Source organism: Drosophila miranda, assembly GCF_003369915.1.
Source record: "Drosophila miranda strain MSH22 chromosome Y unlocalized genomic scaffold, D.miranda_PacBio2.1 Contig_Y2_pilon, whole genome shotgun sequence".
Lineage (NCBI taxonomy): Eukaryota > Metazoa > Arthropoda > Insecta > Diptera > Drosophilidae > Drosophila > Drosophila miranda.
Genome location: NW_022881614.1, coordinates 12455614 through 12527702, shown reverse-complemented (window position 1 = coordinate 12527702; position 72089 = coordinate 12455614). Strand labels below are relative to the sequence as shown.

The 72089-nt window shown below is 46.0% G+C and overlaps 2 protein-coding genes, 1 long non-coding RNA gene and 4 pseudogenes across 3 annotated transcripts; 4 read left to right on the top strand and 3 right to left on the bottom strand.

Moving 5' to 3' along the window:
- Positions 1-33370: 33370 nt before the first annotated feature.
- Positions 33371-38114, top strand: LOC117185837 (annotated as a pseudogene).
- A 5437-nt stretch (positions 38115-43551) lies between these two features.
- LOC117192761 lies at positions 43552-45259 on the top strand (annotated as a pseudogene).
- Positions 45260-45346: 87 nt separating this feature from the next.
- LOC117193041 (E3 ubiquitin-protein ligase TRAIP-like) lies at positions 45347-46923 on the bottom strand. Its single transcript, XM_033397777.1, is given in 8 exon segments — positions 45347-45460; positions 45534-45731; positions 45791-45913; positions 45963-46020; positions 46078-46431; positions 46498-46566; positions 46568-46711; positions 46768-46923. Coding segments are annotated over 8 exon segments (1176 nt in total). The 5' UTR covers positions 46884-46923.
- A 6568-nt stretch (positions 46924-53491) lies between these two features.
- LOC117192762 lies at positions 53492-55158 on the top strand (annotated as a pseudogene).
- Positions 55016-57058, bottom strand: LOC117192763 (E3 ubiquitin-protein ligase TRAIP-like). Its single transcript, XM_033397503.1, is given in 8 exon segments — positions 55016-55448; positions 55522-55719; positions 55779-55901; positions 55951-56008; positions 56066-56419; positions 56486-56554; positions 56556-56699; positions 56756-57058. Coding segments are annotated over 8 exon segments (1296 nt in total). The 5' UTR covers positions 56872-57058; the 3' UTR covers positions 55016-55214.
- A 230-nt stretch (positions 57059-57288) lies between these two features.
- Positions 57289-64368, bottom strand: LOC117193038 (annotated as a pseudogene).
- Positions 64369-67763: 3395 nt separating this feature from the next.
- Positions 67764-68252, top strand: LOC117193347. The gene is made up of 3 exons (XR_004474578.1): positions 67764-67801; positions 67882-68048; positions 68115-68252. It is a non-coding gene; the product is annotated as an uncharacterized LOC117193347 (long non-coding RNA).
- The last annotated feature ends 3837 nt before the right edge of the window (positions 68253-72089 follow it).

Below are 72089 nucleotides of genomic sequence, written 5' to 3'. Positions count from 1 at the left end.
TGTCTTGGATCGTTTAATATTAGCGGCGTCTGCCGGAGGAGAGCCATACTGACTAAGTATCGGGTATAACTGTAGAGTTGCGGTGTCCGCAGCAACTCACAACGTTCCCCTCGTTTAATTTAAGTTTTTGTTGGAAAATTGTATGCTTGGATAATATCCGTTCGATTCCAGCTTGCAACATCGCAACATACTTAGTACAATATACATATACTTTCGTGCAATTACATTACCGTCCACACTTCCCGAAGAGGTAATCACTCCTCGGTGCCTGCATCCCTGGTCCGCCTGCGCCGCTGGCAGTCTATTCTCCGTGTAAAGGGGGGGAGGAGATCCAGGGGAGCTCTGTGGAAACGGGGGTCGATCACTTTGTAAATTGTTGGGCTTTGCATAATTTTAGCATAATTCTTATTTTATTTCCTCCGCCGTGTGCGTGTGTGTGGCTATTGTGGATGGCCCAGGAATTTCATCTTTGGCTGGCATATGTCGATTGTGCCCTGATATCCGTCGCTGGACGGTCAGCTACCCGACAAAATGTTCCAAGGGATTTCTTCTCTCCTCGGCACTGGCCAGCGCTGCTTATTATAAGTTAGCCTCCTCCTTGATCGCCTCGCCTCCTCCATGCCAGAGCCTATCCCCCGCCTCACTACTCACTTGCATGGTCGCTCCGAGAGGGAGACCAGACGTATTCGTATAGATAGCTAATAATAACAATAATAATATGCGTTCGGTTATTAAAATTGACGTCACATCTTATTGATATGCATCTGGCAGTGGTCGCGGAGGCCGAGGCCCTCAGCGGTCCTGTAGGACGGGACTGGGACTGAACTTTGGCGGGCACAAAGGAAAATCGTGTCAGAGAATCGCTTGGGCTTAATTGAAGCGTTATTATGAGACTGTCACATACACGCACGTTTGTATGAAAAGAGTTCCCTCGAAATCGAAACGTCGGCTGCAACGCTTGTGCGAGAGTCTCCTGGATCGGGATCGGCATCGGGCCCGGTACTGCCATCAAGCTGCGCCTTCGCGAAAACTTCACCTTCGCTCAGTTTGACAGATGCCTCAGAATGTTTAAGCACCGCAGGCCATCTCGGAACTTGGCTGCTGCTGCTGCTGCTGTTGCGGCTCCTACGTCTTGTAACGGTTGCGGTTGGACAATACCGATTCAAAATAGGTTATCGCTATGGTGCTCGGATATCGCATGCAATAACCTTGGGCCAATTATCGCTGCAGGGCATAGTATAGTTGGGGTGGGTGCAAGCAAGCTCGAGGTAGGGAACAGCTGAGCTGAGCTGCCGTAAGTGCTGTGCAGCGCATCGCAACGGAGCTTTCGAAGCCGAGCTTTAAGATCGGTAAGCTCATATTTAAGCAGCGCAAAAGCACCAGAACGTTCTCTTTCGAAAATTTGAATCTGTGCAGCCGGTGGCTATCTCCGCGTCGGTAGCAAATATATAACTAAATCGACCACGTGTAAGCCCAAAAGAAAAGAAAAGTAACCCAAATAAGTGCCACAAAGACAAACCGAAAAGAAATAAAACGGAACGGGGAAAATCCCACACGGTGGGCGCGCCGCAAAAATCGGGCGAAAATTAATAACCGTGCGCCGAGAAAACTGGCAAGAAACTACCCTGGCGAAAAGTGCATATTTGCCTCGCCTCGCCAGCAAGTGCTGTTCTTGTTGCAAACCCGTTCGTCCCGCAGCTCTGCCAGGAGAACCCAACGCTCGAGTCTCCGTGGAAAAGTCCGAAAAACCGGTATATTAAAGTGCCCTGTCGGGAAAATTTAGATTTTTATACCCGATACTCAAAATGAGTATTGGGGTATATTAGATTTGTGGTAAAAGTGAATGTGTGTAACGTCCAGAAGGAATCGTTTCCGACCCCATAAAGTATATATATTCTTGATCAGCATAAATAGCCGAGTCCATTGAGCCCTGTCTGTCTGTCCGTCCGTCCGTCTGTCCGTCTGTCCGTCCGTCCGTCCGTCCGTCCGTCCCCTTCAGCGCCTAGTGCTCAAAGACTATAAGAGCTAGAGCACCAAAAACGCAGAATCGTAGAATGTGACTATATGTTCTAGAGTGTAAAATCTCAACCAGATCGTATAAGTATTATAGCCAGAATCAAGAAAACAATTTCATTCTTTCTCGCTCTGTCTCTCTCTAACACACAGGTTTCATGGTCGGCTTTGCCAATTGCAAAATATGAGTTCAAGGATCTCAGAGCCAGAGCAACCAAATTTGGTATCCACACTCCTGTGATATCGGACCTTGACCGTTTTGTGTCCAAATTTCGCCACACCCCCTTCCGCCCCTGCCGCAAAGAACGAAAATCTGGGGCATCTACAAATCTCAGAGACTATTAAGGCTAGAGTAACCAAATTTGGTATCCGCACTTCTGTTAGATCTCACTATAAAACGTATATCTCAGAATTTCGCCCCACCCCCTTCCGCCCCACAAAGAACGAAAATCTGTTGCATCCACAATATTGCAGATTCGAGAAAACTAAAAACGCAGAATCATAGATAATGACCATATCTATCAGACATATCTATATATTTTTATAGCCAATAGGAACAAATCAATTTGCAGTGGCTACGCAGCGCCCGACGTCACGCTCAGACTGATTTTCTGTCTCTCTCGCACGCACTCTTTGTCATGTCGTTTAATATTAGCGGCGTCTGCCGGAGGAGAGCCATACTGACTTAGTATCGGGTATAACCGTAGAGTTGCGGTGTCCGCAGCAACTCACAACGTTCCCCCTCGTTTTCTTAGCCCTCGTGGTTTTAGGTCCGGTTTCGCCCATAGGGCCCTGGCCCCGAGCGGTAGCCACCCGGCTCTCCCAAAGTTCTGCCCCACCCACACCAAACTCCCACCCTTGACGGGAGTACTCTTCGGAGTCGACCTTGGTGTGGGGCCGAGATTTTTTTTCCTTTTGGAGTCGTTGAAGCATCCACCTGCCCGGCGACATAACCTCCACCGGCCATAACGCTTGCGCCATATCTAACGTACGCGCATAGAGGGCATAGAGATCACCCCCCCTTATGCGCCGCTAACTCGCTGTCTGCGACGGCCTAGAAGACGCCGCCACGGATCCGGACCCAGATTTCGTAGCATAGTGTAGTTTTAATTGTAATTATACCCGATACTCAAAATGAGTATTGGGGTATATTAGATTTGTGGTAAAAGTGGATGTGTGTAACGTCCAGAAGGAATCGTTTCCGACCCCATAAAGCATATATATTCTTGATCAGCATCAATAGCCGAGTCGATTGAGCCCTGTCTGTCTGTCCGTCTGTCCGTCCGTCCGTCCGTCCGTCCGTCCGTCCGTCCGTCCGTCCGTCCGTCCCCTTCAGCGCCTAGTGCTCAAAGACTATAAGAGCTAGAGCAACGATGTCTTGGATCCAGACTTCTGTGATATGTCACTGCTACAAAAATATTTCAAAACTTCGCCCCGCCCACTTCCGCCCCCACAAAGGACGAAAATCTGTGGCATCCACATTTTTAAAGATACGATAAAACCAAAAACGCAGAATCGTAGAGGATGACTATATGTTCTAGGGTGTTAAATCTCAACCAGATCGTATAATTATTATAGCCAGCATCAAGAAAACAATTTCATTTTTTCTCTCCCTGTCTCTCTCTAACACACACGTAGCATAGGCGGCTTTGCTTAGAGTAAAACATTAGCGCCTAGATCTCAGAGACTATAAAAGCTAGAGCAACCAAATTTGGTATCCATACTCCTAACGTATCGGACCGAGACGAGTTTGTTTCAAAATTTCGCCACACCCCCTTCCGCCCCCGCAAAGAACGAAAATCTGGGGCATCCACAAATCTCAGAGACTATTAAGGCTAGAGTAACCAAATTTGGTATCCGCACTTCTGTTAGATCTCACTATTAAACGTATATCTCAGAATTTCGCCCCACCCCCTTCCGCCCCACAAAGGACGAAAATCTGTTGCATCCACAATATTGCAGATTCGAAAAAACTAAAAACGCAGAACCATAGATAATGACCATATCTATCAGATTGCTGAATCTGGATCAGATCAGATCATTTTTATAGCCAATAGGAACAAATCAATTTGCAGTGGCTACGCAGCGCCCGACGTCACGCTCAGACTGATTTTCTGTCTCTCTCGCACGCACTCTTTGTCGTGTCGTTTAACATTAGCTGCGTCTGCCGGAGGAGAGCCATACTGACTAAGTATCGGGTATAAGTGTAGAGTTGCGGTGTACGCAGCAACTCACAACGTTCCCCCTCGTTATACCCGATACTCAAAATGAGTATTGGGGTATATTAGATTTGTGGTAAAAGTGGATTTGTGTAACGTCCAGAAGGAATCGTTTCTGACCCCATAAAGTATATATATTCTTGATCAGCATCAATAGCCGAGTCGATTGGGCCCTGTCTGTCTGTCCGTCTGTCCGTCTGTCCGTCCGTCCGTCTGTCCGTCCCCTTCAACGCCTAGTGCTCAAAGACAATAAGAGCGAGAGCAACGATGTTGTGGATCCAGACTTCTGTGATATGTCACTGCTACAAGAATATTTCAAAACTTTGCCCCGCCCACTTCCGCCCCCACAAAGGGCGAAAATCTGTGGCATCCACAATTTCGACGATACGAGAAAACTAAAAACGCAGAATCGTAGAAGATGACTATATTTTTTAGAGTGCAAAATCTGAACCAGATCGTATAATTATTATAGCCAGAATCAAGAAAACAATTTAATTTTTTCTCGACCTGTCTCTCTCTAACACACACGTAGCATAGCCGGCTTTGCTTAGAGTACAACATTAGCGCCTAGATCTCAGAGACTATAAAAGCTAGAGCAACCAAATTTGGTATCCACACTCCTAATATTTTGGACCGAGACGAGTTTGTTTCAAAATTTCGCCACACCCCCTTCCGCCCCGCAAAGGATGAAAATCTGGGGATATTCACAAATCTCAGAGACTATTCCTTAATACTCTAGCCTTCTAGAGTAACCAAATTTAGTATCCGCACTCCTGTTAGATCTCACTATAAAACGTATATCTCAAAATTTCGCCCCACCCCCTTCCGCCCACACAAAGAACGAAAATCTGTTGCATCCACAATATTGAGGATACGAGAAAACTAAAAACGCAGAATCATAGATAATGATCATATCTATCAGATTGCTGAATCTGGATCAGATCAGATCATTTTTATAGCCAATAGGAACAAATCAATTTGCAGTGGCTACGCAGCGCCCGACGTCACGCTCAGACTGATTTTCTGTCTCTCTCGCCCGCACTCTTTGTCGTGTCGTTTAATATTAGCGGCGTCTGCCGGAGGAGAGCCATACTGACTTAGTATCGGGTATAACCGTAGAGTTGCGGTGTCCGCAGCAACTCACAACGTTCCCCTCGTTATACCCGGATACTCAAAATGAGTATTGGGGTATATTAGATTTGTGGTAAAAGTGGATGTGTGTAACGTTCAAAAAGAATCGTTTCCGACCCCATAAAGTATATATATTCTTGATCAGCATCAATAGCCGAGTCGATTGATCCATGTCTGTCTGTCCGTCTGTCCGTCCGTCCGTCTGTCCGTCTGTCCGTCCCCTTCAGCGCCTAGTGCTCAAAGACTATAAGAGCTAGAGCAACGATGTTTTGGATCCAGACTTCTGTGATATGGCACTGCTACAAAAATATTTCAAAACTTCGGCCCGCCCACTTCCGCCCCACAAAGGACGAAAATCTGTGGCATTCACAATTTTAAAGATATGAGAAAACCAAAAACGTTGAATTGTAGAGAATGACCATATCTTTAAGACTGCGGAATCTGAATCGTATTATTATTATAGCCAGCATCAAGAAAACAATTTCATTTTTTCTCGCCCTGTCTCTCTCTAACACACACGTAGCATAGGCGGCTTTGCTTAGAGTAAAACATTAGCGCCTAGATCTCAGAGACTATAAAAGCTAGAGCAACCAAATTTGGTATCCACACTCCTAATATATCGGACCGAGACGAGTTTGTTTCAAAATTTCGCCACACCCCCTTCCGTCCCAGCAAAGGATAAAAACCTGGGGATATTCACAAATCTCAGAGACTATTAAGGCTAGAGTAACCAAATTTGGTATCCGCACTCCTGTTAGATCTCACTATAAAACGTATATCTCAAAATTTCGCCCCACCCCCTTCCGCCCCCACAAAGAACGAAAATCTGTTGCATCCACAATATTGAGGATACAAGAAAACTAAAAACGCAGAATCATAGATAATGATTATATATATCAGATTGATGAATCTGGATCAGATCAAATCATTTTTATAGCCAAAAGGAACAAATCAATTTGCACTGGCTACGCAGCACCCGACGTCACGCTCAGACTGATTTTCTGTCTCTCTCGCACGCACTCCTTGTCGTGTCGTTTAATATTAGCGGCGTCTGCCGGAGGAGAGCCATACTGACTTAGTATCGGGTATAACTGTAGAGTTGCGGTCTCCGCAGCAACTCACAACGTTCCCCCTCGTTTTTTACACCCGATACTCAAAATGAGTATTGGGGTATATTAGATTTGTGGTAAAAGTGGATGTGTGTAACGTCCAGAAGGAATCGTTTCCGACCCCATAAAGTATATATATTCTTGATCAGCAGTTATAGCCGAGTCGATTGAGCCATGTCTGTCTGTCCGTCTGTCCGTCTGTCCGTCCGTCCGTCTGTCCGTCTGTCCGTCCCCTTCAGCGCCTAGTGCTCAAAGACTATAAGAGCTAGAGCAACGATGTTTTGGATCCAGACTTCTGTGATATGTCACTGCTACAAAAATATTTCAAAACTTCGCCCCGCCCACTTCCGCCCCCACAAAGGACGAAAATCTGTGGCATTCACAATTTTAAAGATATGAGAAAACCAAAAACGTAGAATTGTAGAGAATGACCATATCTTTAAGACTGCGGAATCTGAATCGTATTATTATTATAGCCAGCATCAAGAAAACAATTTCATTTTTTCTCGCCCTGTCTCTCTCTAACACACACGTAGCATAGGCGGCTTTGCTTAGAGTAAAACATTAGCGCCTAGATCTCAGAGACTATAAAAGCTAGAGCAACCAAATTTGGTATCCACACTCCTAATATATCGGACCGAGACGAGGTTGTTTCAAAATTTCGCCACACCCCCTTCCGTCCCCGCAAAGGATGAAAATCTGGGGATATTCACAAATCTCAGAGACTATTAAGGCTAGAGTAACCAAATTTGGTATCCGCACTCCTGTTAGATCTCACTATAAAACGTATATCTCAAAATTTCGCCCCACCCCCTTCCGCCACCACAAAGAACGAAAATCTGTTGCATCCACAATATTGCAGATTCGAGAAAACTAAAAACGCAGAATCATAGATAATGACCATATCTATCAGACTGCTGAATCTGGATCAGATCAGATCATTTTTATAGCCAATAGGAACAAATCAATTTGCACTGGCTACGCAGCGCCCGACATCACGCTCAGACTGATTTTCTGTCTCTCTCGCACGCACTCTTTGTCGTGTCGTTTAATATTAGCGGCGTCTGCCGGAGGAGAGCCATACTGACTAAGTATCGGGTATAACTGTAGAGTTGCGGTGTCCGCAGCAACTCACAACGTTCCCCCTCGTTTAATTTAAGTTTTTGTTGGAAAATTGTATGCTTGGATAATATCCGTTCGATTCCAGCTTGCAACATCGCAACATACTTAGTACAATATACATATACTTTCGTGCAATTACATTACCGTCCACACTTCCCGGAGGGGTAGCCCCTCCTCGGTGCCTGCATCCCTGGTCCGCCTGCGCCGCTGGCAGTCTATTCTCCGTGTAAAGGGGGGGAGGAGATCCAGGGGAGCTCTGTGGAAACGGGGGTCACTTTGTAAATTGTTGGGCTTTGCATAATTTTAGCATAATTCTTATTTTATTTCCTCCGCCGTGTGCGTGTGTGTGGCTATTGTGGATGGCCCAGGAATTTCATCTTTCGCTGGCATATGTCGATTGTGCCCTGATATCCGTCGCTGGACGGTCAGCTACCCGACAAAATGTTCCAAGGGATTTCTTCTCTCCTCGGCACTGGCCAGCGCTGCTTATTATAAGTTAGCCTCCTCCTTGATCGCCTCGCCTCCTCCATGCCAGAGCCTATCCCCCACCTCACTACTCACTTGCATGGTCGCTCCGAGAGGGAGACCAGACGTATTCGTATAGATAGCTAATAATAACAATAATAATATGCGTTCGCTTATTAAAATTGACGTCACATCTTATTGATATGCATCTGGCAGTGGTCGCGGAGGCCGAGGCCCTCAGCGGTCCTGTAGGACGGGACTGGGACTGAACTTTGGCGGGCACAAAGGAAAATCGTGTCAGAGAATCGCTTGGGCTTAATTGAAGCGTTATTATGAGACTGTCACATACACGCACGTTTGTATGAAAAGAGTTCCCTCGAAATCGAAACGTCGGCTGCAACGCTTGTGCGAGAGTCTCCTGGATCGGGATCGGCATCGGGCCCGGTACTGGCATCAAGCTGCGCCTTCGCGAAAACTTCACCTTCGCTCAGTTTGACAGATGCCTCAGAATGTTTAAGCACCGCAGGCCATCTCGGAACTTGGCTGCTGCTGCTGCTGCTGTTGCGGCTCCTACGTCTTGTAACGGTTGCGGTTGGACAATACCGATTCAAAATAGGTTATCGCTATGGTGCTCGGATATCGCATGCAATAACCTTGGGCCAATTATCGCTGCAGGGCATAGTATAGTTGGGGTGGGTGCAAGCAAGCTCGAGGTAGGGAACAGCTAGGCTGAGCTGCCGTAAGTGCTGTGCAGCGCATCGCAACGGAGCTTTCGAAGCCGAGCTTTAAGATCGGTAAGCTCATATTTAAGCAGCGCAAAAGCACCAGAACGTTCTCTTTCGAAAATTTGAATCTGTGCAGCCGGTGGCTATCTCCGCGTCGGTAGCAAATATATAACTAAATCGACCACGTGTAAGCCCAAAAGAAAAGAAAAGTAACCCAAATAAGTGCCACAAAGACAAACCGAAAAGAAATAAAACGGAACGGGGAAAATCCCACACGGTGGGCGCGCCGCAAAAATCGGGCGAAAATTAATAACCGTGCGCCGAGAAAACTGGCAAGAAACTACCCTGGCGAAAAGTGCATATTTGCCTCGCCTCGCCAGCAAGTGTTGTTCTTGTTGCAAACCCGTGCGTCCCGCAGCTCTGCCAGGAGAACCCAACGCTCGTGTCTCCGTGGAAAAGTCCGAAAAACCGGTATATTAAAGTGCCCTGTCGGGAAAATTTAGATTTTTATACCCGATACTCAAAATGAGTATTGGGGTATATTAGATTTGTGGTAAAAGTGGATGTGTGTAACGTCCAGAAGGAATCGTTTCCGACCCCATAAAGTATATATATTCTTGATCAGCATCAATAGCCGAGTCGATTGAGCCCTGTCTGTCTGTCCGTCCGTCCGTCTGTCCGTCTAATAATAATAAAGAATAAAGTATATATATTCTTGATCAGCATCAATAGCCGAGTCGATTGAGCCCTGTCTGTCTGTCCGTCCGTCCGTCTGTCCGTCTGTCCGTCCCATTCAGCGCCTAGTGCTCGAAGACTCTAAGAGCTAGTGCAACGATGTTTTGGATCCAGACTTCTGTGATATGTCACTGCTACAAAAATATTTCAAAACTTCGCCCCGCCCACTTCCGCCCCCACAAAGGACGAAAATCTGTGGCATCCACATTTTTAAAGATACGATAAAACCAAAAACACAGAATCGTAGAGGATGACTATATGTTCTAGAGTGTAAAATCTCAACCAGATCGTATAATTATTATAGCCAGAATCAAGAAAACAATTTCATTCTTTCTCGCCCTGTCTCTCTCTAACACACAGGTTTCATGGTCGGCTTTGCCAATTGCAAAATATGAGTTCAAGGATCTCAGAACCTATAAGAGCCAGACCAACCAAATTTGGTATCCACACTCCTGTGATATCGGACCTTGACCGTTTAGTGTCCAAATTTCGCCACACCCCCTTCCGCCCCTGCCGCAAAGAACGAAAATCTGGGGCATCTACAAATCTCAGAGACTATTAAGGCTAGAGTAACCAAATTTGGTATCCGCACTCCTGTTAGATCTGACCATAGATAATGACCATATCTATCAGACTGCTGAATCTGGATCAGATCAGATCATTTTTATAGCCAATAGGAACAAATCAATTTGCAGTGGCTACGCAGCGCCCGACGTCACGCTCAGACTGATTTTCTGTCTCTCTCGCACGCACTCTTTGTCGTGTCGTTTAATATTAGCTGCGTCTGCCGGAGGAGAGCCATACTGACTAAGTATCGGGTATAAGTGTAGAGTTGCGGTGTACGCAGCAACTCACAACGTTCCCCCTCGTTATACCCGATACTCAAAATGAGTATTGGGGTATAATAGATTTGTGGTAAAAGTGGATGTGTGTAACGTCCAGAAGGAATCGTTTCTGACCCCATAAAGTATATATATTCTTGATCAGCATCAATAGCCGAGTCGATTGGGCCCTGTCTGTCTGTCCGTCTGTCCGTCCGTCCGTCTGTCCGTCCCCTTCAGCGCCTAGTGCTCAAAGACAATAAGAGCGAGAGCAACGATGTTGTGGATCCAGACTTCTGTGATATGTCACTGCTACAAGAATATTTCAAAACTTTGCCCCGCCCACTTCCGCCCCCACAAAGGGCGAAAATCTGTGGCATCCACAATTTCGACGATACGAGAAAACTAAAAACGCAGAATCGTAGAAGATGACTATATTTTTTAGAGTGCAAAATCTGAACCAGATCGTATAATTATTATAGCCAGAATCAAGAAAACAATTTAATTTTTTCTCGCCCTGTCTCTCTCTAACACACACGTAGCATAGCCGGCTTTGCTTAGAGTAAAACATTAGCGCCTAGATCTCAGAGACTATAAAAGCTAGAGCAACCAAATTTGGTATCCACACTCCTAATATTTTGGACCGAGACGAGTTTGTTTCAAAATTTCGCCACACCGCCTTCCGCCCCCGCAAAGGATGAAAATCTGGGGATATTCACAAATCTCAGAGACTATTCCTTAATACTCTAGCCTTCTAGAGTAACCAAATTTGGTATCCGCACTCCTGTTAGATCTCACTATAAAACGTATATCTCAAAATTTCGCCCCACCCCCTTTCGGATGAGGATACGAGAAAACTAAAAACGCAGAATCATAGATAATGATCATATATATCAGATGGCTGAATCTGGATCAAATCAGATCATTTTTATAGCCAAAAGGAACAAATCAATTTGCACTGGCTATGCAGCACCCGACGTCACGCTCAGACTGATTTTCTGTCTCTCTCGCACGCACTCCTTGTCGTGTCGTTTAATATTAGCGGCGTCTGCCGGAGAAGAGCCATACTGACTTAGTATCGGGTATAACTGTAGAGTTGCGGTGTCCGCAGCAACTCACAACGTTCCCCCTCGTTATACCCGATACTCAAAATGAGTATTGGGGTATATTAGATTTGTGGTAAAAGTGGATGTGTGTAACGTCCAGAAGGAATCGTTTCTGACCCCATAAAGTATATATATTCTTGATCAGCATCAATAGCCGAGTCGATTGGGCACTGTCTGTCTGTCTGTCTGTCTGTCCGTCTGTCCGTCTGTCCGTCCGTCCGTCCGTCCGTCTGTCCGTCCCCTTCACCGCCTAGTGCTCAAAGACTTTAAGAGCTAGAGCAACGATGTTTTGGATCCAGACTTCTGTGATATGTCACTGCTACAAAAATATTTCAAAACTTCGCCCCGCCCACTTCCGCCCCACAAAGGACGAAAATCTGTGGCATTCACAATTTTAAAGATATGAGAAAACCAAAAACGTAGAATTTTAGAGGATGACCATATCTTTAAGACTGCGGAATCTGAATCGTATTATTATTATAGCCAGCATCAAGAAAACAATTTCATTTTTTCTCGCCCTGTCTCTCTCTAACACACACGTAGCATAGGCGGCTTTGCTTAGAGTAAAACATTAGCGCCTAGATCTCAGAGACTATAAAAGCTAGAGCAACCAAATTTGGTATCCACACTCCTAATATATCGGACCGAGACGAGTTTGTTTCAAAATTTCGCCACACCCCCTTCCGCCCCGCAAAGGACGAAAATCTGGGGATATTCAAAAATCTCAGAGACTATTAAGGCTAGAGTAACCAAATTTGGTACGTCTGTCCGTCTGTCCGTCTGTCCGTCCCCTTCAGCGCCTAGTGCTCAAAGACTATAAGAGCTAGAGCAACGTTGTTTTGGATCGTTTAATATTAGCGGCGTCTGCCGGAGGAGAGCCATACTGACTAAGTATCGGGTATAACTGTAGAGTTGCGGTGTCCGCAGCAACTCACAACGTTCCCCCTCGTTTAATTTAAGTTTTTGTTGGAAAATTGTATGCTTGGATAATATCCGTTCGATTCCAGCTTGCAACATCGCAACATACTTAGTACAATATACATATACTTTCGTGCAATTACATTACCGTCCACACTTCCCGAAGAGGTAATCACTCCTCGGTGCCTGCATCCCTGGTCCGCCTGCGCCGCTGGCAGTCTATTCTCCGTGTAAAGGGGGGGAGGAGATCCAGGGGAGCTCTGTGGAAACGGGGGTCGATCACTTTGTAAATTGTTGGGCTTTGCATAATTTTAGCATAATTCTTATTTTATTTCCTCCGCCGTGTGCGTGTGTGTGGCTATTGTGGATGGCCCAGGAATTTCATCTTTGGCTGGCATATGTCGATTGTGCCCTGATATCCGTCGCTGGACGGTCAGCTACCCGACAAAATGTTCCAAGGGATTTCTTCTCTCCTCGGCACTGGCCAGCGCTGCTTATTATAAGTTAGCCTCCTCCTTGATCGCCTCGCCTCCTCCATGCCAGAGCCTATCCCCCGCCTCACTACTCACTTGCATGGTCGCTCCGAGAGGGAGACCAGACGTATTCGTATAGATAGCTAATAATAACAATAATAATATGCGTTCGGTTATTAAAATTGACGTCACATCTTATTGATATGCATCTGGCAGTGGTCGCGGAGGCCGAGGCCCTCAGCGGTCCTGTAGGACGGGACTGGGACTGAACTTTGGCGGGCACAAAGGAAAATCGTGTCAGAGAATCGCTTGGGCTTAATTGAAGCGTTATTATGAGACTGGCTAATACACGCACGTTTGTATGAAAAGAGTTCCCTCGAAATCGAAACGTCGGCTGCAACGCTTGTGCGAGAGTCTCCTGGATCGGGATCGGCATCGGGCCCGGTACTGGCATCAAGCTGCGCCTTCGCGAAAACTTCACCTTCGCTCAGTTTGACAGATGCCTCAGAATATTTAAGCACCGCAGGCCATCTCGGAACTTGGCTGCTGCTGCTGCTGCTGTTGCGGCTCCTACGACTTTTAACGGTTGCGGTTGGACAATACCGATTCAAAATAGGTTATCGCTATGGTGCTCGGATATCGCATGCAATAACCTTGGGCCAATTATCGCTGCAGGGCATAGTATAGTTGGGGTGGGTGCAAGCAAGCTCGAGGTAGGGAACAGCTAGGCTGAGCTGCCGTAAGTGCTGTGCAGCGCATCGCAACGGAGCTTTCGAAGCCGAGCTTTAAGATCGGTAAGCTCATATTTAAGCAGCGCAAAAGCACCAGAACGTTCTCTTTCGAAAATTTGAATCTGTGCAGCCGGTGGCTATCTCCGCGTCGGTAGCAAATATATAACTAAATCGACCACGTGTAAGCCCAAAAGAAAAGAAAAGTAACCCAAATAAGTGCCACAAAGACAAACCGAAAAGAAATAAAACGGAACGGGGAAAATCCCACACGGTGGGCGCGCCGCAAAAATCGGGCGAAAATTAATAACCGTGCGCCGAGAAAACTGGCAAGAAACTACCCTGGCGAAAAGTGCATATTTGCCTCGCCTCGCCAGCAAGTGCTGTTCTTGTTGCAAACCCGTTCGTCCCGCAGCTCTGCCAGGAGAACCCAACGCTCGTGTCTCCGTGGAAAAGTCCGAAAAACCGGTATATTAAAGTGCCCTGTCGGGAAAATTTAGATTTTTATACCCGATACTCAAAATGAGTATTGGGGTATATTAGATTTGTGGTAAAAGTGAATGTGTGTAACGTCCAGAAGGAATCGTTTCCGACCCCATAAAGTATATATATTCTTGATCAGCATAAATAGCCGAGTCCATTGAGCCCTGTCTGTCTGTCCGTCCGTCCGTCTGTCCGTCTGTCCGTCCGTCCGTCCGTCCGTCCGTCCCCTTCAGCGCCTAGTGCTCAAAGACTATAAGAGCTAGAGCAACGATGTCTTGGATCCAGACTTCTGTGATATGTCACTGCTACAAAAATATTTCAAAACTTCGCCCCGCCCACTTCCGCCCCCACAAAGGACGAAAATCTGTGGCATCCACATTTTTACAGATACGATAAAACTAAAAACGCAGAATCGTAGAAGATGACTATATTTTTTAGAGTGCAAAATCTGAACCAGATCGTATAATTATTATAGCCAGAATCAAGAAAACAATTTAATTTTTTCTCGCCCTGTCTCTCTCTAACACACACGTAGCATAGGCGGCTTTGCTTAGAGTAAAACATTAGCGCCTAGATCTCAGAGACTATAAAAGCTAGAGCAACCAAATTTGGTATCCATACTCCTAACGTATCGGACCGAGACGAGTTTGTTTCAAAATTTCGCCACACCCCCTTCCGCCCCCGCAAAGAACGAAAATCTGGGGCATCCACAAATCTCAGAGACTATTAAGGCTAGAGTAACCAAATTTGGTATCCGCACTTCTGTTAGATCTCACTATAAAACGTATATCTCAAAATTTCGCCCCACCCCCTTCCGCCCCCACAAAGGACGAAAGTCTGTTGCATCCACAATATTGCAGATTCGAGAAAACTAAAAACGCAGAATCATAGATAATGACCATATCTATCAGATTGCTGAATCTGGATCAGATCAGATCATTTTTATAGCCAATAGGAACAAATCAATTTGCAGTGGCTACGCAGCGCCCGACGTCACGCTCAGACTGATTTTCTGTCTCTCTCGCACGCACTCTTTGTCGTGTCGTTTAATATTAGCTGCGTCTGCCGGAGGAGAGCCATACTGACTAAGTATCGGGTATAAGTGTAGAGTTGCGGTGTACGCAGCAACTCACAACGTTCCCCCTCGTTATACCCGATACTCAAAATGAGTATTGGGGAATATTAGATTTGTGGTAAAAGTGGATGTGTGTAACGTCCAGAAGGAATCGTTTCTGACCCCATAAAGTATATATATTCTTGATCAGCATCAATAGCCGAGTCGATTGGGCCCTGTCTGTCTGTCCGTCTGTCCGTCCGTCCGTCTGTCCGTCCCTTCAGCGCCTAGTGCTCAAAGACAATAAGAGCGAGAGCAACGATGTTGTGGATCCAGACTTCTGTGATATGTCACTGCTACAAGAATATTTCAAAACTTTGCCCCGCCCACTTCCGCCCCCACAAAGGGCGAAAATCTGTGGCATCCACAATTTCGACGATTCGAGAAAACTAAAAACGCAGAATCGTAGAAGATGACTATATTTTTTAGAGTGCAAAATCTGAACCAGATCGTAAAATTATTATAGCCAGAATCAAGAAAACAATTTAATTTTTTCTCGCCCTGTCTCTCTCTAACACACACGTAGCATAGCCGGCTTTGCTTAGAGTAAAACATTAGCGCCTAGATCTCAGAGACTATAAAAGCTAGAGCAACCAAATTTGGTATCCACACTCCTAATATATCGGACCGAGACGAGTTTGTTTCAAAATTTCGCCACACCCCCTTCCGCCCCCGCAAAGGACGAAAATCTGGGGATATAAAAAAATCTCAGAGACTATTAAGGCTAGAGTAACCAAATTTGGTACGTCTGTCCGTCTGTCCGTCTGTCCGTCCCCTTCAGCGCCTAGTGCTCAAAGACTATAAGAGCTAGAGCAACGATGTTTTGGATCCAGACTTCTGTGATATGTCACTGCTACAAAAATATTTCAAAACTTCGCCCCGCCCACTTCCGCCCCCACAAAGGACGAAAATCTGTGGCATTCACAATTTTAAAGATATGAGAAAACCAAAAACGTAGAATTTTAGAGGATGACCATATCTTTAAGACTGCGGAATCTGAATCGTATTATTATTATAGCCAGCATCAAGAAAACAATTTCATTTTTTCTCGCCCTGTCTCTCTCTAACACACACGTAGCATAGGCGGCTTTGCTTAGAGTAAAACATTAGCGCCTAGATCTCAGAGACTATAAAAGCTAGAGCAACCAAATTTGGTATCCACACTCCTAATATATCGGACCGAGACGAGTTTGTTTCAAAATTTCGCCACACCCCCTTCCGTCCCGCAAAGGATGAAAATCTGGGGATATTCACAAATCTCAGAGACTATTAAGGCTAGAGTAACCAAATTTGGTATCCGCACTCCGCACTCCTGTCTGCCGGAGGAGAGCCATACTGACTAAGTATCGGGTATAACTGTAGAGTTGCGGTGTCCGCAGCAACTCACAACGTTCCCCTAGTTTAATTTAAGTTTTTGTTGGAAAATTGTATGCTTGGATAATATCCGTTCGATTCCAGCTTGCAACATCGCAACATACTTAGTACAATATACATATACTTTCGTGCAATTACATTACCGTCCACACTTCCCGAAGAGGTAATCACTCCTCGGTGCCTGCATCCCTGGTCCGCCTGCGCCGCTGGCAGTCTATTCTCCGTGTAAAGGGGGGAAGAGATCCAGGGGAGCTCTGTGGAAACGGGGGTCACTTTGTAAATTGTTGGGCTTTGCATAATTTTAGCATAATTCTTATTTTATTTCCTCCGCCGTGTGCGTGTGTGTGGCTATTGTGGATGGCCCAGGAATTTCATCTTTCGCTGGCATATGTCGATTGTGCCCTGATATCCGTCGCTGGACGGTCAGCTACCCGACAAAATGTTCCAAGGGATTTCTTCTCTCCTCGGCACTGGCCAGCGCTGCTTATTATAAGTTAGCCTCCTCCTTGATCGCCTCGCCTCCTCCATGCCAGAGCCTATCCCCCGCCTCACTACTCACTTGCATGGTCGCTCCGAGAGGGAGACCAGACGTATTCGTATAGATAGCTAATAATAACAATAATAATATGCGTTCGCTTATTAAAATTGACGTCACATCTTATTGATATGCATCTGGCAGTGGTCGCGGAGGCCGAGGCCCTCAGCGGTCCTGTAGGACGGGACTGGGACTGAACTTTGGCGGGCACAAAGGAAAATCGTGTCAGAGAATCGCTTGGGCTTAATTGAAGCGTTATTATGAGACTGTCACATACACGCACGTTTGTATGAAAAGAGTTCCCTCGAAATCGAAACGTCGACTGCAACGCTTGTGCGAGAGTCTCCTGGATCGGGATCGGCATCGGGCCCGGTACTGGCATCAAGCTGCGCCTTCGCGAAAACTTCACCTTCGCTCAGTTTGACAGATGCCTCAGAATGTTTAAGCACCGCAGGCCATCTCGGAACTTGGCTGCTGCTGCTGCTGCTGTTGCGGCTCCTACGTCTTGTAACGGTTGCGGTTGGACAATACCGATTCAAAATAGGTTATCGCTATGGTGCTCGGATATCGCATGCAATAACCTTGGGCCAATTATCGCTGCAGGGCATAGTATAGTTGGGGTGGGTGCAAGCAAGCTCGAGGTAGGGAACAGCTGAGCTGAGCTGCCGTAAGTGCTGTGCAGCGCATCGCAACGGAGCTTTCGAAGCCGAGCTTTAAGATCGGTAAGCTCATATTTAAGCAGCGCAAAAGCACCAGAACGTTCTCTTTCGAAAATTTGAATCTGTGCAGCCGGTGGCTATCTCCGCGTCGGTAGCAAATATATAACTAAATCGACCACGTGTAAGCCCAAAAGAAAAGAAAAGTAACCCAAATAAGTGCCACAAAGACAAACCGAAAAGAAATAAAACGGAACGGGGAAAATCCCACACGGTGGGCGCGCCGCAAAAATCGGGCGAAAATTAATAACCGTGCGCCGAGAAAACTGGCAAGAAACTACCCTGGCGAAAAGTGCATATTTGCCTCGCCTCGCCAGCAAGTGTTGTTCTTGTTGCAAACCCGTGCGTCCCGCAGCTCTGCCAGGAGAACCCAACGCTCGTGTCTCCGTGGAAAAGTCCGAAAAACTGGTATATTAAAGTGCCCTGTCGGGAAAATTTAGATTTTTATACCCGATACTCAAAATGAGTATTGGGGTATATTAGATTTGTGGTAAAAGTGAATGTGTGTAACGTCCAGAAGGAATCGTTTCCGACCCCATAAAGTATATATATTCTTGATCAGCATCAATAGCCGAGTCGATTGAGCCCTGTCTGTCTGTCCGTCCGTCCGTCTGTCCGTCTGTCCGTCCCATTCAGCGCCTAGTGCTCGAAGACTCTAAGAGCTAGTGCAACGATGTTTTGGATCCAGACTTCTGTGATATGTCACTGCTACAAAAATATTTCAAAACTTCGCCCCGCCCACTTCCGCCCCCACAAAGGACGAAAATCTGTGGCATCCACATTTTTAAAGATACGATAAAACCAAAAACGCAGAATCGTAGAGGATGACTATATGTTCTTGAGTGTTAAATCTCAACCAGATCGTATAAGTATTATAGCCAGAATCAAGAAAACAATTTCATTCTTTCTCGCTCTGTCTCTCTCTAACACACAGGTTTCATGGTCGGCTTTGCCAATTGCAAAATATGAGTTCAAGGATCTCAGAGCCAGAGCAACCAAATTTGGTATCCACACTCCTGTGATATCGGACCTTGACCGTTTTGTGTCCAAATTTCGCCCCACCCCCTTCCGCCCCGCAAAGAACGAAAATCTGGGGCATCTACAAATCTCAGAGACTATTAAGGCTAGAGTAACCAAATTTGGTATCCGCACTTCTGTTAGATCTCACTATAAAACGTATATCTCAGAATTTCGCCCCACCCCCTTCCGCCCCCACAAAGAACGAAAATCTGTTGCATCCACAATATTGCAGATTCGAGAAAACTAAAAACGCAGAATCATAGATAATGACCATATCTATCAGATTGCTGAATCTGGATCAGATCAGATCATTTTTATAGCCAATAGGAGCAAATCAATTTGCAGTGGCTACGCAGCGCCCGACGTCACGCTCAGACTGATTTTCTGTCTCTCTCGCACGCACTCTTTGTCGTGTCGTTTAATATTAGCGGCGTCTGCCGGAGGAGAGCCATACTGACTTAGTATCGGGTATAACCGTAGAGTTGCGGTGTCCGCAGCAACTCACAACGTTCCCCCTCGTTATACCCGATACTCAAAATGAGTATTGGGGTATATTAGATTTGTGGTAAAAGTGGATGTGTGTAACGTCCAGAAGGAATCGTTTCTGACCCCATAAAGTATATATATTCTTGATCAGCATCAATAGCCGAGTCGATTGAGCCCTGTCTGTCTGTCCGTCTGTCCGTCCGTCCGTCCGTCCGTCCGTCCGTCCGTCCGTCCGTCCGTCCGTCTGTCCGTCCCCTTCAGCGCCTAGGGATAAAAGACTTTAAGAGCTAGAGCAACGATGTTTTGGATCCAGACTTCTGTGATATGTCACTGCTACAAAAATATTTCAAAACTTCGCCCCGCCCACTTCCGCCCCCACAAAGGACGAAAATCTGTGGCATTCACAATTTTAAAGATATGAGAAAACCAAAAACGTAGAATTGTAGAGGATGACCATATCTTTAAGACTGCGGAATCTGAATCGTATTATTATTATAGCCAGAATCAAGAAAACAATTTCATTTTTTCTCGCCCTGTCTCTCTCTAACACACACGTAGCATAGGCGGCTTTGCTTAGAGTAAAACATTAGCGCCTAGATCTCAGAGACTATAAAAGCTAGAGCAACCAAATTTGGTATCCACACTCCTAATATATCGGACCGAGACGAGTTTGTTTCAAAATTTCGCCACACCCCCTTCCGCCCCCGCAAAGGACGAAAATCTGGGGATATTCAAAAATCTCAGAGACTATTAAGGCTAGAGTAACCAAATTTGGTACGTCTGTCCGTCTGTCCGTCTGTCCGTCCCCTTCAGCGCCTAGTGCTCAAAGACTATAAGAGCTAGAGCAACGATGTTTTGGATCGTTTAATATTAGCGGCGTCTGCCGGAGGAGAGCCATACTGACTAAGTATCGGGTATAACTGTAGAGTTGCGGTGTCCGCAACGTTCCCCCTCGTTTAATTTAAGTTTTTGTTGGAAAATTGTATGCTTGGATAATATCCGTTCGATTCCAGCTTGCAACATCGCAACATACTTAGTACAATATACATATACTTTCGTGCAATTACATTACCGTCCACACTTCCCGAAGAGGTAATCACTCCTCGGTGCCTGCATCCCTGGTCCGCCTGCGCCGCTGGCAGTCTATTCTCCGTGTAAAGGGGGGAGGAGATCCAGGGGAGCTCTGTGGAAACGGGGGTCGATCACTTTGTAAATTGTTGGGCTTTGCATAATTTTAGCATAATTCTTATTTTATTTCCTCCGCCGTGTGCGTGTGTGTGGCTATTGTGGATGGCCCAGGAATTTCATCTTTCGCTGGCATATGTCGATTGTGCCCTGATATCCGTCGCTGGACGGTCAGCTACCCGACAAAATGTTCCAAGGGATTTCTTCTCTCCTCGGCACTGGCCAGCGCTGCTTATTATAAGTTAGCCTCCTCCTTGATCGCCTCGCCTCCTCCATGCCAGAGCCTATCCCCCGCCTCACTACTCACTTGCATGGTCGCTCCGAGAGGGAGACCAGACGTTTAATATGCGTTCGCTTATTAAAATTGACGTCACATCTTATTGATATGCATCTGGCAGTGGTCGCGGAGGCCGAGGCCCTCAGCGGTCCTGTAGGACGGCACTGGGACTGAACTTTGGCGGGCACAAAGGAAAATCGTGTCAGAGAATCGCTTGGGCTTAATTGAAGCGTTATTATGAGACTGTCACATACACGCACGTTTGTATGAAAAGAGTTCCCTCGAAATCGAAACGTCGGCTGCAACGCTTGTGCGAGAGTCTCCTGGATCGGGATCGGCATCGGGCCCGGTACTGGCATCAAGCTGCGCCTTCGCGAAAACTTCACCTTCGCTCAGTTTGACAGATGGCTCAGAATGTTTAAGCACCGCAGGCCATCTCGGAACTTGGCTGCTGCTGCTGCTGCTGTTGCGGCTCCTACGTCTTGTAACGGTTGCGGTTGGACAATACCGATTCAAAATAGGTTATCGCTATGGTGCTCGGATATCGCATGCAATAACCTTGGGCCAATTATCGCTGCAGGGCATAGTATAGTTGGGGTGGGTGCAAGCAAGCTCGAGGTAGGGAACAGCTGAGCTGAGCTGCCGTAAGTGCTGTGCAGCGCATCGCAACGGAGCTTTCGAAGCCGAGCTTTAAGATCGGTAAGCTCATATTTAAGCAGCGCAAAAGCACCAGAACGTTCTCTTTCGAAAATTTGAATCTGTGCAGCCGGTGGCTATCTCCGCGTCGGTAGCAAATATATAACTAAATCGACCACGTGTAAGCCCAAAAGAAAAGAAAAGTAACCCAAATAAGTGCCACAAAGACAAACCGAAAAGAAATAAAACGGAACGGGGAAAATCCCACACGGTGGGCGCGCCGCAAAAATCGGGCGAAAATTAATAACCGTGCGCCGAGAAAACTGGCAAGAAACTACCCTGGCGAAAAGTGCATATTTGCCTCGCCTCGCCAGCAAGTGTTGTTCTTGTTGCAACCCCGTGCGACCCGCAGCTCTGCCAGGAGAACCCAACGCTCGTGTCTCCGTGGAAAAGTCCGAAAAACCGGTATATTAAAGTGCCCTGTCGGGAAAATTTAGATTTTTATACCCGATACTCAAAATGAGTATTGGGGTATATTAGATTTGTGGTAAAAGTGAATGTGTGTAACGTCCAGAAGGAATCGTTTCCGACCCATAAAGTATATATATTCTTGATCAGCATCAATAGCCGAGTCGATTGAGCCCTGTCTGTCTGTCCGTCCGTCCGTCTGTCCGTCTGTCCGTCCCATTCAGCGCCTAGTGCTCGAAGACTCTAAGAGCTAGTGCAACGATGTCTTGGATCCAGACTTCTGTGATATGTCACTGCTACAAAAATATTTCAAAACTTCGCCCCGCCCACTTCCGCCCCACAAAGGACGAAAATCTGTGGCATCCACATTTTTAAAGATACGATAAAACCAAAAACGCAAAATCGTAGAGGATGACTATATGTTCTTGAGTGTAAAATCTCAACCAGATCGTATAAGTATTATAGCCAGAATCAAGAAAACAATTTCATTCTTTCTCGCTCTGTCTCTCTCTAACACACAGGTTTCATGGTCGGCTTTGCCAATTGCAAAATATGAGTTCAAGGATCTCAGAGCCAGAGCAACCAAATTTGGTATCCACACTCCTGTGATATCGGACCTTGACCGTTTTGTGTCCAAATTTCGCCACACCCCCTTCCGACCCTGCCGCAAAGAACGAAAATCTGGGGCATCTACAAATCTCAGAGACTATTAAGGCTAGAGTAACCAAATTTGGTATCCGCACTTCTGTTAGATCTCACTATAAAACGTATATCTCAGAATTTCGCCCCACCCCCTTCCGCCCCACAAAGGACGAAAATCTGTTGCATCCACAATATTGCAGATTCGAAAAACTAAAAACGCAGAATCATAGATAATGATCATATCTATCAGATTGCTGAATCTGGATCAGATCAGATCATTTTTATAGCCAATAGGAACAAATCAATTTGCAGTGGCTACGCAGCGCCCGACGTCACGCTCAGACTGATTTTCTGTCTCTCTCGCACGCACTCTTTGTCGTGTCGTTTAACATTAGCTGCGTCTGCCGGAGGAGAGCCATACTGACTAAGTATCGGGTATAAGTGTAGAGTTGCGGTGTACGCAGCAACTCACAACGTTCCCCCTCGTTATACCCGATACTCAAAATGAGTATTGGGGTATATTAGATTTGTGGTAAAAGTGGATTTGTGTAACGTCCAGAAGGAATCGTTTCTGACCCCATAAAGTATATATATTCTTGATCAGCATCAATAGCCGAGTCGATTGGGCCCTGTCTGTCTGTCCGTCTGTCCGTCTGTCCGTCTGTCCGTCCGTCCGTCTGTCCGTCCCCTTCAGCGCCTAGTGCTCAAAGACAATAAGAGCGAGAGCAACGATGTTGTGGATCCAGACTTCTGTGATATGTCACTGCTACAAGAATATTTCAAAACTTTGCCCCGCCCACTTCCGCCCCCACAAAGGGCGAAAATCTGTGGCATCCACAATTTCGACGATACGAGAAAACTAAAAACGCAGAATCGTAGAAGATGACTATATTTTTTAGAGTGCAAAATCAGAACCAGATCGTATAATTATTATAGCCAGAATCAAGAAAACAAATTAATTTTTTCTCGACCTGTCTCTCTCTAACACACACGTAGCATAGCCGGATTTGCTTAGAGTACAACATTAGCGCCTAGATCTCAGAGACTATAAAAGCTAGAGCAACCAAATTTGGTATCCACACTCCTAATATTTTGGACCGAGACGAGTTTGTTTCAAAATTTCGCCACACCGCCTTCCGCCCCCACAAAGAACGAAAATCTGTTGCATCCACAATATTGAGGATACGAGAAAACTAAAAACGCAGAATCATAGATAATGATCATATCTCTCAGATTGCTGAATCTGGATCAGATCAGATCATTTTTATAGCCAATAGGAACAAATCAATTTGCAGTGGCTACGCAGCGCCCGACGTCACGCTCAGACTGATTTTCTGTCTCTCTCGCACGCACTCTTTGTCGTGTCGTTTAATATTAGCGGCGTCTGCCGGAGGAGAGCCATACTGACTTAGTATCGGGTATAACCGTAGAGTTGCGGTGTCCGCAGCAACTCACAACGTTCCCCCTCGTTATACCCGGATACTCAAAATGAGTATTGGGGTATATTAGATTTGTGGTAAAAGTGTAACGTTCAAAAGGAATCGTTTCCGACCCCATAAAGTATATATATTCTTGATCAGCATCAATAGCCGAGTCGATTGATCCATGTCTGTCTGTCCGTCTGTCCGTCCGTCCGTCTGTCCGTCCCCTTCAGCGCCTAGTGCTCAAAGACTATAAGAGCTAGAGCAACGATGTTTTGGATCCAGACTTCTGTGATATGGCACTGCTACAAAAATATTTCAAAACTTCGGCCCGCCCACTTCCGCCCCCACAAAGGACGAAAATCTGTGGCATTCACAATTTTAAAGATATGAGAAAACCAAAAACGTTGAATTGTAGAGAATGACCATATCTTTAAGACTGCGGAATCTGAATCGTATTATTATTATAGCCAGCATCAAGAAAACAATTTCATTTTTTCTCGCCCTGTCTCTCTCTAACACACACGTAGCATAGGCGGCTTTGCTTAGAGTAAAACATTACCGCCTAGATCTCAGAGACTATAAAAGCTAGAGCAACCAAATTTGGTATCCACACTCCTAATATATCGGACCGAGACGAGTTTGTTTCAAAATTTCGCCACACCCCCTTCCGTCCCCGCAAAGGATAAAAACCTGGGGATATTCACAAATCTCAGAGACTATTAAGGCTAGAGTAACCAAATTTGGTATCCGCACTCCTGTTAGATCTCACTATAAAACGTATATCTCAAAATTTCGCCCCACCCCCTTCCGCCCCCACAAAGGACGAAAATCTGTTGCATTTACAATATTGAGGATACAAGAAAACTAAAAACGCAGAATCATAGATAATGATTATATATATCAGATTGATGAATCTGGATCAGATCAAATCATTTTTATAGCCAAAAGGAACAAATCAATTTGCACTGGCTACGCAGCACCCGACGTCACGCTCAGACTGATTTTCTGTCTCTCTCGCACGCACTCCTTGTCGTGTCGTTTAATATTAGCGGCGTCTGCCGGAGGAGAGCCATACTGACTTAGTATCGGGTATAACTGTAGAGTTGCGGTCTCCGCAGCAACTCACAACGTTCCCCCTCGTTTTTAACACCCGATACTCAAAATGAGTATTGGGGTATATTAGATTTGTGGTAAAAGTGGATGTGTGTAACGTCCAGAAGGAATCGTTTCCGACCCCATAAAGTATATATATTCTTGATCAGCATCAATAGCCGAGTCGATTGAGCCATGTCTGTCTGTCCGTCTGTCCGTCCGTCCGTCTGTCCGTCTGTCCGTCCCCTTCAGCGCCTAGTGCTCAAAGACTATAAGAGCTAGAGCAACGATGTTTTGGATCCAGACTTCTGTGATATGTCACTGCTACAAAAATATTTCAAAACTTCGCCCCGCCCACTTCCGCCCCCACAAAGGACGAAAATCTGTGGCATTCACAATTTTAAAGATATGAGAAAACCAAAAACGTAGAATTGTAGAGAATGACCATATCTTTAAGACTGCGGAATCTGAATCGTATTATTATTATAGCCAGCATCAAGAAAACAATTTCATTTTTTCTCGCCCTGTCTCTCTCTAACACACACGTAGCATAGGCGGCTTTGCTTAGAGTAAAACATTAGCGCCTAGATCTCAGAGACTATAAAAGCTAGAGCAACCAAATTTGGTATCCACACTCCTAATATATCGGACCGAGACGAGTTTGTTTCAAAATTTCGCCACACCCCCTTCCGTCCCCACAAAGGATGAAAATCTGGGGATATTCACAAATCTCAGAGACTATTAAGGCTAGAGTAACCAAATTTGGTATCCGCACTCCTGTTAGATCTCACTATAAAACGTTTATCTCAAAATTTCGCCCCACCCCCTTCCGCCCCCACAAAGGACGAAAATCTGTTGCGTCCACAATATTGAGGATACGAGAAAACTAAAAACGCAGAATCATAGATAATGACCATATCTATCAGATTGCTGAATCTGGATCAGATCAGATCATTTTTATAGCCAATAGGAACAAATCAATTTGCAGTGGCTACGCAGCGCCCGACGTCACGCTCAGACTGATGTTCTGTCTCTCTCGCACGCACTCTTTGTCGTGTCGTTTAATATTAGCGGCGTCTGCCGGAGGAGAGCCATACTGACTAAGTATCGGGTATAACTGTAGAGTTGCGGTGTCCGCAGCAACTCACAACGTTCCCCCTCGTTTAATTTAAGTTTTTGTTGGAAAATTGTATGCTTGGATAATATCCGTTCGATTCCAGCTTGCAACATCGCAACATACTTAGTACAATATACATATACTTTCGTGCAATTACATTACCGTCCACACTTCCCGAAGAGGTAATCACTCCTCGGTGCCTGCATCCCTGGTCCGCCTGCGCCGCTGGCAGTCTATTCTCCGTGTAAAGGGGGGGAGGAGATCCAGGGGAGCTCTGTGGAAACGGGGGTCACTTTGTAAATTGTTGGGCTTTGCATAATTTTAGCATAATTCTTATTTTATTTCCTCCGCCGTGTGCGTGTGTGTGGCTATTGTGGATGGCCCAGGAATTTCATCTTTCGCTGGCATATGTCGATTGTGCCCTGATATCCGTCGCTGGACGGTCAGCTACCCGACAAAATGTTCCAAGGGATTTCTTCTCTCCTCGGCACTGGCCAGCGCTGCTTATTATAAGTTAGCCTCCTCCTTGATCGCCTCGCCTCCTCCATGCCAGAGCCTATCCCCCACCTCACTACTCACTTGCATGGTCGCTCCGAGAGGGAGACCAGACGTATTCGTATAGATAGCTAATAATAACAATAATAATATGCGTTCGCTTATTAAAATTGACGTCACATCTTATTGATATGCATCTGGCAGTGGTCGCGGAGGCCGAGGCCCTCAGCGGTCCTGTAGGACGGGACTGGGACTGAACTTTGGCGGGCACAAAGGAAAATCGTGTCAGAGAATCGCTTGGGCTTAATTGAAGCGTTATTATGAGACTGTCACATACACGCACGTTTGTATGAAAAGAGTTCCCTCGAAATCGAAACGTCGGCTGCAACGCTTTTGCGAGAGTCTCCTGGATCGGGATCGGCATCGGGCCCGGTACTGGCATCAAGCTGCGCCTTCACGAAAACTTCACCTTCGCTCAGTTTGACAGATGCCTCAGAATGTTTAAGCACCGCAGGCCATCTCGGAACTTGCCTGCTGCTGCTGCTGCTGTTGCGGCTCCTACGTCTTGTAACGGTTGCGGTTGGACAATACCGATTCAAAATAGGTTATCGCTATGGTGCTCGGATATCGCATGCAATAACCTTGGGCCAATTATCGCTGCAGGGCATAGTATAGTTTGGGTGGGTGCAAGCAAGCTCGAGGTAGGGAACAGCTAGGCTGAGCTGCCGTAAGTGCTGTGCAGCGCATCGCAACGGAGCTTTCGAAGCCGAGCTTTAAGATCGGTAAGCTCATATTTAAGCAGCGCAAAAGCACCAGAACGTTCTCTTTCGAAAATTTGAATCTGTGCAGCCGGTGGCTATCTCCGCGTCGGTAGCAAATATATAACTAAATCGACCACGTGTAAGCCCAAAAGAAAAGAAAAGTAACCCAAATAAGTGCCACAAAGACAAACCGAAAAGAAATAAAACGGAACGGGGAAAATCCCACACGGTGGGCGCGCCGCAAAAATCGGGCGAAAATTAATAACCGTGCGCCGAGAAAACTGGCAAGAAACTACCCTGGCGAAAAGTGCATATTTGCCTCGCCTCGCCAGCAAGTGTTGTTCTTGTTGCAAACCCGTGCGTCCCGCAGCTCTGCCAGGAGAACCCAACGCTCGTGTCTCCGTGGAAAAGTCCGAAAAACCGGTATATTAAAGTGCCCTGTCGGGAAAATTTAGATTTTTATACCCGATACTCAAAATGAGTATTGGGGTATATTAGATTTGTGGTAAAAGTGGATGTGTGTAACGTCCAGAAGGAATCGTTTCCGACCCCATAAAGTATATATATTCTTGATCAGCATCAATAGCCGAGTCGATTGAGCCCTGTCTGTCTGTCCGTCCGTCCGTCTGTCCGTCTGTCCGTCCCATTCAGCGCCTAGTGCTCGAAGACTCTAAGAGCTAGTGCAACGATGTTTTGGATCCAGACTTCTGTGATATGTCACTGCTACAAAAATATTTCAAAACTTCGCCCCGCCCACTTCCGCCCCACAAAGGACGAAAATCTGTGGCATCCACATTTTTAAAGATACGATAAAACCAAAAACGCAGAATCGTAGAGGATGACTATATGTTCTAGAGTGTAAAATCTCAACCAGATCGTATAATTATTATAGCCAGAATCAAGAAAACAATTTCATTCTTTCTCGCCCTGTCTCTCTCTAACACACAGGTTTCATGGTCGGCTTTGCCAATTGCAAAATATGAGTTCAAGGATCTCAGAACCTATAAGAGCCAGACCAACCAAATTTGGTATCCACACTCCTGTGATATCGGACCTTGACCGTTTCGTGTCCAAATTTCGCCACACCCCCTTCCGCCCCCGCAAAGAACGAAAATCTGGGGCATCCACAAATTTCAGAGACTATTAAGGCTAGAGTAACCAAATTTGGTATCCGCACTTCTGTTAGATCTCACTATAAAACGTATATCTCAGAATTTCGCCCCACCCCCTTCCGCCCCCACAAAGGACGAAAATCTGTTGCATCCACAATATTGCAGATTCGAGAAAACTAAAAACGCAGAATCATAGATAATGACCATATCTATCAGACTGCTGAATCTGGATCAGATCGGATCATTTTTATACCCAAAAGGAACAAATCAATTTGCACTGGCTACGCAGCGCCCGACATCACGCTCAGACTGATTTTCTGTCTCTCTCGCACGCACTCTTTGTCGTGTCGTTTAATATTAGCGGCGTCTGCCGGAGGAGAGCCATACTGACTAAGTATCGGGTATAACTGTAGAGTTGCGGTGTCCGCAGCAACTCACAACGTTCCCCCTCGTTTTCTTAGCCCTCGTGGTTTTAGGTCCGGTTTCGCCCATAGGGCCCTGGCCCCGAGCGGTAGCCACCCGGCTCTCCCAAAGTTCTGCCCCACCCACACCAAACTCCCACCCTTGACGGGAGTACTCTTCGGAGTCGACCTTGGTGTGGGGCCGAGATTTTTTTTCCTTTTGGATTCAGCGGATTCAGGAGCTCACCGCTGGAATGACTTGGCATCACGTGCCCACAAAGTTGAATCCTGCCGACATCATATCACGTGGATCCACGCCCGCTGAACTAATGGATAGCAGCCTTTGGATCTCTGGACCACCATTCTTGCGTCTTGAGAGCTCAGAGTGGCCTGCAGGCTTGCAATTGCCGACCGATGTACTAGAACGTCGTCATGCAGCATTGGTTGTTTCAAACGAAAGGGATGTATCGTAAAATTGCAAATTTCAAAACTCATTCGGATCCATGCAGCGCGTCTTTGCTTACATATATCGATTCTACATTCTCAAGGACAAAGGCATAGCGCGGTCGAAGGGTCAACTTACCGTAATCGACATCAAAAATGGTACGCATTTGCTCATAAGGGCAATACAGCAGCAATAATTTTCGGAAGAGATAAGGGCCCTCGCCAGCAAACAGGCCCTACGCCCAAAAAGCACGATGGCCTCACTGAATCCCTTTCTGGATAGCTTTGGATTGCTGCGTGTTGGAGGCCGCCTCCAAAATGCCGAATTGGACTACGACGCGAGCACCCGATCCTGCTTCCTAAGGGACATCCTGTCACTGTCTCTATTATTATCTTCTTTCACGAAAGGTTTCTCCACGCAGGAGCTCAAGGATTGCTCGGACTGCTTCGGCAAAAATTCTGGCCTATTGGTGGACGCAAATATGTTGCGGGAATCATTCGCAAATGTGTTAGATGCTTTCGCTTGAAGCCAGTGCTGAGGGAACATATCATGGGAAACTTGCCTGCGGATCGCGTAACGACTAATCCAGCATTCCACACAACGGGCGTTGATTTTTGCGGACCCTTTTATCACAAGTCGGAAGTCAGAAGCAGGCCTCCTATCAAATGTTACATCGCTGTCTTCGTATGCTTTAGCACCAAAGCAACTCATTTGGAAGTCGTTCGGGATCTATCTACAGAATCCTTTCTGGCAGCATTAAGGCGTTTTATAAGTCTACGTCCCAAACCTCGAATCATCTGGTCAGACAACGCTACAAATTTTGTAGGAGCAAAAAATGAGCTTTTGGAGCTTCGGCAAATGTTCCTCAGCGATCCTCATACGTCGGCTGTGTCACATCTCTGCGTTTCTAGTGGAATCGACTGGAAATTCATCCCCCCTCGCTCACCTCATTTTGGGGGTTTGTGGGAGGCGGCTGTTAAAGCAGCTAAATATCATTTTCATCGCATCGTCGGGACCTACATTTTTACTCTTGATGAAATTCAGATCTTGGCTTGTGAAATCTCTGCTTTGTTAAATTCCCGTCCGCTTTATGCAATTACAGAAAGTCCCGATGATCTAGATGTGCTCACGCCAAACCACTTTCTCAATGGAGCCCCGAAAGCTGCATTCGACGAGCCAGATGTGGCGCATCTCCGGGTCAACCTACTTAGTCGATGGCAGCGGCTGTGTCAAATGAAGCAGGCGTTTTGGAGAAAATGGAGCACGGCGTATGTTTCGATTCTTCAGGAGCGGAGCAAGTGGCGGTCATCGTCTCCAAACATCAAGCTAGGAGCGCTCGTCATGATCAAGGAGGAAACGCTGCCACCATTAAGGTGGCCGCTTGGCCGCATTGAGAGCGTCATCCCAGGAAAAGATGGAACCATCAGAGTAGCCGCCATCCGCACTCAAAAAGGCCTTTTCAAGAGGGCCGTTGGAAAAATAGCGGTTCTGCCCCTTCAGGATGGATCTGTTGAAAGCCTTTGCCTTCCAACGGGGGGTGAATGTTCGGAGCAGAACCCAGCCGATTAGCTGCTTGCCAAATAGCACCTAATTCTTGGCCCTCAGCCGCTTATTTTGTTTGTTACTTATGTCTATGTCACTCATTTGTTTGTTAAAGCGTTGCGCTTGCTTGCCCTGCTAAACGCTCTCTGCCAGCTCGCTCTTCGCTATCTCCGCTTTGCGTCTGCCTACCGACGTCTGCCGAGCGAAGCTGCGCTTAGCGATCGGAGCGGCAATGTAAAGGGCAGGCAAGCCACACTTGCAATTTGGATGTCACGCATTAAAGAACATATCGTAATTTTATTTCTGCGCCGAGTTTTATTTAATTCGAAATAATTAGTCGGCCGATTGGGGATAAAAAACATTATCTCCACAGACTCTACATAGTATTGGAAGTCATCCGATATCAGGGATTATCTGCCAAATTGAAGGTAGTGAAATATTCCGAAGATTCGTGAAAACCAAAAACTCAGAATCGTAGTCTGACTTTATCAAGCAGATTGAGTACCTGATATAAAAGTTGAGCCATTTCAAAATTAGCAGCGGCAACGGCAGAAACGTTACGTTATGCACCGTAATTACTCTACATGATAACTACATGTTCACAGTGGCGCTACTTAAAATGTTGTACACTTTGTTGCGCAGCACATATGTTGCGAAACTTGTAAATTCATACATGTTGTGAGACGTAACAGATGGATTTTACCTGACCGTCAGCTGTCTCTGTTGATAATCTGTTGATAACAGTATTATTTTCCGCGGCTTAACTCGGCTTGTTCCCCTGTTTAAATAGATTTTTTAATGGTTTTTAATGGTAAGCTAGGGTGACCTGTATACCGGATTCGTGTAGATGTATCGTCTGCCCATCCGCCGATCCGTTTCAATCTCCCGAGGAGGAGAAGGTGGCCAAGGCGCAGCAGGATCAGCGGCAACAGGTGGCACAGGGACAGGCCCAAGCACATGTTCAGGCTCTGCAACAACAGCAGCTGCAAGCATAAGCGCAGCAGAAACTGCAGGTGACGCGCAACCTCTTCATCACCTCCCACCAACAGCAGCACCTGCCCTGTCGACCAGAACGACACCTTCAGGAGAACATGTCAGTATCACCGGGCCGACATCAGCATAATTTTGCCCACTTGCAGATCGCCGTACACTTGGCCGCTTAACGGTGTGAATATGCACGCACCCAATGCTGAAAAAATCATTGAAATGCGGGTAACATTTGACTAGAAATCACTCATTCATTCCGACTACCGCATCGACAGAAGAACACCATTTTGGATGGCCTCCTGTTTGGGGGCAGAAATGCTTAGGGATTATCAATGTGCAACTGTTTCAGGCTCACAATGATGGACTCCCGCTTCAGAAAGCTCGCTCAGCTCAGTGTGCGCGAGGACATGTGCGCAGTCCTGTGTGGTGGCAGTGGGTGGCTCACTGTTGGCCCAAAAGGACATCTACTATAAACAGGCGAAACTGAACAGGTTTAAGCTCACTTGGCTCTGGGCGCTCCTCGAGTTCAATCGCGAAAATCCGAGACAATCACGCCTGCCGAGAGTAGAATTGCGGGCTCTAGACCCACGGTACATTCCAAGCACTTTCCGCCAATAGATAATTGAATTTTTTGTCATTGTTGTGTGAGAAATTTAATGCGGGAGTACAAGGCCGGGGACGAGGCCGTGCAATAAACATTAAATTAACTTTTTATGTGCGTGCTGTGCGATTGATTGGAAATGCGCTGGGATATGCGATTCGTGTGAATAACAGAACGGGAAGGAGTCTGCAAATATGTACATACTTATATGTGCACACATGCATACTGAAATGAGCTTGGCACGAGTGACTGGCTGCAGCGCGGCTTGCGATAACGCGGGAAATATTCTTGATTATACGATTAAGCCATATACCTATATTTACACCTAGCATGACTTATTGACAAATTGTCAAGGCAATTAAAACTTTAATCAATAAATGTGCTCTTGTGAAGTGTGAAAAGTAAACTGAACTGTCGGAGCTACAACAAAGAGGGAAGGATGAAGGATGTGTGTCCACATAGATACGATACACTCGAACACACAGAGGGAGAGCGCAAGAATAGGATAGTCGGACAGAGGACAGTGCGACCATCGCGTAAAATGTTTACTCAGTCGCTACACTGAGCGAAAAGGGGCGACGATTGCCGCCAGCCATGGCCTGGGGGGAGCAATCAAATGTGCTTTCAATTAAACTCAAAGTCCCAACCCCTTTTCACCAGCCCCCATCCCCGCACAGCGAGAGCTTCGTTGCCTGGTGGCTCATCCATCAAATTTGTTGTCCTGACGCTTGGACTCTTGTGTGTGGGCTAGTGCTGGAGCTGGGGCTGGGGCTGGGCCGGGGATGGGGAAGGGGAGAGGGGAAAGAGCGGGGGCGTGGTCCGGCTACCCATATGTGTTTATCTGCCGTTCTTTGCAATCATTCTACGCACCCTCCTCGTTACGGCCCCACACACCAATTATGTAAGGCTAACATTCACAGATACATTTGCAGTTCCAGCTCCATCTCCATCTCGAGCTCCATTTCGAGCTATCATCATTTGTGTTTATGAGGACGTCTGCATCTCATATATGTAGACCCTCGTGCCATACATGCACGCCCGAACAATCAGCAATATGCTAAATGGAAAAGCGCACAAATTGAATACGGACAGCGCCATGCAGCCGGACGTGAAAAGCCCGGACCCGCTCGCAGCAGGCGCCAGCGGCAGCAGCACCACCCGCGTTAAGATCGACATTAGTAGCTGCCCCTCGACTAATCCGACAACTGCTGGCGACCCGTCGGGCGGCGGAAGCTCCCACCTCCTGATGGTGCCCGTGCCCACACACCACAATCTGCAGATAGATAAAATTTCCGTACGCTCGATTAGTTCCGAGGATATATCGAATGGCGGCACCGGTAGGTGCTGCAACGCCGCAGCTCGTAATCCGGCCATAAAAACGGGGCGACGGCTGCAGCTGATGCAGGTGAGTTCATAGAGGGGCAGATGCCGATGCCGATCAGATTCAGGTGGCAGAGGGACACACACATGTGCGAGTATGTATGTGTGCTTATATCTAGATCTGGAGCAGCATTAATTAGCGAATACGCATGCATCTTAATTAGCCGGAGTGGTCAGAGTCACGTGCCGCTGAGCGCCACAGACCAGACCCTCTAATGAAGTGTCGCGATTAGCTTGCCACGATAAACACAAATCACGATTTCTTACCCACTTTGCCTTTGCCCCAGTCAGCGATGCGACTGCGGATGGTGAGGCTTGGTCTGGACCAGCTTTGACGACAAATGAAGATAGATGTAGTATCGACGGCACAGTGGGCCCCCGCATAAAGATCAAGAACTAGCGTACCTAGAAAAATCCAATGAAACTTCAGAAAGCTCTTTCTTGATCCTTACAATTATAGAATTGATTCGTGAACACTACATTTGATAGCTTTTATTATGTAAAAAAACGAATTTAATGTACCGATGAAAAGATATGTTTACAGCTATAATTAAAACGTGGAATTTGTTAAGATTCTTAGACCTGTCCGCACAGTTTTGGCCCCCGTTCCCTGGCTCCTTGTACTCGTACCACATGCAACACTGCGCTCTCATTGACATGCGAATCCTCTTGCAGATGATAATTCTGCCATTTATACCAATATTGGCATTGATTGTGCAAACTTCGGTGACACTACAAGAGATCCTGGAGTACCGAGCCGCCGTGGCTGACATCGAGACGCAGGTGAGTCCCAGCCGATGGAAAGAAGCAAACAAATCGAAGAGAAGGCAGCCGCCCTGGCCGCACTGAGCACAGGTCCTGCCTGACTTCTCAAGGGCGTAATTAAAATTTATTGCTGAAATTCAATCATCCGCCAAGTACTATATGTTAGAGTGGGTTGGAACGAGGCGGTGCTCTGGTCTGTGTTCAATGGTCTTTTGGTGGTCACATCAGTGCGCACCAGAAGAAAGCATAGAATCCTCTGCAAATATTTGTTTGTTCAGGTAAGCGCCACGAGGACCCGGTCACAGAGCCCGAGCACTCAGCGTTCGTCCTCTACCCCTACTTGCTATGCACCCACTCCACCCCTGTGTCCACGCGTCCATCTATAATGCAAATGCGTCTTCCGTGCAAAAAGGTGAAGGAAAGAATGAAAAATTCTGTGTGTGAGGTCGGGCAGGCAGAGCCTGGGACCAAAGTTAATTGATAAGGACGCAATGCGAATATTCCACAGCAACAGTTGCATAGAGAGAGGGAGAGAGAGAGAGAGAGAGAGAGAGAGCGAAAGGGAGGAGTACGGGTAGAGGTTGTGGCACAGGAGTAGGGCTTATGACAAGTGGCTGGGCGTGGAGGGTGGGCCCCTTTGAATGGGGTCACGTAGTTAGAATGCAAAATAGACGATAAACAAATCAAGAGGGGGTTGCTGGTGGAACTTTCCATTCGAAGCTAAGAGCCAGTGATAGCGCTGGAGCGAGAAGTTCAATCGATTAATCGGTCCTGTCCTCTACCCTCGCAGGTGACCATTGCAACAGACTTGGGAAAGGTGGTCACGCGACTGCAGCTGGAGCGCTCCGAGGTGGCCTTCTACATCTTCACCAACGGCAGCAAGCAGCGGTGAGTGCTCAGCCAACTAAACGCAATCCTGTTCCTGTTCCTGTTCTGAGCGTCCATTCTGGTTCAGGGCCAATCTGACGCAGCGTTTCGCCATCACGGACCATGCTCTGAACAACCTGACCACCTGGAGTGAGATCAGCGTTCCAACGGCGCCAGACGAGGATGAGGACGATCGCGAGATGATGTTGAACAGAAATGACTTCCAGAGTCGGTTGAATGAGTTCCGCGACCGTGTGCGCTTCGAGCCCGAGGAAAGCTCCATCACGGAGGTCATGAACTGGTACACATCCATAAACCGCGGACTGCTGCACCACCTAAACGAACAGATCAAGGAGACGGACAACAGTGGCGTGTGGCGGTGAGTCCTCATTTAAGGCCCTCGTCTATCCTAATACCAACTCTGAGTATCTGATCTCCGATTCTGACTCCCTTGCAGGTATCTCGTCGGATTCAAGAACTTGCTGAGGAGCATCGAGTGCCAGAACATCGCGACATCTTTCGGCATACGCTACTACGGACGGGGCTCGCTGACAGCCGAGAACTTTGTCTCCTACGTACGCTACGAGTTCATGGCCCGCGAAATGATCAACTCCACGCTGAACTACGCGCCCATGTTGAAGAGCATGTACACCAACATAACCAGCACCAAGAAGTTCCATCGCGCCAAGAAAATGTTTGTATCAGCGGGTCTCGCCTGACCGTTTGACCTGATCCAAGCTCTCTTCTGCAGGAGCAACACTCTGCTGAAGAACAATCCAAATGTTTTGAACGAACGCAGCGCCATCGAGTACTACGAGCTGATGAATAACTACACGGACGATCTGAGAATACTGCAGAAGGCTCCCGACGTCAGATCAAGTGAGCGATTCCACCAATCGCCAAAACATTCCATTCCCTTGATGACTTTTGGTTTTCTTCGCTTGCTTTTCTACATATTCAGGGAGTATGTGGACAAGACCCTGGTGGAGGCTGACCGAAAGGAGGCCATCGGCATCGCCATCCTCGTCGTCGTCCTGCTTGTGTAACCCGTCATCATCATTTTGGTGCGGAATGCAGCTGCCACCATACAGGTGAGGTGTATCTGAACCTGAACCCCAAACAGAGGCCCCTGACCCTGACTGACTTTAATTTTCACTTGCAGCACTACGCCCTGAATCTGTCCCAGAAAGCAAAGGAGCTGAAGAGGGAGAAGCGCAAGAGTGATTCACTGCTCTTCCAGATGCTGCCCCCTAGCGTGGCCATGCAGCTGAAGCAGACGCAGCAGGTGGGTAGAAGCTGGCATCCACCCCCTTGAGCAGGCCTAATCAAATGCTTGGCAGGTTCCCGCCGAGCTCTACGAGGCTGTTACCATTTACTTCAGCGACATTGTGGGCTTCACCGAAATCGCCGCGGAATGCACCCCGCTGGAGGTGACTTCCGAGCACGGGGGCACCTAAAAGGAACGTTTAAAGATTTCGTATCGTTCGCAGGTAGTGACCTTTCTCAACTCGATCTACCGCGTGTTTGACGAACGCATCGAATGCTACGACGTCTATAAAGTGGAGACCATCGGCGACTCCTACATGGTGGCATCCGGTCTGCCCGTGAAGAACGGTAATTTATGCAAATGTCGCTGTCAGTCAGCCAGCCGTTGACAAGCACCGACCCCTGCTCCCAACTCCCTACCCCGATAAGGATTTGCGCTAATTTAACTTTTATTTGTGCCCATGTGCCATAATTTATGCCATGGAATTTTTTACTCTTCTCACAACCCAACCGCCCAACCCTCGTATCAGGGAACAAGCACATCACCGAAATAGCAACAATGGCGCTTGATTTGATGGACGCATCGTCAGTGTTTCGGATCCCCAGGGCCGGCGACGAGTTCGTTCAGATACGGTGCGGCATGCATACGGGACCCGTGGTGGCCGGCATAGTGGGAACAAAGATGCCTCGCTACTGCCTCTTTGGGGATACGGTGAACACGGCTTCGCGCATGGAGAGCACCGGCGAAGCACATAAAATACATATCACAGAGGAGATGCACGACTCGCTACAGCAGGTGGGTGGGTTTAAGACAGAGCATCGCGGCCTCATCGATGTGAAGGTGGGTTCCTCCTACTCTGCTGAAGAGCTGAAGAGAATCGAGTTCCCATGTGGCCTCACTCTATTCCAGGGCAAGGGGCTGATGAGCACCTACTGGCTGACGTGCAAGGATAGTCCTGTACGGGTGCATGAGGAGATCTCCTGGCGGCCGGACATGCAACCGGTATTCCTGGATCATCTCAAACTGCATCCCCCAATCGACTACAAGCTGCCCAAGCGAAAATAAGCCGCAAGTGGTACATACAAGTGTACGTGGCATATGTCTAGCCTAGGCCAAATTACTGTTATCTATTCACGTATCCGTGTGCAGGAGTGCGTGTATGTAGTTGCTGCTTTCTCCATTTCTGTTGCCGTTGCTGTCGCTCTCTGTCTCAGTGTGTTTGTGCCATGTCCTAGAATATATCTGTGTGTTCCACTTTTCTTCTGTTTTGACGCTTTGACGCCCATGCGTCTCCATATAATCTGCAATGTGAACAACGAGATTGAAAAGATAAAATACATACAATTTATAAACCAAACATCTTTCCAACTGATTGGCGTCGGCCGCGTCTAACTTATCGAGCTTAACTTAAAGAGACATGGAATATACTGATATCTACAGAGAACAAGAATTGGTACACGGATCAGGATATATATACAAGAAACTAATCAAATGCATGAATAGGCCAAAAAAAATGCAATCTAAGACAAGGTCTTTATTAATTACGTTTGAAAGCATCTTTATATAATATTAACGAAATAGGGTATACAAATATCCATACGCTGGTTGACAAGAAATGAATCTGCAAATACCAGCACCATTGACGTCACAACATTGAGACTGTTTTTGTTGTTGAATATTTTTGTGGAAACCGTGTTTTTGTCAAAATACAATACATGCAAGTACTTAAAAGTTTTTAATCTTGAACAAAATTGATTCAGCAGTCATATAAAATTATGTGGGCAAAGCTGGAAGATGTATATAGCTAGTAATATTCGACGGAAGGTCAAAAACCAGGAATTCGTCATAATAACCGGTTGACAACAATGATTCCCTGCAACACTAATTTTCATACCCTAGGGAAAAGGATATTATAGAATTGAGAAAATGTTTGTCATCCCAGGCTCCGTAGGTATCAGGATCGAGATATATATATCTTCATAACAATTAACGAAATAGGGTATACAAAGGCTTATACACGCATCATGTCTTCAAACACAAGCAACATTGCGACTGTTTTTTTGTTGAAACTATTTTGTTTAAACCTTGTTTTAGTCAAAATAAAATAAAAGCAAGTTTTTAAATTAAACCAGTCAATTAGAAAATAGGTTCGTTAAACAGATAAAATTATGTGGGCATGGCTAAATGTTCTATATAGCTAGTGGTCAGGCCAGCCGTAAACAATTTCCGCGCACTGTGCCAACTCCGTGCGCCCCGGTCCCAACTCGCTCTCGCGCGCTCGGAGGGGCGCTCGGATCCACAATCCACGATCCACATGGCGCTCACGGCAGAAAAAGCACCATAAGGCATAGAGTTAAGCAGTTACGATTTCACCCCCGCTTCAGACGGCCGATCTACCGCGCGACCGTCAAACCAAATACACACATAATTATATATATACCACTAAACATAACGGTTTTCATTTCTTATGACGGCTACAGCAATTGCGTTGTGGGAGAGTTGAGCTTCGATCCGCCCCACTACAAACATTGGTCCTTCGAGCCGGATCTTCGCCTTCCCCATAAGGAGAAGCTCACCCCAGCCAGCATCGGCGGATCGCTCCAAGTTCAAGATAAGTACTCTTCGATTGTGCCTAACAACAGTGCAGTGATTTTGTGCGAGTTTTCCATCCCAGTCCGAGTTCCCGTGGCATATGTACATGCATGTGTATGAATTTATTTCTCGCTCTAGCTCCAAATTAAACCATACTTCGTTCTGCCAACGGTTGTGGCTTCCTACTTCTCCAAAGGTTTAATTTGATCCGAGCTAGCTCCTGCGTTCAGCTTCCGATCCAGTGTAAATAATATTCTTACCTCTCCAGCTACCAGCTGAGCTTTCGTTGCTAACATACATACATACATATGTACATACATGTATGTACACATCGCAACGCAATCCAAGCGGCTGGCAACAAACATAAAGGCATATTCTTGCAATTATTTTTGTGGTTTATTCCGTGCATGCTCGACGTTCCATAGTTTGTCGGTTATATAAGGAAATAAAATAACAAATCACTCTGCCTCCTTATTTAACTAATTATACTACCAACAAAATAACGATCCATACATACTGCACATACATATGTACATATGTATGTATTTATCTTACATATCTATACGTACGCATTTTAAATTAGCATATTCTTGCACATCTATATAATAAACAGATTGTATATAAAACGGTTATCCACCGTTTTACCCGTTGTTTGACATCTCTTCAACCCAAGCCGCGGTACATAGCACTTACAGCCATACATGCACACATACAAGCAGCAGCAGCGGTGCATTCTTTTCGTTTTTCTTTTCGTTTTTCTTTCGAGAGTATATTGTTTTCAACCGTAGTTCAATCGTAGTATTTATATCTATATATTCCGGCCACGGTGTACCATTTCCATAATTTAAATACTCGCAATAAATTCCACCAAAACCACATATCCACGGTTCGTAGTTCTGAAATTCCACGTCGCCTTTTCCGCTCACCTACCTTTGCGACTCTACTACGCGTTATCGCAGATCCATCAGCAAAACATGCCCACTGTTGAGAAGAAATCTCGCAAGAAGTTTAAGCGGGTGAGTTCGCTGAGTTTGACCCATCCACCCAGCTCAAACGGCTCAGCCACTACGCCCCCCGCTTCGACCAGAAGCTCAGCGCTCCAGATGCTAGCACACCAACCCGCTCGCTCTCCCAAGTCCACCGAGAACAACTCCGAAGCCTGTGGGCAAAGGTGGACGCGGAGTTCGCGGCCTGTTCGGTGACGATGGCGGAAGAGGATCCAGAGGGTGTAGCTTATGTCCAAGAGATGTACGATGACTGCTACGCGGTCTACGCGCAATGCCTGGCCGAACTGAACGATCAGCTCGAGCCCCCGACTGTCCCTCACACGCCGCAACTAGCCGTTCAAGTGCCGACTTCCGGCGGTTGCCGCCTCCCTCCATGTGACACTGAAGTTTTCAGTGGGGACTACCAGCAGTGGCCCACGTTCCGAGACCTGTTCACCGCCATCTACATAGAAAACCCAAGGTTGGCTCCAGTGGAAAAACTGTTCCACCTCAACAAAAAGACCAGCGGTGAAGCCCACGACATAGTGGCACAGGCTCCACTTACGAACGAGGGTTTCGCGTCCGTATGGAACGCCCTCCGTGAGCGTTTCCAAAACAAGAGGCTGATACTCAAGGCCCAGCTGAAGATCCTTTTCAGTCTGCCCCAAATCCGTACCGAGTCAGCAGCAGCGCTAAAAGAGCTCCAGAGGGCCGTCCACAAGTGCCTCACGACACTCACGACATTCCGAGGTCTCCACAGACAGCGTTTTCGCTGACGGAGTTTTAGTGTACCTCATTTCCGCTAAGCTGCCAAAGACGACCTTAGAGCTTTGGGAGCAATCCGTGACGCACAAGTCCGAAATTCCCACCTGGCACGCCATGGACAAGTTCCTGGCGGAGCGGTACCTGTCTCTCGAAGTGACCGAGGACGACCATCCAGGCATGGAGACTCAGGCCCACTCCAGGGCGAGCATACGCACTGCAGACAATTCGAGAAGCAATCCGTTTCGGTCTCAAGGAAGTCCTTATCCTAGGAGTGCCCACTCGTTCGAGACCACAGTGAATCAAACGAGGAGCACGTGTGATCTCTGCTCCAAAGAGTATCATCCAATCCGGTTATGCCCTTACTTCCTTCAAATGCCCGCTGGCGCTTGCTCCGACTACATTAAGCAAAAGCAGCGTGGCCCGAGCTACATCTACGAGTACCAAGCGTACAAAATCCAAGTTCGTCCGAAGCCCAGCCAAACGTTCAGTCATATTTCGCCTCCGGTACGAGTGCTGTCCTCCTAGGCACGGCCATCGTTAATATTTGCCACCTGGGAAAAACTTTCCACGCCCGCGCTCTGATCGACTCTGGCTCAGAGGCAACGTTCATTACAGAACGTCTTGTGGACATGATCAAATTGCCATTCCAACGTATCCAGGCACAGGTCTCCGGCCTAAATAATGCCGTATCCGCTCAGTCAAAGAAGCTCTGCAATTTTTCCATCCGTTCTCCGACTAAGCCGGGCTTACAACTAAATGCCACAGCCTACGTTATTCCGGAATTGGCCGCGAATATTCCATCGCATCCGATCTCGCAAGGGTTCTTCAGAGACCTGCCGAACCTCTCATGGGCGGATCCGACCTTCTATGAGAGTTCACAAATAGATATCCTGATTGGAGCGGATATCCTTCCGTCCATTCAGTTAAGTGGCTCACTGACCAACATCTGTGGCTCTCTCCTCGGGCAGGAGACCATTTTCGGCTGGGTACTCACAGGTCCAGTGCCTCAGGTGATGAATCAAATCTCATCGTTCTCGAGTCAAATTTCCAGACGACCTATCACACTGGTAGAAGACTCGGGGTCTTTTTACGACAGCAATTTCCTTCCAGCTCCCTCCGCAGAAGTTCTCGAACGGTCTCCTGACCGACGGAAATATTTCCAAAATATGCACTGTATGAAAGCTCTACGCTCCGGTCCGAATTCAAGCCTGAACTCGAAGGTGAATCCGTCCTTAGATCAACATAGCCTCACCAGACTATGTAACCGGGCGGCAATTTCCAATGTCTTAAATGTGCCTCTCACCCGTTCCAAGATCGTTACTAATGTGTCTTCGACGCCTTTATTTCAATTTAGTTCTCCGCACCCAGATATGGCCCCACGTCCCCGCGCCAACCGCACCAGGGAGAACCGACGTGCTCGGGAAATTGGCTCCTACCGTTGCCGAATCTGCCAAGGAGTCCATCCGCTACGGACCTACCACCAATTTCTTCTCCTGAGCCCCGAAGAGAAACTCCGAGCTGTCCTTATCAACCAGTATTGCGGGAACTGCCTGGCTCACCAACACTCCGGCAAAAACAACCACACGCTACTCCACGTACCCACGTTTCGTCGTCCGGCCCGCTCAGCCTCGCGAGCATCGTCGCCATCTAAATCGAACCATGCAAAACGCCGCCCTCGTCGTCCAGCACGCTCAGCCGCGACTGTACCGTCGCCATCTACATCGGCTCACGACGAACGACACACTCGTCTCCCCGCGAGCCGCCCCGTCGTAGGAACCACGGCGCCATCCACAGATTCCTCAAGAGCAACCCCCGTTTTGCGCATCCTCACGCCTATCTGACCGTGGAGCGACAATGAGTCGACGTCCTTGTCAAGTCCAGAGCGCCTTTTTTGGGATGAATCGGGTCCGGAGCGTACGCCCAGCCATAGGCCACCCCATTATACTTTGCAATCCTGCAAGGGGGGGGGGAGGATGTTCAGGCCAGCCGTAAACAATTTCCGCGCACAGTGCCAACTCCGTGCGCCCCGGTCCCAACTCGCTCTCGCGCGCTCGGAGGGGCGCTCGGATCCACAATCCGCGATCCACACGGCGCTCACGGTAGAAAAAGCACCATAAGGCATAGAGTTAAGCAGTTACGATTTCACCCCCGCTTCAGACGGCCGATCTACCGCGCGACCGTCAAACCAAATACACACATAATTATATATATACCACTAAACATAACGGTTTTCATTTCTTATGACGGCTACAGCAATTGCGTTGTTGGAGAGTTGAGCTTCGATCCGCCCCACTACAAACAGCTAGTAATATTCGACGGAATATCAAAATCGAGGAATATTGGTTGAACTTGGATAATTCGTCAGTATATTACGGTATATTTTTTAAATGAGACGGTATATTTCTGAGGGTCAGACCGTATATTTTATCGCACTAGTCAAAATTGAAGTTACCTGCTTTTGCAGCTGTTGACTCAGCCAAACTTTGTGAGACAAAAAAGGTAAAGAAAGTACACAAAGCTGTCATGGCCAAGATAATTTCCCAAGACACTTTCGATGGTGTGGTCCAGGAGAATGTGCTGGAGTTCTCCATGAGCCCGGCCGAGGCAAAGCAGGAAACAATCAAACAGTTTGAGGCACAGGTGCGTAGGATGGGATATTACTAGAGACTGCGTGACCCGAAAAAACTATTTTCAGGGAATAAATCTGGCCAACATTATTCAAGATTTGGCTGTCAATTCGCAATCCGGCAAACCCTTAATCAACGAGATGGTGGACAAAATTAAAACGCATATAGGCCAGAAGGAGGCGGACACTCCCCAGCTGCTGGATCAACTGGCCATCTTGGACGAGGAGTGCCAGAAGTCGCTGGCGCACCGGGTACTTGCGGGAAAGAATGGAGCTCACGATGCATTGATCACTTTGCTAGAACAGACCCTGGCCGCGGCAGAGACGGAGCCAGAGAGAAAAAATGCCTGCAGGCCGTCAACAGTTTGACAAACAAGCAACCGGACTTGTTCGATGCGGAGGCAATGGCTGTGGTCCTGAAGCTGCTGGCACTCAAGCAGGAGAATCGACGAGATCACCATCCTGACGTTGCAGTGGTTGCAGAAAGCCTGCATCATGCATGAAGTTAACCGGCAGAACATAATGAACACACCTGCTCTGAAGCTGCTGAAGCCGCTGCTGACCAAGGACAATTCTCGCCTGATGAGCGAGCTGACTGCCGTGTTCCGCTTCCTTGTTCTAGACGACGACATACGCATGGAGTTTGGCTGCGCCCACGAGCACGCCCGGCAAATAGCCAACGAGTTTCTCCTGCCACTTGTGGAGCAGCTGCCGGCATACCAGGAAGTGGATGTGCTGGGTGACTTACTGCTCACCATTGGCACACTGGCAGTGCGCCAGGAACTGTGCACTGCTATCGATGAGGCGGGCGGCCTGAAGACTATCTTTGAGATCATGAGCAATAACCTAGAAGAGGTGCGTTTGAACCGCGAAGCCTTGAAGCTATTGCGAGCCATGGCCGGTCACGACGCAGTTAAGGCTCACATTGTGAATCAGGGGGTGGCGCCCATTATCAAACAGCTCCTAGAGACACACCAGTCAAACGAGAATATTGTAGCCGCTGCCTTGGCCTGCATTACAACGCTGACGTTGCGCGTCAAGGAGCACAGTACGGCCTTCTTCGAAACAGGAATCGCCGAGGTACTTGTAGAGGCTATGCGTACTCATTCCAGCAACAAGATTGTCCAGCGGAACGGGGCCTGGGCCATACGAAACATGGTATCGCGTTCGCGCAGCCAATGTGAGACTTGGATCTCGTTTGGTGTCGAGGATCTACTCAACACGGCAATGACAGAGCACCCAAGCGTGGCGCAGGACATTAAGGCCGCTCTGCGGGATCTAGGCTGCACTGTCCACTGTCCACTGTCCTACGTGAGGAATGGACTGGCACAGCAGAGAAGAAGATTGCCGCCTAGTACATGCACTCATTAATAACAGCGACAATTGATTATGTATTTTGTATTTTTATAACCTAGGTATAACTTCATTATTCTGCATGCCAGCACGAGCTACACACTCACTCCTACTACTGATAAATCGTGCATTTGCTAACCTAAAATATCATCCTCAATAGCTATCGCAATCTATTCACAACTGAGGCAGTCTTGGTTAATTTCCCTAATAATCATACTATCCGCGGCGCCTATTTGCCGATCTTAAAATTGCGCAGCGTTCCGGCCTTCAGGCGCTGGTTGACATTCCTGGCCAAAGGTACACAAAGTTTGAGCCCATGGTTGCCGCCACCCCAGAACTGCCTGAGCCCAACAGCAGTCGCGGTTTCTTGAATATCGTGTACTTCAAGAGACGCATAGGATTATTATTATCATTTTCGATTTGCTGGGCCATCCGCTATCCATCGTTAATTTACCTTTGAACTACGACCACTGCTAGTTTTGCGTACGGTGCCGCTGGCCATACTCACACCGGAGGCACCACTCATTATAGGAGATATGCTGCTGAGTCCAGTGCTGCACTTGGTATTCAGAAGGTGACTCAGCCCCACGCTGCTGGACTTGATGTTGAGGTATGGGGAATTCGACTCTTCAATGCGCTTGATGTTTTCCTTCTGCTATTGGTTGCGATGCGTGACAGCGATCTTTCAAGTCTTTGTATCCGAGTACTTACAATTGTGGGCGAAATGGTGACACGCTTCTCATCACGCTTCAGCGCCATAATGTTGCTGTTCAGACCGGTCGAGCTGTTGTGCGAATCCACATTGGTCGGTTGATCCCGTTCCAAAGCAAGAAGCTGAAAGAGATTTGCGTGAATCGAGGGCAACTATAGAGAACTTAGCTACCTTCTCCTGGTTCTGGTAGAGATCGCTCTCCAGATGCGAAATCCGCTCTTCCATCGTACTGCAACACAGAGAAGCCAGATTAGATCAACCAACTCCCTCAGGCAAACATGCTCACCGCTTAAGGTCGATTTCCTTGCGCAAATCATTCTGCACCAGCTTAATTACGTTTCGAAGCTCCGTCTTCTTGTTCTCGCACTGCCGCAGCTCCCGCTTTAGTGTGGAAACCCAGCTTGCCAGGACATAATGATTGGCCTCATTCTTGAGCAGAAGCTCAGCATCCACAGAACTAGCAGCCAGAATGGCCGAAACACCTTCCTTTGATTGGACTTGGAGTTTAAGAGACTTGTTCTCCCTGCGCAAGCCATCTAGCAATTGGGCTTCGCTCTTAAAGAGGCTAATCTGTTCCACGTAGCTGCTAACCAGGAACTCCTTCTTCTGCCCCTTCTGTTCGAGACCAGGGATGGTCTTGCTGTAAAACGAGGGCAAGACTACAAGATTGTGGTCTTTCCTTTGTCACTTGCAAAATGTTACTCACAGGCACTTCTTTTGCGTATCCTTCAGCTCCTTTAGTTGCTGCTCCACCTTGTTGAACTCCTCCTAGATTTTTCACGGCTAGATTTGCGTTGTCAAGCTGCTCCTGCAGTGAGCCAACATCGATCCGACTAACGTCCAGATTAGCCAGTTTGAAGTAGACGCGCCAAATGTGCCGGGTGGTGAATTTGTTGCGGCACTGGGGGCATGTCTTGGAGCTGCAAAAGGAACCTTTTAAGTTGCATTAACAACGCACAAGTCCCGACGGCTTTACCGATCCAGCCATTGGTTGAGGCAGTTGTGATGGAACAAGTGGCCACAGATGGTGACGTACACCTCATCAGATTGTGCGAAGAGTTCGGCGCAAATAACGCAATTCAAATTCAACATTGTTTAACTCAATGCACTACATAAAACACTTTTTTTTTTTTTTTATGGTTTAAGTTACCAAGCTACCCGTGAGTAGCGGGGGATTTTTTGGCCGCCCGCCTTTTGAAGGTGGAAATTGCCAAGTCAAAGAATAGAAGATGTTGGAGTACTGTTTATAGCTTTACATCAATTTCGTCGATGAAGTCAATTAGTGTTTGGTACGCGCTGATGTTTTCTTTTTCAAAGAATTTGTAAATATCATTATATTTTCTTAGAGATGGGAAGTTTTGCCTTGTTGTGTTTTACCACTAACCATACAGTATATAGATGTGCCAGTTCATACAACGAAAGCGTCACACACTGGCTAGCGCGTTCAGTACCCCAGAGTGACGTCATCATGAGAGAGAGAGCGCAGAGAGAACATCTTTGCATGGTGTTAGTACACTATTGCGTGTGTTTCGACAAAAATATGTGATTGTATGCTTTTTCAGATTTTTTTGAACTCTCTCAGGTCTGGTTCTGTTTTGCCACCAGCATGTTTTAGTGTATGGGTGCACATGCATTCTCACGTACTTTGCGTGTTTAGTATTGCTGGCCGCTAGAACTGAAATTTGAGTTTGGTTCTTGTTTTGGGTCTTTTGATGGACTGACCTACCGCCACAAAATAAATGAAGAATGGGCAGGGGGTGGGGGTATGGTACACTAGGGCGCGGGAAATGAAATAAAAGCTGTTATTTGTTTGATTTATTCCACAAAATATAAAATATTACAATAATAAAATTACACATTTATTTCCTTATTTTAAACAGGTTTATTATAAATTATAAAAATTATGCAAACGCCGTCGGTTCTCGACTTTTTTGTTTATTATAACTAAAACAATGTTGTATCTAAATATACAATATAAGAAAAAATATATATATCCTTAAATAAATTTGCATAAATATATATATTTCTTTCTATAAATAGAGGATATGCCTTAAGAATGTTCATATATGTAACTACATATATATACGTAAATACATACACTACTGGCCAAAATAATAAGTACACGCTTATGAGCTTTCTTTCACGTCCTATACAACTTTTCTAATAAACATAATTAAAAAATCAAATTTACTTTTAGTTTTCTAACCTACAATAGACTATAAAAATGTTTATCATAAGCATTTTTCATTTCAAATATATATTTTATGATCGATTAAACCTTAAAATCATAAATAAGGGCTGGCCAAAATAATAAGTACAGCAATTCTCCAAAGCGAAAAACTAAAAGCGTATCAAAATTTTTACACTTTTTTCTTATAATTTATAATCTTTTAATAGTATCCTATTTAGCCACACTTATTTTGGATGATTTCGACCATTCTTCTTGGCATACTAGCAATAAGTTTGCGGCAAGTCTCCACTGAAATCTCACACCACGTTTTTTGCACAAATTCTCCACAATTCTTTTTCTTTTCGAAAAGCATTTTTACCAATTCGACGTTTTAAGTCACCCCAAAGGTTTTCAAATGGGTTTAAGTCAGGAGACTGACTTAGCCAAGCCATAACGTTTACATTTTTTTCCGTAAACTAAACCTTCTCCACCTTTGAGGTGTGCTTTGGGTCATTTTCTGGTAGAAAGACCCATCTCAAGGGCATGTTTTCCACTGCATTAGGTTGTATAATGTCTGTCAATATGTTTTTATACCCGAATTGGATCACATGATCAGTTATGCGATGTACCGGCTCAACGCCATGCCAAGAAAAATAGCCTCAGATACCTATACATCAGCCTCCGTTCTTAACCGTTTTCTTTGTGCACCGGAAGTCGAATTCTTTGCCTTTGGGTCCTTGTATACATCTTCTGGAGTCATTATCAAAAAGATTTATTTTTGTTTCGTCTCTCAATAATATATTATTCCACTTTTAAGACCCATCTGACCCAGACCATGCCAAATGATTTTCAACGAGTTTTTGCCTCATCTTCAAAATTTTTACTCGGAGTAAGGGAACTTTTCGGACTATACGTCCTGTTAGGTCTATATATTGAAGTCTCCGACGAACCATCAGACCTGACTTTTCTTTCCCAATTTGAGCGTATTTGACCTTGGAAGACATGAACTGATCCTTTTTTGTAAGACTGATGATGCGGGTATCCGTTGTTTGTAAAGATTTCTTCTTCCATCCTCGATTTTCAATAAGCACTTTAGATTTTAAAGTATTCTGAACCAAGAATACCGATCGTCCTAGACTTTTCGCAATTTCCCGGAGAATTTTCCTTTCTTTTTGAAGACTTATGGAAAACTTCCTTTCTTCAGGAGTACGGCCTATCTAAAGAATTTTTGTTAACTCTCATGTACTTAAATATGAAGGAACTCAATAAAAACCAACAATCCTTTGACCAAATCCTTATCCAATCCTTTCAAATATATAAATAACACCAGTGTACTTATTATTTTGGCCAGACCAAAAATGCCCATTCTGCAAAAATGTATGAATATAATTTTATTAAGATGGTTCCCCACTTTAATTTTTGATTTAAATATTTGGCTAGACTTTAAACTTTCCAAATATAAACAATTGGCATCCATACACTTACAAACATTCGAGCTATTCCATAACAAACTAGCACGACACCGATGTACTTATTTTTTTGGCCAGTAGTGTACATACATATGTACTTAAAGTCGCCGCTCAAATTGGCTCCCGATTGAAGATCGGTACCCAGGGAACACCACGAGGAGGCCATTATATATTAAATGGGGTCAAAAATTAATCTGACCTTTGAGTCGACTTGATATGACTTAATTTCAAGACTTTTAAGTAATTAAGTCACATCCATGTTCCCCGCCTAAAATTAAATCTGTTAGATATATGTACATACATATACATAAATGAAAATAAACGAGGGGGAACGTTGTGAGTTGCAGCGGACACCGCAACTCTACAGTTATACCCGATACTAAGTCAATATGGCTCTCCTCCGGCAGGCGCCGCTAATATTGAACGACACGACAAAGAGTGCGTGCGAGAGAGACAGAAAATCAGTCTGAGCGTGACGTCGGGCGCTGCGTAACAACTGCAAATTGATTTGTTCCTATTGGCTATAAAATCTATTGGCTATCTGATAGATATGGTCATTATCTATGATTCTGCGTTTTTAGTTTTTTCGTATCTTCAATATTGTGGATGCAACAGATTTTCGTCCTTTGTGGGGGCGGAAGGGGGTGGGGCGAAATTTTAAGATATACGTTTTAGTGTGAGATCTAACAGGAGTGCGGATACCAAATTTGGTTACTCTAGCCTTAATAGTCTCTGAGATTTGTGAATATCCCCAGACTTTCATCCTTTGCGGGGGCGGAAGGGGGTGTGGCGAAATTTTGAAACAAACTCGTCTCGGTCCGATATATAAGGAGTGTGGATACCAAATTTGGTTGCTCTAGCTTTTATAGTCTCTGAGATCTAGGCGCTAATGTTTTACTGTAAGCAAAGCCGGCTGTGCTACGTGTGTGTTAGAGAGAGACAGGGTGAGAAAAAATGAAATAGTTTTCTTGATGCTGGCTATAATAATAATACGATCCAATTCAGATTCCGCAGTCTTAAAGATATGGTCATTCCCTACAATTCAACGTTTTTGGTTTCCTCATATCTTTAAAATTGTGGATGCCACAGATTTTCGTCCTTTGTGGGGGCGGAAGTGGGCGGGGCGAAGTTTTGAAATATTTTTGTAGCAGTGACATATCACAGAAGTCTGGATCCAAAACATCGTTGCTCTAGCTCTTATAGTCTTTGAGCATTAGGCGATGAAGGGGACGGACAGACGGACAGACAGACATGGCTCAATCGACTCGGCTATTGATGCTGATCAAGAATATATATACTTTATGGGGTCGGAAACGATTCCTTCTGGACGTTACACACATCCACTTTTACCACAAATCTAATATACCCCAATACTCATTTTGAGTATCGGGTATAAAAACCATAAACAATGGAGAGCAAAAGCAAAAAAGAACCAACAACAAAAGGGAGAAACAACAACAAAACAAAACAAAACGATAGGGAACGTTGTGAGATGCTGCGGACACCGCAACTCTACATTTATACCCGATACTTGGTCAGTATGGCTCTCCTCCGGCAGGCGCCGCTAATATTAAACGACACGACAAAGAGGGCGTGCGAGAGAGACAGAAAATCAGTCTGAGCGTGACGTCGGGCGCTGCGTAACAACTGCAAATTGATTTGTTCCTATTGGCTATAAAAATGATCCGATCTGATCCAGATTCAGGAATCTGATAGATATGGTCATTATCTATGATTCTGCGTTTTTACTTTTTTCGTAATATCAATATTGTGGATGCAACAGATTTTCGTCCTTTGTGTGGGCGAAAGGGGGTGAGGCGAAATTTTGAGATACACGTTTTATAGTAAGATCTAACAGGAGTGCGGATACCAAATTTGGTTACTCTAGCGTTAATTGTCTCTGAGATTTTTGAATATTCCCAGATTTTCGTCCATTGCGGGGGCGGAAGGGGGTGTGGCGAAATTTTGAAACAAACTCGTCTCGGTCCGATATATTAGGAGTGTGGATACCAAATTTGGTTGCTCTACCTTTTATAGTCTCTGAGATCTAGGCGCTAATGTTTTACTCTAAGCAAAGCCGGCTATACTACGTGTGTGTTAGAGAGAGACAGGGCGAGAAAAAATGAAATTGTTTTCTTGATGCTGGCTATAATAATAGTACGATCGAATTCAGATTCTGCAGTCTAAAAGATATAGTCATTCTCTACGATTCTGCGTTTTCGGTTTTCTCATATCTTTAAAATTGTGGATGCCACAGATTTTCGTCCTTTGTGGGGGCGGAAGTGGGCGGGGCGAAGTTTTGAAATATTTTTGTAGCAGTGACAGATCACAGAAGTCTGGATCCAAAACATCGTTGCTCTAGCTCTTATAGTCTTTGAGCATTAGGCGATGAAGGGGACGGACAGACGGACAGACAGACATGTCTCAATCGACTCGGCTATTGATGCTGATCAAGAATATATATACTTTATGGGGTCGGAAACGATTCCTTCTGGACGTTACACACATCCACTTTTACCACAAATCTAATATACCCCAATACTCATTTTGAGTATCGGGTATAAAAACCATAAACAATGGAGAGCAAAAGCAAAAAAGAACCAACAACAAAAGGGAGAAACAACAACAAAACAAAACAAAACGAGGGGGAATGTTGTGAGTTGCTGCGGACACCGCAACTCTACGGTTATACCCGATACTAAGTCAGTATGGCTCTCCTCCGGCAGACGCCGCTAATATTAAACGACACGACAAAGAGTGCGTGCGAGAGAGACAGAAAATCAGTCTGAGCGTGACGTCGGGCGCTGCGTAGCCACTGCAAATTGATTTGTTCCTATTGGCTATAAAAATGATCTGATCTGATCTAGATTCAGCAATCTGATAGATATGGTCAATATCTATGATTCTGCGTTTTTAGTTTTCTCGAATGTGCAATATTGTGGATGCAACAGGTTTTCGTCCTTTGTGTGGGCGGAAGGGGGTGGGGCGAAATTTTGAGATACACGTTTTATAGTAAGATCTAACAGGAGTGCGGATACCAAATTTGGTTACTCTAGCCTTAATAGTCTCTAAGATTTTTGAATATTCCCAGATTTTCGTCCATTGCGTGGGCGGAAGGGGGTGTGGCGAAATTTTGAAACAAACTCGTCTCGGTCCGATATATTAGGAGTGTGGATACCACATTTTGTTGCTCTAGCTTTTGTAGTCTCTGAGATCTAGGCGCTAATGTTTTACTCTAAGCAAAGCCGCCTATGCTACGTGTGTGTTAGAGAGAGACAGGGCGAGAAAAAATGAAATTATTTTCTTGATGCTGGCTATAATAATAATACGATCCAATTCAGATTCCGCAGTCTTAAAGATATGGTCATTCTCTACAATTCTACGTTTTTGGTTTTCTCATATCTTTAAAATTGTGGATGCCACAGATTTTCGTCCTTTGTGGGGGCGGAAGTGGGCGGGGCGAAGTTTTGAAATATTTTTGTAGCAGTGACATATCACAGAAGTCTGGATCCAAAACATCGTTGCTCTAGCTCTTATAGTCTTTGAGCATTAGGCGATGAAGGGGACGGACAGACGGACAGACAGACATGGCTCAATCGACCAGTATTGCGGGAACTGCCTGGCTCACCAACACTCCGGCAAAAACAACCACACGCTACTCCACGTACCCACGTTTCGTCGTCGGGCCCGCTCAGCCTCGCGAGCATCGTCGCCATCTAAATCGAACCATGCAAAACGCCGCCCTCGTCGTCCAGCACGCTCAGCCGCGACTGTACCGTCGCCATCTACATCGGCTCACGACGAACGACACACTCGTCTCCCGCGAGCCGCCCCGTCGTAGGAACCACGGCGCCATCCACAGATTCCTCAAGAGCAACCCCCGTTTTGCGCATCCTCACGCCTATCTGACCGTGGAGCGACAATGAGTCGACGTCCTTGTCAAGTCCAGAGCGCGTCCTTGTCAAATCGAGGAATATTGGTTGAACTTGGATAATTCGTCAGTATATTACGGTATATTTTTTAAATGAGACGGTATATTTCTGAGGGTCAGACCGTATATTTTATCGCACTAGTCAAAATTGAAGTTACCTGCTTTTGCAGCTGTTGACTCAGCCAAACTTTGTGAGACAAAAAAGGTAAAGAAAGTACACAAAGCTGTCATGGCCAAGATAATTTCCCAAGACACTTTCGATGGTGTGGTCCAGGAGAATGTGCTGGAGTTCTCCATGAGCCCGGCCGAGGCAAAGCAGGAAACAATCAAACAGTTTGAGGCACAGGTGCGTAGGATGGGATATTACTAGAGACTGCGTGACCCGAAAAAACTATTTTCAGGGAATAAATCTGGCCAACATTATTCAAGATTTGGCTGTCAATTCGCAATCCGGCAAACCCTTAATCAACGAGATGGTGGACAAAATTAAAACGCATATAGGCCAGAAGGAGGCGGACACTCCCCAGCTGCTGGATCAACTGGCCATCTTGGACGAGGAGTGCCAGAAGTCGCTGGCGCACCGGGTACTTGCGGGAAAGAATGGAGCTCACGATGCATTGATCACTTTGCTAGAACAGACCCTGGCCGCGGCAGAGACGGAGCCAGAGAGAGACCAACATGATGCTGTGCTGAAAAAATGCCTGCAGGCCGTCAACAGGTTGACAAACAAGCAACCGGACTTGTTCGATGCGGAGGCAATGGCTGTGGTCCTGAAGCTGCTGGCACTCAAGCAGGAGAATCGACGAGATCACCATCCTGACGTTGCAGTGGTTGCAGAAAGCCTGCATCATGCATGAAGTTAACCGGCAGAACATAATGAACACACCTGCTCTGAAGCTGCTGAAGCCGCTGCTGACCAAGGACAATTCTCGCCTGATGAGCGAGCTGACTGCCGTGTTCCGCTTCCTTGTTCTAGACGACGACATACGCATGGAGTTTGGCTGCGCCCACGAGCACGCCCGGCAAATAGCCAACGAGTTTCTCCTGCCACTTGTGGAGCAGCTGCCGGCATACCAGGAAGTGGATGTGCTGGGTGACTTACTGCTCACCATTGGCACACTGGCAGTTCGCCAGGAACTGTGCACTGCTATCGATGAGGCGGGCGGCCTGAAGACTATCTTTGAGATCATGAGCAATAACCTAGAAGAGGTGCGTTTGAACCGCGAAGCCTTGAAGTCAAACATACCAGTCAAACGAGAATATTGTAGCCGCTGCCTTGGCCTGCATTACAACGCTGACGTTGCGCGTCAAGGAGCACAGGACGGCCTTCTTCGAAACAGGAATCGCCGAGGTACTTGTAGAGGCTATGCGTACTCATTCCAGCAACAAGATTGTCCAGCGGAACGGGGCCTGGGCCATACGAAACATGGTATCGCGTTCGCGCAGCCAATGTGAGACTTGGATCTCGTTTGGTGTCGAGGATCTACTCAACACGGCAATGACAGAGCACCCAAGCGTGGCGCAGGACATTAAGGCCGCTCTGCGGGATCTAGGCTGCACTGTCCACTGTCCACTGTCCTACGTGAGGAATGGACTGGCACAGCAGAGAAGAAGATTGCCGCCTAGTACATGCACTCATTAATAACAGCGACAATTGATTATGTATTTTGTATTTTTATAACCTAGGTATAACTTCATTATTCTGCATGCCAGCACGAGCTACACACTCACTCCTACTACTGATAAATCGTGCATTTGCTAACCTAAAATATCATCCTCAATAGCTATCGCAATCTATTCACAACTGAGGCAGTCTTGGTTAATTTCCCTAATAATCATACTATCCGCGGCGCCTATTTGCCGATCTTAAAATTGCGCAGCGTTCCGGCCTTCAGGCGCTGGTTGACATTCCTGGCCAAAGGTGCCTGCACGCCATTAGCTAGACTCTCCTCCTCGTCGCGCTGCGCAAAGGGATCTATCTTTTCGGAACCGCCCATTCCATTGTACACAAAGTTTGAGCCCATGGTTGCCGCCACCCCAGAACTGCCTGAGCCCAACAGCAGTCGCGGTTTCTTGAATATCGTGTACTTCAAGAGACGCATAGGATTATTATTATCATTTTCGATTTGCTGGGCCATCCGCTATCCATCGTTAATTTACCTTTGAACTACGATCACTGCTAGTTTTGCGTACGGTGCCGCTGGCCATACTCACACCGGAGGCACCACTCATTATAGGAGATATGCTGCTGAGTCCAGTGCTGCACTTGGTATTCAGAAGGTGACTCAGCCCCACGCTGCTGGACTTGATGTTGAGGTATGGGGAATTCGACTCTTCAATGCGCTTGATGTTTTCCTTCTGCAATTGGTTGCGATGCGTGACAGCGATCTTTCAAGTCTTTGTATCCGAGTACTTACAATTGTGGGCGAAATGGTGACACGCTTCTCATCACGCTTCAGCGCCATAATGTTGCTGTTCAGACCGGTCGAGCTGTTGGGCGAATCCACATTGGTCGGTTGATCCCGTTCCAAAGCAAGAAGCTGAAAGAGATTTGCGTGAATCGAGGGCAACTATAGAGAACTTAGCTACCTTCTCCTGGTTCTGGTAGAGATCGCTCTCCAGATGCGAAATCCGCTCTTCCATCGTACTGCAACACAGAGAAGCCAGATTAGATCAACCAACTCCCTCAGGCAAACATGCTCACCGCTTAAGGTCGATTTCCTTGCGCAAATCATTCTGCACCAGCTTAATTACGTTTCGAAGCTCCGTCTTCTTGTTCTCGCACTGCCGCAGCTCCCGCTTTAGTGTGGAAACCCAGCTTGCCAGGACATAATGATTGGCCTCATTCTTGAGCAGAAGCTCAGCATCCACAGAACTAGCAGCCAGAATGGCCGAAACACCTTCCTTTGATTGGACTTGGAGTTTAAGAGACTTGTTCTCCCTGCGCAATACATCCAGCAATTGGGCTTCGCTCTTAAGGAGGCTAATCTGTTCCACGTAGCTGCTAACCAGGAACTCCTTCTTCTGCACCTTCTGTTCGAGACCAGCGATGGTCTTGCTGTAAAACGAGGGCAAGACTACAAGATTGTGGTCTTTCCTTTGTCACTTGCAAAATGTTACTCACAGGCACTTCTTTTGCGTATCCTTCAGCTCCTTTAGTTGCTGCTCCACCTTGTTGAACTCCTCCTAGATTTTTCACGGCTAGATTTGCGTTGTCAAGCTGCTCCTGCAGTGAGCCAACATCGATCCGACTAACGTCCAGATTAGCCAGTTTGAAGTAGACGCGCCAAATGTGCCGGGTGGTGAATTTGTTGCGGCACTGGGGGCATGTCTTGGAGCTGCAAAAGGAACCTTTTAAGTTGCATTAACAACGCACAAGTCCCGACGGCTTTACCGATCCAGCCATTGGTTGAGGCAGTTGTGATGGAACAAGTGGCCACAGATGGTGACGTACACCTCATCAGATTGTGCGAAGAGTTCGGCGCAAACAACGCAATTCAAATTCAACATTGTTTAACTCGATGCACTACATAAAACACTTTTTTTTTTTATTTTTATGGTTTAAGTTACCAAGCTACCCGTGAGTAGCGTGGGATTATTTGGCCGCCCGCCTTTTGAAGGTGGAAATTGCCAAGTCAAAGAATAGAAGATGTTGGAGTACTGTTTATAGCTTTACATCAATTTCGTCGATGAAGTCAATTAGTGTTTGGTACGCGCTGATGTTTTCTTTTTCAAAGAATTTGTAAATATCATTATATTTTCTTAGAGATGGGAAGTTTTGCCTTGTTGTGTTTTACCACTAACCATACAGTATATAGATGTGCCAGTTCATACAACGAAAGCGTCACACACTGGCTAGCGCGTTCAGTACCCCAGAGTGACGTCATCATGAGAGAGAGAGCGCAGAGAGAACATCTTTGCATGGTGTTAGTACACTATTGCGTGTGTTTCGACAAAAATATGTGATTGTATGCTTTTTCAGATTTTTTTGAACTCTCTCAGGTCTGGTTCTGTTTTGCCACCAGCATGTTTTAGTGTATGGGTGCACATGCATTCTCACGTACTTTGCGTGTTTAGTATTGCTGGCCGCTAGAACTGAAATTTGAGTTTGGTTCTTGTTTTGGGTCTTTTGATGGACTGACCTACCGCCACAAAATAAATGAAGAATGGGCAGGGGGTGGGGGTATGGTACACTAGGGCGCGGGAAATGAAATAAAAGCTGTTATTTGTTTGATTTATTCCACAAAATATAAAATATTACAATAATAAAATTACACATTTATTTCCTTATTTTAAACAGGTTTATTATAAATTATAAAAATTATGCAAACGCCGTCGGTTCTCGACTTTTTTGTTTATTATAACTAAAACAATGTTGTATCTAAATATACAATATAAGAAAAAATATATATATCCTTAAATAAATTTGCATAAATATATATATTTCTTTCTATAAATAGAGGATATGCCTTAAGAATGTTCATATATGTAACTACATATATATACGTAAATACATACACTACTGGCCAAAATAATAAGTACACGCTTATGAGCTTTCTTTCACGTCCTATACAACTTTTCTAATAAACATAATTAAAAAATCAAATTTACTTTTAGTTTTCTAACCTACAATAGACTATAAAAATGTTTATCATAAGCATTTTTCATTTCAAATATATATTTTATGATCGATTAAACCTTAAAATCATAAATAAGGGCTGGCCAAAATAATAAGTACAGCAATTCTCCAAAGCGAAAAACTAAAAGCGTATCAAAATTTTTACACTTTTTTCTTATAATTTATAATCTTTTAATAGTATCCTATTTAGCCACACTTATTTTGGATGATTTCGACCATTCTTCTTGGCATACTAGCAATAAGTTTGCGGCAAGTCTCCACTGAAATCTCACACCACGTTTTTTGCACAAATTCTCCACAATTCTTTTTCTTTTCGAAAAGCATTTTTACCAATTCGACGTTTTAAGTCACCCCAAAGGTTTTCAAATGGGTTTAAGTCAGGAGACTGACTTAGCCAAGCCATAACGTTTACATTTTTTTCCGTAAACTAAACCTTCTCCACCTTTGAGGTGTGCTTTGGGTCATTTTCTGGTAGAAAGACCCATCTCAAGGGCATGTTTTCCACTGCATTAGGTTGTATAATGTCTGTCAATATGTTTTTATACCCGAATTGGATCACATGATCAGTTATGCGATGTACCGGCTCAACGCCATGCCAAGAAAAATAGCCTCAGATACCTATACATCAGCCTCCGTTCTTAACCGTTTTCTTTGTGCACCGGAAGTCGAATTCTTTGCCTTTGGGTCCTTGTATACATCTTCTGGAGTCATTATCAAAAAGATTTATTTTTGTTTCGTCTCTCAATAATATATTATTCCACTTTTAAGACCCATCTGACCCAGACCATGCCAAATGATTTTCAACGAGTTTTTGCCTCATCTTCAAAATTTTTACTCGGAGTAAGGGAACTTTTCGGACTATACGTCCTGTTAGGTCTATATATTGAAGTCTCCGACGAACCATCAGACCTGACTTTTCTTTCCCAATTTGAGCGTATTTGACCTTGGAAGACATGAACTGATCCTTTTTTGTAAGACTGATGATGCGGGTATCCGTTGTTTGTAAAGATTTCTTCTTCCATCCTCGATTTTCAATAAGCACTTTAGATTTTAAAGTATTCTGAACCAAGAATACCGATCGTCCTAGACTTTTCGCAATTTCCCGGAGAATTTTCCTTTCTTTTTGAAGACTTATGGAAAACTTCCTTTCTTCAGGAGTACGGCCTATCTAAAGAATTTTTGTTAACTCTCATGTACTTAAATATGAAGGAACTCAATAAAAACCAACAATCCTTTGACCAAATCCTTATCCAATCCTTTCAAATATATAAATAACACCAGTGTACTTATTATTTTGGCCAGACCAAAAATGCCCATTCTGCAAAAATGTATGAATATAATTTTATTAAGATGGTTCCCCACTTTAATTTTTGATTTAAATATTTGGCTAGACTTTAAACTTTCCAAATATAAACAATTGGCATCCATACACTTACAAACATTCGAGCTATTCCATAACAAACTAGCACGACACCGATGTACTTATTTTTTTGGCCAGTAGTGTACATACATATGTACTTAAAGTCGCCGCTCAAATTGGCTCCCGATTGAAGATCGGTACCCAGGGAACACCACGAGGAGGCCATTATATATTAAATGGGGTCAAAAATTAATCTGACCTTTGAGTCGACTTGATATGACTTAATTTCAAGACTTTTAAGTAATTAAGTCACATCCATGTTCCCCGCCTAAAATTAAATCTGTTAGATATATGTACATACATATACATAAATGAAAATAAACGAGGGGGAACGTTGTGAGTTGCAGCGGACACCGCAACTCTACAGTTATACCCGATACTAAGTCAATATGGCTCTCCTCCGGCAGGCGCCGCTAATATTGAACGACACGACAAAGAGTGCGGGCGAGAGAGACAGAAAATCAGTCTGAGCGTGACGTCGGGCGCTGCGTAACAACTGCAAATTGATTTGTTCCTATTGGCTATAAAAATGATCCGATCTGATCCAGATTCAGGAATCTGATAGATATGGTCATTATCTATGATTCTGCGTTTTTAGTTTTTTCGTATCTTCAATATTGTGGATGCAACAGATTTTCGTCTTTTGTGGGGGCGGAAGGGGGTGGGGCGAAATTTTAAGATATACGTTTTAAAGTGAGATCTAACAGGAGTGCGGATACCAAATTTGGTTACTCTAGCCTTAATAGTCTCTGAGATTTGTGAATATCCCCAGATTTTCATCCTTTGCGGGGGCGGAAGGGGGTGTGGCGAAATTTTGAAACAAACTCGTCTCGGTCCGATATATAAGGAGTGTGGATACCAAATTTGGTTGCTCTAGCTTTTATAGTCTCTGAGATCTAGGCGCTAATGTTTTACTGTAAGCAAAGCCGGCTGTGCTACGTGTGTGTTAGAGAGAGACAGGGTGAGAAAAAATGAAATAGTTTTCTTGATGCTGGCTATAATAATAATACGATCCAATTCAGATTCCGCAGTCTTAAAGATATGGTCATTCTCTACAATTCAACGTTTTTGGTTTTCTCATATCTTTAAAATTGTGAATGCCACAGATTTTCGTCCTTTGTGGGGGCGGAAGTGGGCGGGGCGAAGTTTTGAAATATTTTTGTAGCAGTGACATATCACAGAAGTCTGGATCCAAAACATCGTTGCTCTAGCTCTTATAGTCTTTGAGCATTAGGCGATGAAGGGGACGGACAGACGGACAGACAGACATGGCTCAATCGACTCGGCTATTGATGCTGATCAAGAATATATATACTTTATGGGGTCGGAAACGATTCCTTCTGGACGTTACACACATCCACTTTTACCACAAATCTAATATACCCCAATACTCATTTTGAGTATCGGGTATAAAAACCATAAACAATGGAGAGCAAAAGCAAAAAAGAACCAACAACAAAAGGGAGAAACAACAACAAAACAAAACAAAACGAGAGGGAACGTTGTGAGTTGCTGCGGACACCGCAACTCTACATTTATACCCGATACTTGGTCAGTATGGCTCTCCTCCGGCAGGCGCCGCTAATATTAAACGACACGACAAAGAGGGCGTGCGAGAGAGACAGAAAATCAGTCTGAGCGTGACGTCGGGCGCTGCGTAACAACTGCAAATTGATTTGTTCCTATTGGCTATAAAAATGATCCGATCTGATCCAGATTCAGGAATCTGATAGATATGGTCATTATCTATGATTCTGCGTTTTTACTTTTTTCGTAATATCAATATTGTGGATGCAACAGATTTTCGTCCTTTGTGTGGGCGGAAGGGGGTGGGGCGAAATTTTGAGATACACGTTTTATAGTAAGATTTAACAGGAGTGCGGATACCAAATTTGGTTACTCTAGCGTTAATTGTCTCTGAGATTTTTGAATATTCCCAGATTTTCGTCCATTGCGGGGCGGAAGGGGGTGTGGCGAAATTTTGAAACAAACTCGTCTCGGTCCGATATATAAGGAGTGAGGATACAAAATTTGGTTGCTCTAGCTTTTATAGTCTCTGAGATCTAGGCGCTAATGTTTTACTCTAAGCAAAGCCGGCTATACTACGTGTGTGTTAGAGAGAGACAGGGCGAGAAAAAATGAAATTGTTTTCTTGATGCTGGCTATAATAATAGTACGATCGAATTCAGATTCTGCAGTCTAAAAGATATAGTCATTCTCTACGATTCTGCGTTTTCGGTTTTCTCATATCTTTAAAATTGTGGATGCCACAATTTTCGTCCTTTGTGGGGGCGGAAGTGGGCGGGGCGAAGTTTTGAAATATTTTTGTAGCAGTGACATATCACAGAAGTCTGGATCCAAAACATCGTTGCTCTAGCTCTTATAGTCTTTGAGCATTAGGCGATGAAGGGGACGGACAGACGGACAGACAGACATGGCTCAATCGACTCGGCTATTGATGCTGATCAAGAATATATATACTTTATGGGGTCGGAAACGATTCCTTCTGGACGTTACACACATCCACTTTTACCACAAATCTAATATACCCCAATACTCATTTTGAGTATCGGGTATAAAAACCATAAACAATGGAGAGCAAAAGCAAAAAAGAACCAACAACAAAAGGGAGAAACAACAACAAAACAAAACAAAACGAGGGGGAACGTTGTGAGTTGCTGCGGACACCGCAACTCTACGGTTATACCCGATACTAAGTCAGTATGGCTCTCCTCCGGCAGACGCCGCTAATATTAAACGACACGACAAAGAGTGCGTGCGAGAGAGACAGAAAATCAGTCTGAGCGTGACGTCGGGCGCTGCGTAACAACTGCAAATTGATTTGTTCCTATTGGCTATAAAATTGATCCGATCTGATCCAGATTCAGGAATCTGATAGATATGGTCATTATCTATGATTCTGCGTTTTTACTTTTTTCGTAATATCAATATTGTGGATGCAACAGATTTTCGTCCTTTGTGTGGGCGGAAGGGGGTGGGGCGAAATTTTGAGATACACGTTTTATAGTAAGATCTAACAGGAGTGCGGATACCAAATTTGGTTACTCTAGCGTTAATTGTCTCTGAGATTTTTGAATATTCCCAGATTTTCGTCCATTGCGTGGGCGGAAGGGGGTGTGGCGAAATTTTGAAACAAACTCGTCTCGGTCCGATATATTAGGAGTGTGGATACCACATTTTGTTGCTCTAGCTTTTTTAGTCTCTGAGATCTAGGCGCTAATGTTTTACTCTAAGCAAAGCCGCCTATGCTTCGTGTGTGTTAGAGAGAGACAGGGCGAGAAAAAATGAAATTATTTTCTTGATGCTGGCTATAATAATAATACGATCCAATTCAGATTCCGCAGTCTTAAAGATATGGTCATTCTCTACAATTCTACGTTTTTGGTTTTCTCATATCTTTAAAATTGTGGATGCCACAGATTTTCGTCCTTTGTGGGGGCGGAAGTGGGCGGGGCGAAGTTTTGAAATATTTTTGTAGCAGTGACATATCACAGAAGTCTGGATCCAAAACATCGTTGCTCTAGCTCTTATAGTCTTTGAGCACTAGGCGCTGAAGGGGACGGAAGGACAGACAGACAGGGCTCAATCGACTCGGCTATTGATGCTGATCAAGAATATATATACTTTATGGGGTCGGAAACGATTCCTTCTGGACGTTACATACATCCACTTTTACCACAAATCTAATATACCCCAATACTCATTTTGAGTATCGGGTATAAAAACACAAAATAGTTGTACATTTTATATTGTATGTATTTAATTATACGAATATCTTCATTTCCTTCTTGGGCTTCAGACGCTTTTCCACCTCGGACTTTAGACGACGCAGCAAAAAGGGTTTAAGCACGGCATGCAGTCTCGTGATGAGGGCATCATCTCCCAGGCATGTGTTTGTGTTGAACCATTCATCAAAGTCCTCCGCCGAGTTAAATACATCGGGCAAGAAAAAGTTCAGCAGGTCCCAGAGCTCGTGGAGATTGTTCTGCAATGGGGTACCGGTGATGAGCAGCCCGATTAGCTGTTTTGAACTCCCGGAGTATCTCCGACAGCTTGGATTTCTCGTTCTTGATGCGATGCGCCTCGTCAATAACCAGATAACGCCAATTGAACTTCTTGAATACGGACTTTTCACGTATGCACATCTCGTAGGATGTCACGCAAACATCCCACTTGCCCGGCATCAACACATCACGGATGAAAGTGTTGCGAGTGTCCTGGTCACCAATCAGGCAATCGGCCTGCAGCGATGGGCACCATTTCTTGAACTCATTCACCCAATTCTGTAGCGTGGACTTGGGAACAATCACGACCAGCTTGGTTTCTGCAGGATAATCAGAATGCTCTGAGTACTTTTGAAGCGTATCACATTTCGATAACTCACTTGAAATGTTTGAGATACCCAAGAAGAGAGATGGTCTGTAGAGTCTTACCCAAACCCATTTCATCGGCCAGAATGCCGTTGATGCCATTCTCGTACAGTGAGATCATCCAGTTGAGACCACGAACTTGATAGTCGCGCATTTCACCACCCTTAATGTAGGTAGGGGAAGCATCGAAACGAAATAGTTCCTTTGTAGCCGTATCCTCGGCCAACAACTCTTCATCCTCCTCCTGCTCTGTTTTGCGATGACGATGACTACAGGGACTGTGGGCATAAGTACGCGTAAAGAAATATAAAATTATATGCATTTACTCAGCCAATTGCTTATCCTTATCTCTATCCTTATCCTTCTCTTTTTCTTTATCCTTGATCTTTTTGGGTCTGCCTTTTGGCTCTGTGGGACTCTAGGCGCTGTTTGTCATGAAATGGGTGAATATTTCAGCAGTTTGTTTTAGCAGAAAATCGAACCGCCGACTCCGGTCGGCTTCAATCTTGTTGTCGAACTCTGCCTCCTTCTCCCCCGAGGAGTGTTACACTTGGCTTGTTTCCCAGAGGGCAATGCCGGCTAGCTGTCGACCCCAGGGCTGGGTAGTTCCCCTTGCCCGCCAAATGTAGACAAAAAAGGAGACATACTACTTCTCGGGACATCAAAACTAACAACAACCTAACAACAACAAAGAAAATCATAAACAGACGGCTATCAAGTGGGTGAAGCTTGGGTGTTATCACTTCGCGCGCCCGCCCTACCTGTGACCAAACACAACGTTCATTTTGGCCACCCTCTGCTGGAACGGTAACGGCTGGCCTAATCCATGGCTTACGCCACGCGTCCTCCCTCTATTTTAAATTTAATGCATCATGCTTCAATATATATCCAAGCTTTAATAATCGTAAATTGACAATTTTATCTTTCTCATTAATAAATAGCTATACTCAAAATTATCACTAACCACTAAGAAACACCAAAACGTTCAACACAAAGGCAAACAAGGAAATAACTGCTGAAATTTCGTTCAACCAACAGGGATACCCTCACCCATACGTAATGGAATATGTGTAGTTGACTGGATCCAGTTTTACGGGAGTTAATTTAACTCGGGCCCCTACGGAGACTTAACCTACCAAGAGCTCTTGTTAAGGGTCCCCGGGACATAAACAATAAACAATATTTTTCCACAAATCGCTCGACCAAATACGGTGGACTGATGGGACCCCCGCGTCACCCACTAAGGGTTAATCTTCTGGCACTGAACAGCTGATCGCAGATTTAGGTTCGTGAAAGGTGTTGGTGTTTTTACATATTTTTTTTCAATGTACGTTAAACGGTTTAAGCTAATTAGTATTAGGATTACTAAATAAAGGACAACACACGGAACAAAATAACATTTAATGTGGAACGGTGTTTGGAGTGCGGATTATGTTTTTTTTCTTTAAATTCAAACGACGTGGGCGATCGCTGGCCGTGGCCGGTCAGCCCTAAATTTATATAGGTCCGAGTATACGTGTGCGCGTGTGTGTGTGTGTGAATAGGGTTTCGGGGTTGTTACCTGGTGAATGAGACCAAACGTGTGGCACGCACTGGAAGGCGATGCAACGATCGTGCGGTGTGGCTAGAATCGCCCTGGCAGCTAAATCGTTCTCTTTCACCCTCCCCCTTCACACGTCCCGCGCTACTTGGCTCACACACGCGCAACTGGAACGAACTCACTCAGGTTCCGTTGGGCAGTCTTCTTCTCTGCAGTCGACTTTCTCGAACTCCAGTGTCCCTCTCCAGGAAACCTTCTGGCCCGGTTCTGGTGGCTATATTCCTTGCCGGCTGTTTGTAAAATTTTCTGCATTACAACCTATTTTATCGCCCGCCTTTTCTGTACTCACTTCAAACTTTCTGTTTTAAGCACAAAATTTCCAATTTCGACGTTACTCAGTCCACGCTCCACGATTTCTATAATCCAATCCACGTTTTCTAATATTTTCACTCCTATTTATCCCCTTTTCCCTTACTAATACATATAACTAATCCTATTCTCTTCCTTATATCCCCAGTGACGGCTCCAGCTCCCCCCGATGTCCCCATACACCATCGAGCCTCCCTGGACTTCCGCTAGATGGCGCGTCGCCCTCAGCCCTGGCCACCTATCGTTCAGGTGGGACTGGAACACCACCACGAGTATGTCGTCAGTCCCAGGAGGGACAACATACGCGTGGGCATGCCCACCGGATTCCGGAACACTATTGAGCACACGCCGGCGTGCCCTGCATTCTTCTGCCGCGCCCAACGTAGGCCACACCCACACCTCACTACATTCTCAGGTCTTTGGCGTGGTACACTCCTATGGGACGGCCGTTAAGGTCCTCCAGAGCATACGCGTTCTCTCCTACTGGCTTCACTACCCGGCATCGGATGAATTTGCGCGCGAACTTGGCATTAAAGCCTTTTCCAAAGTCACTAAGGACAAAATTTCGGCGGAATACCTCTTGTCCCGGCCTCGCGTAAAACACCCGAGCTCGCTGGTTGTATCTTACCCTACTACGCTCGTATGCCTGATGTAAACTAGCGCGAATCCCCTCTTGGATGAGTTGTCGCTTGTCCTGACCCTCCAGCAGCGATATGTCATGCTCGCCGATCGACCGCAGTCGCTTTGCCAGCTTGTAGCATGACCCATGCAAATACATTTGCTGCCCGAAGACTGCAAAGAATGGTGTTACGCCTGTTGCCTCGTGAACCGAGTTCCTAATAGCCAGTTCTATCTCCGGCAGATGCACATCCCAGTCCCGGTGATCGTCTTCCAGATACGCCCGAATCGCGCTGAGTTCTGTGCGATTCACGCGTTCGGCTGCGTTACTCTGCGGAGAATACACTGGCGTCCTCATATGAGTGACTCCGAACGCATCGGTCATCTCCTTAAAAGTTTTCGAGACGAACTGAGCCCCATTGTCCGAGTGAATCATCTCCGGCACTCCAAACTTGTAAAACACCTCGTGAACGAGGAATCTTACAACTTCCTTTGCTGTGGCCTTGGTCATGGTCTTTAGGAATGTGAACTTAGAGAACTGGTCAACTACAATAAATATCCACGCCTGACCGTTCTTTGACCGCGGATATTTGCGCAAAAAATCAATATAAAGTTTTTGGAACGGGCGCTCAGTGACCACTTCTTGCCCCATCCCGACCTGCATCCGATAATTCGGCGCTTTCGACTCCTTGCACACGGTGCACCGTCGGATATAATCCCGCACCTCTATCGCCATGTTCGGCCAGTAAAACTGCCTACGCAATAAGTGCAAGGTTTTCGCGATTCCTCCGTGCGCTGTCTTCTCTTCCGAGTGTGCTTTGTCTATCAACGCGGCCGTCAGCGAACTCGGAACCCACAATTTCCAGACGGCGCCCTCCAGTTGATCATCCAATCGTTCAAAGCGCATGCGCTTGAATATCATGCCGTCAACAATCTGGAGATCAGGTAAGCGGTCTTGGTTCTCTGTTATTTCCTTCCTTAACTCCTGATATTCTCCAGATTCAAACTCCACCGTTTCAAAACCCAGGATACTACTCGGATCCACTTCCAGCTCTTCAATACTGCGTGAAAATGTATCTGCCACTACATTGTCCGCTCCTTTCCGGTGTTCTATGCCGAAATCGAAGGCCTGCAGTTGAAGGGACCAACGAGCTAAGCGACCATCCAGGTTCTTCATGGTCATGAGCCATTTGAGACTGGCGTGGTCAGTTATGACTGTAAACGGCATAAGCTCTACGTACGGGCGGAACTTAAGGATCGCCATGAGGGCTGCCAGACACTCTTTCTCTGTCACCGAGTAGTTTTTTTGGTGGCAATTCAGTTTGGCAGAGAAAAACGCTATGGGCCTCTCGTTCTGCTCGTCATCCCTTTGGAAGAGTACGGCTCCTACTCCATAATGTGAGGCGTCGCACTGTATGTAGAAGTGCCGCTTGAAATCCGCGTGTACCAGGACTGGTGCCGAGGTGAGTGCAGCTTTTAGCTCCCCCATGGCTCGTTTTGCCTCCTCCGTCAATTTAAACTTTCCATTTCCCGACTTTTTCAGGGCGTCTGTGAGCGGACCGGCCATCTCAGCATAGTTTTTCATAAAGCGCCGGTACCAGCCCGCAGTTCCCAGGAAACTACGCAATTCTCGAACAGATCGCGGCTGCAAAATGCGCAAAATGGATCCGGATCCATCTTCAGCGCTCCTCCTCCCACTATAAATCCCAGGTATTTAATGTTTTTATAGCAAAAATTAGATTTGCTCAGCCCTATCGTTAAATTTGCTTCTCGTAGACGCTCGGCAACCTGTGGCTGAATCTTCACGTGCGTTTGGAAGTCCTCAGCTATAATCAGCAAGTCGTCGAGATACGCATAGACGTTTGAACGCATCTCAACCGGAATCACCTTATCGACCAGTCTACATAGGCGTTGTGCGGCGTTGCAGAGGCCAAAGGGCATCATACGGAACTGGTACAGAGGCCGTCCCGGCACCGTGAACGCCGTATATGGTCGACTCTGCTCGTCCAGCTCGATTTGCCAAAAAGCGAATTTTAAGTCGACGCTGGAGATATATATCGTCTGATCGAGACGCGACAAGATCCCCTCGATGCTAGGAAGTGGGTAAGCGTCCTTGATGGTTACTTTGTTGAGCTTTCGGGCATCGAGGCAGAAACGATTTTTGCCCGGCCTTCGCACCACGGTGGTACGGTTGCTCCACGGACTATCACTGTACTCGATGACTCCCAAAGCCAACATTTTGTCCACCTCACCACACACCACTTCCTGCATCGCTGGCGACAGCGGGTAATGTCGATCCTTCACAGGCTCGGCCTTCTCCACCAACTGAATTTTGTGAGTCTCTCTCGACGTCCTCCCCAGGCCTACGGCTTCGAAAGTCAGAAACTCTGCCTTCACCTGATCCAAGGCTGCCCTTTGCTCTTCTGACAACTCCCATTCTTCCAGCACTATCTCCTTCTCCGGGCCTCCCACATAGTGAGCGACTTGATCAGCCAGCACTTCTTCCACTAATCTGTGAGATGCCCCTACTGGACCTTCTCCCATCACCTCAGGAGCCAATGAGAATACCCGCCAAAAGTCTACCCCCAAGTAAATTTCCTGTTCCAAGAAAGGGCATACGAACAACGTTAATCTTTTTACCTCTCCCTTGTATTTCACCGGTAATTCTACTCGGCCAACGATTGCGCGATCTTCCCCATTCGCTACCTTCACTATAGAAGAATATCGACGAGCCTCCACGCCCAGCTTCTCCAGGAATTCCTGACCATTACACCCTAGCATGCTGTGTGTAGCGCCTGAATCCAACAGGCCTCGCACGGACTCGCCCATTATCGAGATTTCTGCGAAAACTCTCGGGTCTTTCTTGCACCAACGCTTTACTGAAGCAATCACCTGCCTCCTCATACCTCGCCTTTGCTTAAAACGGGATCTCGCCTTTCTTACCCGCACCGACAGTGCTCGCATACCATCCACTCGTAGTTCAGAAAATATTATATTTCTGGTTTCTAAATAATTTCTTAAGCGCTCTTCATATGATAAGTTCCTTAACCTAGCATGCAATTTACGTCTATCTAATTCATTTTTATTTTCTTCTACTTCCTCTGCGCAGGCCCCTTCTGTGAGCGTGATTCGCCTGCTTGGATCGCACCCCTCTTCACGTTTCCCGCGCAATTCGGACAGGTTGGACAATATGCATCGGGCTTTCCACACCGGTAGCAGAAAATTGGCCTCTCCGATGCCATACAGTCCCTAAAGCCATGATCGGTCTGCCCGCAGTTCCAGCAAATCAACTTCTGTGGAACACGCTGTGTCACTTGCGCTTCCTCAATGACCTCTGCCTCTTCATCGCCAATCGACCGATCCTGCGCGACCTCGCTGACGTTCGCCTTCGGCCCGCGACCATAGTTTGTGGCTTTGGGTGCTCCTCGCCACGAAGATCGAGCTTTCCTCTTCAGATGTGCCTCTATTTCCACGCACTCATCCCGCAGTTGGTCTAAGGAATAAACCCGTAAGCCGTAGACGAAACTCGCTATCTCATCTGTGAGTGCCTTTTTGACGATTTTTACCATCTCCTTTTCAGATGGTGGCATCTCCAACCTCGACGCGAGCTTTCTCATGACATGGAAAAAGTCTTCCACACTCTCGTTTGACCGCTGCATTCTTTCTCGCAGTTCTCTCATGCGGTCGAACTCGGACGCCGTGCCTCGGAAACGAGCAATTAAGTCGCCCCTTAGTTCCTGCCAAACACCACCGCCATGATGGTTTTGGTGGCGGAATCGGCGCATCAGTCGTGCTAGACGGCTTCCTTTTCGGGATTGCTCCTCGATACTCCTGCTCGTGGTGAACCTCCTCCCGCTGCGGTTCCTTCTGCTGCTGCAGCTGTCTAACCGGCTGGAGTACCTCGTTGAGTTGGTGCATCATCTCGATAAACCCCTTACGCAACTCCTCCTGCAACACCCGACTAATCGAGTCAGTGTTCGCTGCCCTGTGTGTCGCATGAGCCTGAGCCAACGATACGTTGACTGCTGATGCCAGTTCGGAAGCAAGCGTGGGTGTAGGATCGGACATTGGCCATTCTTCTGACCTGGCCTGTACCGTTGTTCTTGGCAACCCACCCACAGCTCCAAGTTCCTCCCGATCTAGACCAAACATCGCCCCTGACACTTCTCCTATCTGGTCCACTGTTTTGTTTACGCGTGATCGCGTATGATGCTGTCGACTACCCCCTTCTTGTGGCATCTGCACCGAGCAACACCAATATTACAAAAAAAAAGGGAAACTCCTAAACTAAGATAATATATATAAATAAAGATATAAATACCCAAAGAAATAACTAGTAAGAATAAATAACACCACGCTTCGGACCAATAAATACTCCGATAAATAAATAAATAAATACCGATATAAATATTGCGCCAACTAGCGCCGTTAACGAGATATATGCAATTAAATATTTGAATAAATAAATAATAACATACATGTATATTCGATCGACACCTAAGACACTCAAACTTCAAACACATTCAACACAACACAAAACCTAACAACAAAAATTCCTAACAGTTCTTCTTATTCTTACAAGATTCATTAAGAGGGGGACACGTGACTAGCCGGGACCAGCAACCGCTCCAGTTTCTGCGCTCCACTTGACAGTCGCCCTACGGATATCCTACAATTACGAACACCACCTTTGTGTGGCCTGTCATCTAATCTAGTCATCGCTCTAAGCGATGGCCGATAAACGAGAAGCCTCACGGTGCATGAGCTCACTTTGCTTGTGATTTGTTCCTGTCATGCATCATAGCGATCTGCCATGACAACAGATGCATCGCGGGTTGTCTTTACGACTCCCGGGCCACCTACTCCTCACCACCTCTCGGCAGACAGACAACAGGTTCAAAAACACGAAAGCGGCTTTATTTTAAACAAACAGGTGCGAAACTACAATGAACATTTACCTACATGACTTACTCTAACTTATTCCAATATCCTTTAACAGCCCGAGTGACATTTGCTGTAATACCACCCGAACCTGCGTCAGTCCAGATGCATACGAATTCGAAAATAAGTTGGGCGCCATTTGTTACACTTGGCTTGTTTCCCAGGGGGCAATGCCGGCTAGCTGTCGACCCCAGGGCTGGGTAGTTCCCCTTGCCCGCCAAATGTAGACAAAAAAGGAGACATACTACTTCTCGGGACATCAAAACTAACAACAACCTAAAGACAAAGAAAATCATAAACAGACGGCTATCAAGTGGGTGAAGCTTGGGTGTTACACTTCGCGCGCCCGCCCTACCTGTGACCGAACACAACGTTCATTTTGGCCACCCTCTGCTGGAACGGTAACGGCTGGCCTAATCCATAGCTTAGACCACGCGTCCTCCCTCTATTTTAATTAACTGCATCATGCTTCAGTATATATCCAAGCTTTAATAATTATAAATTGCCAATTTCATCTTTCTCATTAATAAATAGATATACTCAAAATTATCACTAACCAAAAAGAAACACCAAAACGTTCGACACAAAGGCAAACACGGAAATAACTGCTGAAATTTCGTTCAACCAACAGGGATACCCTCACCCATACGTAATGGAATATGTGTAGATGAGTGGATCCAGTTTTACGGGAGTTAATTTAACTCGGGCCCCTACGGAGACTTAACCTACCAAGAGCTCTTGTTAAGGGTCCCCGGGACATAAACAATAAACAATATTTTTCCACAAATCGCTCGACCAAATACGGTGGAC